General features: G+C 32.7%; 7 protein-coding genes and 1 non-coding gene across 20 annotated transcripts; 4 read left to right on the plus strand and 4 right to left on the minus strand.

Annotated features, from left to right (window-relative positions):
* The first annotated feature begins 1,192 nt into the window (after positions 1-1,192).
* LOC102623386 (uncharacterized) lies at positions 1,193-6,678 on the plus strand. 10 transcript variants are annotated; one of them, XM_015527305.3, is made up of 7 exons: positions 1,195-1,438; positions 2,021-3,590; positions 3,951-4,935; positions 5,538-5,792; positions 5,888-5,939; positions 6,149-6,298; positions 6,388-6,678. In XM_015527305.3, exons 2-3 carry the CDS (start codon positions 2,027-2,029, stop codon positions 4,538-4,540), a joined length of 2,154 nt encoding a protein of 717 aa, XP_015382791.2. In that variant the 5' UTR covers positions 1,195-1,438; positions 2,021-2,026; the 3' UTR covers positions 4,541-4,935; positions 5,538-5,792; positions 5,888-5,939; positions 6,149-6,298; positions 6,388-6,678. The 10 variants fall into 10 exon arrangements, 8 of the variants coding, with proteins under 8 accessions (XP_052288934.1, XP_015382791.2, XP_015382792.2 ...); XM_015527306.3 differs by having other exon boundaries at positions 6,184-6,298; XM_015527303.3 differs by having other exon boundaries at positions 5,538-5,939.
* Positions 6,679-7,666: 988 nt separating this feature from the next.
* LOC102627412 (hypothetical protein) lies at positions 7,667-9,088 on the minus strand. The gene has a single exon (XM_006469026.4). It carries the CDS (start codon positions 8,722-8,724, stop codon positions 8,209-8,211), a length of 516 nt encoding a protein of 171 aa, XP_006469089.1. The 5' UTR covers positions 8,725-9,088; the 3' UTR covers positions 7,667-8,208.
* A 9,523-nt stretch (positions 9,089-18,611) lies between these two features.
* Positions 18,612-20,367, plus strand: LOC102623112 (hypothetical protein). The gene is made up of 3 exons (XM_006468654.4): positions 18,612-19,463; positions 19,576-19,653; positions 19,953-20,367. The coding sequence occupies exons 1-3, from the start codon at positions 18,768-18,770 to the stop codon at positions 19,956-19,958; spliced, it is 780 nt and encodes a 259-aa protein (XP_006468717.1). The 5' UTR covers positions 18,612-18,767; the 3' UTR covers positions 19,959-20,367.
* A 1,775-nt stretch (positions 20,368-22,142) lies between these two features.
* On the minus strand, positions 22,143-22,228 carry TRNAY-GUA (transfer RNA tyrosine (anticodon GUA)). The gene is given in 2 exon segments: positions 22,143-22,178; positions 22,192-22,228. It is a non-coding gene; the product is annotated as a tRNA-Tyr (tRNA).
* Positions 22,229-25,885: 3,657 nt separating this feature from the next.
* On the minus strand, positions 25,886-26,668 carry LOC102622807 (hypothetical protein). Its single transcript, XM_006468653.3, has one exon. It carries the CDS (start codon positions 26,666-26,668, stop codon positions 25,886-25,888), a length of 783 nt encoding a protein of 260 aa, XP_006468716.1.
* Positions 26,669-30,788: 4,120 nt separating this feature from the next.
* LOC102627119 (mannose-6-phosphate isomerase 1-like) lies at positions 30,789-33,934 on the plus strand. The gene is made up of 5 exons (XM_006469025.4): positions 30,789-31,252; positions 31,380-31,547; positions 31,993-32,205; positions 32,742-33,008; positions 33,390-33,934. The coding sequence occupies exons 1-5, from the start codon at positions 30,929-30,931 to the stop codon at positions 33,708-33,710; spliced, it is 1,293 nt and encodes a 430-aa protein (XP_006469088.1). The 5' UTR covers positions 30,789-30,928; the 3' UTR covers positions 33,711-33,934.
* A 4,521-nt stretch (positions 33,935-38,455) lies between these two features.
* Positions 38,456-46,786, plus strand: LOC102622502 (glutamine--tRNA ligase). 2 transcript variants are annotated; one of them, XM_015527299.3, is made up of 23 exons: positions 38,456-38,785; positions 38,919-38,969; positions 39,209-39,280; positions 39,438-39,537; positions 39,807-39,902; positions 40,547-40,608; positions 40,725-40,841; positions 40,945-41,037; positions 41,525-41,680; positions 41,802-41,857; positions 43,178-43,268; positions 43,354-43,440; positions 43,709-43,906; positions 43,993-44,091; positions 44,493-44,624; positions 44,726-44,862; positions 44,962-45,058; positions 45,134-45,229; positions 45,605-45,705; positions 45,792-45,897; positions 46,034-46,123; positions 46,220-46,349; positions 46,531-46,786. In XM_015527299.3, exons 1-23 carry the CDS (start codon positions 38,651-38,653, stop codon positions 46,623-46,625), a joined length of 2,397 nt encoding a protein of 798 aa, XP_015382785.1. In that variant the 5' UTR covers positions 38,456-38,650; the 3' UTR covers positions 46,626-46,786. The 2 variants fall into 2 exon arrangements, with proteins under 2 accessions (XP_015382785.1, XP_006468715.1); XM_006468652.4 differs by having other exon boundaries at positions 41,528-41,680.
* A 3,822-nt stretch (positions 46,787-50,608) lies between these two features.
* LOC102622211 (transcription factor MYB62) lies at positions 50,609-53,780 on the minus strand. 3 transcript variants are annotated; one of them, XR_008052310.1, is made up of 4 exons: positions 53,412-53,780; positions 53,195-53,324; positions 51,519-53,082; positions 50,646-50,912 (listed from the first exon to the last, which is right to left on the minus strand). XR_008052310.1 is itself a non-coding variant. In XM_006468651.3 (3 exons), the coding sequence occupies exons 1-3, from the start codon at positions 53,584-53,586 to the stop codon at positions 52,437-52,439; spliced, it is 951 nt and encodes a 316-aa protein (XP_006468714.1). In that variant the 5' UTR covers positions 53,587-53,780; the 3' UTR covers positions 50,609-52,436. The 3 variants fall into 3 exon arrangements, 1 of the variants encoding a protein (XP_006468714.1); XR_008052311.1 differs by having other exon boundaries at positions 50,646-51,239; XM_006468651.3 differs by having other exon boundaries at positions 50,609-53,082.
* Between the last annotated feature and the right edge of the window lie 767 nt (positions 53,781-54,547).

Genomic DNA, 54,547 nt, shown 5'->3' on the forward strand with positions numbered 1-54,547 from the left:
ATATTTATTTCTCGCTGGCTGGGCAACTGAACCCATTGGACCTTTTTCTCTCTCTACCACTAGGAAATTTCTCTTTCTCTTATGATTTCTTTTTCTTTAAGATTGATTATTTCTACTGTTTTCCCATAAATTTACTTATTATTTCTACTGTTTTCCCATAAATTTACTTAAGCTTTTTGTTTAAAGCATTCATAATTAAGCCACGCGAATTATGGTACAAGTTTTTCCAAATAAACCCAAATCGCTGACTTGAGCGTCGGAGGATTTTTGCTGGAAAAACTTTCGGCGTCCCCTGACTGTTCTTTGTACTCGCATGCTCGCGGGTTGTCTGCTCATGGATTATCTGTTCATGAATGTTTTGCTCATAGTCTGATGATCTTCTTGGAGATCAACCAACAGCTTCCCACCAAATAAATTTAATGTTGATGCATAGATCTGAAATCGAGTCACCAACCAACTCATCCGGACTTCGGCATCAACAGCTTATTTAGCTCTTATTGTGTAAACAAGTTCGAATCACACTAAACACACATGCACCAAGTCCTTCAAAACAACTTCAAATCCATTTCATTTTTAATGAAAAATCAACTAAAAATTACATGCAATGAGTTGAATCGAAGACTCACCCTTTATATGTGGTTCGATGACAGTCGCGAGTAGGAAGTCTGCAGTTGCCGACGATTGTCACTCGACGGCACTATTTTCCCACCACCCGGCGCTTTAGTCGTTCATCCCTCTGCTTCGAAGATGTGGGTTCGTCGATTTGTGTGAGTTTTTAGGAAAAGAAAGGAACCCATTTTTGGCTTGTCCAGATGAAAGGGAAGATACATAGGAACTGGTTAGTTGCCTGTTTCAGTAAAATTTCAAATGAACCCATTGGACCTTTTTCTCTCTCTCACAAGCTACCAAATGAAATGGTAAATACATTCATACTTTCTCTCAAATGTTAATACGAAGAACCTCAGGGGACGTCCCTGAAAATTAACCGGCCGAAGCTATCGAACGGAATCTCCGCTGTTGGACTACCTGCTATCTAGTTTCGCAGCTATCCTCTAATTCTGTCAACGACACGTGGTGTAATATCACTGCAAAGCTGGCCATTTCACAGTCCATTACGTACACTACGCTCATCTCTTTGCTTTGGATATTACACCCAGAGGCGGATCCATTAGTGGGCTATACCGGGCTGTAGCCCGGTATAGAAAAGGAAAAAAAATCAAATATGTTAGTTAAAATTACAATCATGCCACTAATAATTAATTACAAGAGTGCCATTGAAACTAAAAAAAAGGAAAGAATCTTTACCTAATTCACTTTTTCTTTACTCTCAACCGACAACAATTCTCAAAGCCAAGAATTAAAAAAATCGATTGTCCTCTTCACGATTCTTCATCTGCTTCGTCTTCCAATTTCTTGGGCTTTGCATGTTTTTCTACTGGTATGCTTTCACAACTTATATAAAAATCTTATTTTTTTGTGATGTATTTTACTAGTTTGCTCTATATTTTATTTTGATTCATTATTTTGAATTTGTAATTGGCTATTTAGTTTTTGTGATTGGTTTTGCTGATTTGCTCTGTAATTTGTTTTGATTCATTAGTTTGTAAAGTTTCAATTTTGATTGCTACCCATATATGTCCTGGTAAAACTCAAGCAAATTGAATTTAATAGTTGTACAACTTTTAAAATGGAATTATTAATTGTTTAATAATTAAATTATTTGATTGGCTTAATAATTAAAGATGAAAAAAAATTAAATTGTTTAATTTATTTAAGCATGCTAATTAAGCTTGTATATTATTTTGAATATTTGATTGGCTTTTTTTTAATAAGTTTTGTGATTTATTAGTTTGAGTTGATTTATTATGGTTATTTTTTCACTAATAATTTTTTTTATAATGGAAAAGATGAAAAAAATTGAATTGTTTAATTTATTTAAGCATGCTAATTAAGCTTGTAAATTGTAATTATTAATTAATTTATTAATTCTTATGTAGTTTCATGTTATGGTAATTTATAGGTTATAATGTCCGATAAATCCAAGCCGATGAAAACTCTACTTTCATTCTTTGCCAAAGTAAATGGCGGTCAATCATCAAATGAAACAAGTTCTCCGTGCAATATTGATGCCTCAAGTTCTCTTAAATCTCAAAGAGCTGAATTTGAGAAAGTTGATACTCCAACTAGTATTGACACCCCTTATTTAGAACGTGATCCCGAATTACGCTTCTCAATCAAAACTTATCCTATTGATAAACGAGAAGATGTACGGATGGCGTACATAAATATGGGACCATTCCAACCCGAGCTACAAAAATACCCACCAACTAAACATGGTATGCAAAATCGTCGATTTCAATTTTCTTGGTTCTCAAAATTTCCTCGGCTTGAGTATTCCTTGTCAAAAGATAAAGCATTTTGTTTTCCATGCTTTCTTTTTTATGATACATCAACTAAGTTTGATGCATTCATTGTTGATGGTTGTCAAAATTGGAAGTATGTTTCTTGTGACAAAAAATGTCCTTTTGCACTGCATGAAGGGAGTCATGGTTCTTTTCACAATGCCGCCATGGAAAAATGGAGCAATTTAAAGGATCCATGTAAACATATTGATAAAAGAATGAATGCACAATCTTCACAACAAGTTTTAGAGAATATGTTGCGGCTAAAAACCTCAATAATAGCTACCAAGTGGTTAGCAAAACAAGCTTGTGCTTTTAGAGGTCATGATGAGTCAGTTAATTCTCTTAATCGTGGAAATTTTATTGAATTAATCAAGTTGTTAGCAACAATGAATGAGGAGATTAATAAGGTTGTGTTAGAAAATGCTCCTAAAAATGCCCAATACATAGCACCGAATATTCAAAAGGAGTTATTGAGTATTCTTGCTAATAAAGTACGATACAAGATTCGGGAGGAAATTGGAGATGCTAAATTTTGTATTCTTGTTGATGAAGCACTTGATGAATCTCACAAAGAACAAATGGCTATTATTTTGAGATTTGTTGATTGTGATGGGTTTATTAGAGAGCGTTTCTTTGAAGTTGTGAATGTTGATGACACAAAGGCCTCTACTCTTAAAAATGAGATATGTAATGTGCTTGTTCGGTACAATCTTTTAGTTGAAAATTTAAGAGGTCAAGGGTATGATGGTGCTAGTAATATGGCTGGAGAGTGGAATGGATTACAATCTTTATTTCTTAATGATTGTCCATATGCTTATTATGTACATTGCTTTGCTCATCGGCTACAACTTATACTAGTTGCAGTATCTAAAGAAGTGCATGAGGTGTGGTTATTTTTTTCTAAGTTGAGTTCCATTGTCAACTTTGTTAATGCCTCTTCCAAACGTTATTCTGAGTTGAAATATGCTAAAGAGAAAGAAATTATAGAATTGATAGCTTCAGAAGAGCTTGAGACTGGTACAGGTGCTAATCAAGTTCGAACTTTACAAAGGGCGGGAGATACTCATTGGAGCTCACATTTTACTTCAGTTAGTAGGCTTGTTGAGATGTTTGGTGCAACTCTTGAAGTTCTAAGAAAGATGATTAATGATGGGCCCAGTCGAGATATGCGTGGAGAAGCTAAAGGTGCGTATAGAGAAATGAAATCCTTCGAGTTTGTGTTCATTTTACTTTTGTTGCATAGAGTTCTTGGGATCTCTGATATTCTTTGCCGAGCATTACAAGCAAAATCTTTAGACATCTTGAATGCTTTGAATTATATCACAAGTACTAAAAGGCTTTTGCAAGAATTTTGAGATAATGGTTGGGATGATTTTATTAGAAGTGTGGAATCATTTTGTGGAAAGCATGACATTAGTGTGGCTGATATGAGTGTTCGTTATATGGAAGGTACAAGACGCTCTTGTCAACAAAAAGATTATATTACAGTTGAGCATCATTATCACTTTGATATATTTAATGATGTAATAGATTTTCAATTGACAGAGATAAATAGCAGGTTCCCAGAGCAAACTATGGAACTCCTTACTCTAAGCTCGGCTTTGGATCCAATCGATGGGTTTAAATTATTTGATATAGATCGTATTTGTTGTCTTGCTGAGAAATTTTATCCTCATGATTTCACTGCAAATGAGATTTTTGTTTTGAGAAGAGAATTGGAGCATTACAAGTTTGATGTGCTTTCTCATCCACTTTTTCAACAAGTTGCATCACTTTCTGAGTTATGTCGACGATTAATTGAAACAAAGAAGTCACAACACTATTTCTTGATTGATAGATTAATTCGTCTAGTGTTGACTCTTCCAGTGTCTACAGCCACAACAGAGCGTGCATTTTCAGCCATGAGCCTTATCAAGACATCACTTCGCAATAAGATGAAAAATGAGTTTCTTTCAAATTGTATGGTTGTCTATGTTGAAAGAGAAATTGCAGATACTATTGTTCCAGAATCCATAATTGATGAATTTTATTGTTTGAAGCCGCGAAAAGTACAATTTTTATTATATTTTTGTATTGACTACATTTTTATTTTTTATTTTTATATAATTATTTTGTTTAAAGTAATTATTATTTAGTGTAAGATTTCTAATGCTCTTATCTTATTATGTGTATTTTATTTTTTTCTTATAAAATTTTATGTTCACTTTACAATATAACCTTCCTTTTAAATTTGGCCCGGGGTACTTTCAAATCCTGGATCCGCCCCTGATTACACCAAACACTATTAACACAATAAGAAATGCTCATCTCTTTACTCCACAAATCCGAAGCAACCTTGCTCAAAATCCGTTTTAGTTTCCCTCTAATGCTTTGATCAAGTACTTTGGCCACAGATTAAAGACCATGACGAAGCTGACGACTCTAATATCGGCTACGAACAATTCACGACCGCGAGGTAAGAGAGAGTACTGGCCGGTGACTTTCGTCTGCGACCGGCCAATCATCCCACTGTTTTCAAGCCGCGAATGAGGTATGATCAATGCATGTTAGGTTTATTCGCTGAAATTGGTAGTCTTGGTGAAAAATTTGAGGAATGGATCTTGAAAATGGTTTAAGATTTTTGCTGTTGCTTCAATTTTTTTTTCCCATTGTTTAACGTTAGTTGTAGTTAAACGAGTACTGCAAAAGCATGTTGAAGATAAAGCTAGGTGTCTCTGCTGCCTTGTGATTGATTGATTGATAGAAAATGGGTCTTGAAAATTGTTTGAGATTTTTAGTTGTTTCTTCTGATTTTTTTTTTTTTTTCCCACAGATTCATGATAGTTATAGTTAAATTAAACATGAGAATGCATGTTGAAGATAGCTTGAAGTGCATATAGGCGCTATTCTTGAAGGATACACGGCTTTATTGGGGCATGCACTGAAATTATGAAGTAGGGGTTATTGAATGTGGAAAACTAGAATAGATTTGTGATAGGATAATTATATTGACCTGAAGCATATTACTATTAAACGTGGACTCTTGCATTAAAATCCTGCAAATTGTTGTCTTTCAATTCATAATGTTTAATATCATTTACTTCACTGTTGTTTCTTCAACTTAACTGTTTTGACATTTTGTTTATAATGCAGTTTCAGATCATGGCCCCACTCAGGTTCAATAAGGGTACACAGTCGTCACTTAAGTCCGAAATTGGATTGGTCAAGCATGACAAGTGAAGCACACTAGGAGGCTGAATTGCATGCCAAGGAGCATATCCTTTGCTGGTGACATTTTCCAGATCGTATTAAGTCAGCTTTATAAAAGGCAAACTCTTGCAGACTCCATTTGAAATATATGAAGCATGGAGGATTGTTAATCCAAGTCCATACATGACTTAGTTACAAGTTTGCCTACTTTTCCTTAATACTATTTGTTTGGAGAAACAATATTTAGTTTCCAAGCTTTTTTGGTTATTTATTTATTTCTCTAATCATACTAGATGCTGTATACTGGTTGCTTCTAGCCCAGAAATTCTTACCTGTGTGAAGAAGGTTAGTAATACTGGAAGGAATTTGGGATGATTGATTTCACATTTTTTTTCTTCTTTCCCCTTAAGTTTTGATTTTAGGAATACATAATGACCATACAAGATTTGTTTCCCACTCTGTGCTTCTACAAGTTGACCCTGGATTTATAATTTTCTACTACTAGAATTTTTATTTGCATTGCTGTGATGATTGCGGATGTTCACCTTTTATAGAGAAAGATTATTAATCAACTCCTTGGCACTATTAGACGAGGCAAGACTGCTAAAGAAGATCTAGTGTTTGAAAAGGAGATTTTGAATGATGAAAAGCAATGTGCAGAGCATATTATCCTTGTTGACATGCAGAGGAATAATGTCAAAAAGGTTTATTCTTAATTTGGTTTGTCTCAGTTTTTTTTTTTTTTTTTTGGTTGGTTTCATGAACTTGTCCATCTTGGTTTTGTGGTGATAAGGACATTGCCGTTGCTCTTAGAACTATAAACTTGCCAACTGCAACATGCTATGACATTAACTATTCATACAAAGATGTGGATAAGCTAAGGAAATGGATTGCTGTGGCTGAAATGACAAGCGAAAAGAGTGCGAGGACAAAGCCACTGCTCTTTAGCGTGCCATTGATGTTGCAGATTTATTGATAAATGTTCAAAATTTATGCCTTATGGTGTCTCTTCATTTTTATTGAAAGAGTTTGTAACTAGTTGATACTGATGAATGATGAAGGAAGATGAATGCTTTATTTTGTATCTTGAGTTTGAGAAGAAAGTTGTAGTTAAATTTCAACATTTTTTCTGTTTAAAAAATTCAGGTTTCACCTGTTTTTTTTTTAAAAAAAATTCAAATATTTTATCTCATTCAGCTTAATCTTTTTGGAAGGGTGATTTGGTATTTTCATTGTGTTAATATGTTTTGGCGCCAAAACAAATATAATGATGTTAACCAATTGTACATTAATCTGAATATAAAAAATGTTTTGTTTTTAATTTTAAGTCAAGGGGTATTTTGGTCATTTCGTTAGTCAACAGACGGTCTATGAGAATACTAAGGTCAGGGTCACTGCAAATATGATGAGAATCAGGGGAGGCTCAGAAAATTACCCTTTTTAATTTTTAATTTGCAAAGAAAAATAGCTTCGATCGGATTTCGGAATCAATTGAGATTGGGTTTTGGTAGTTGGGTTATGCATCATCTGTGGGTTGGGCACTCAATGAAAACGATGAAGATCAACGCTTTCACCCCTCTAATAATTTTATAAAACTCCATCTTTTTAACCCTGGTTCTGCTGCTAGAAGAAATTACATAAAATGATTATTATGAATTTAACTAAGCTAAAATGTCTTCAAATAATGAACCTTAATTATCTTTAAATCCTAATAAATGATATAATTATGTTGTAATAAAATAAAAAAATTGAACCAATGAAGAAATAAATTACTTAATACTAATTTTTTTATAATAAAAAAATGTTTATAATTTAGTTAAATTATTCTAGATGATAGTAAAATATGATTGCGTAATTTTCTTGTCATTTTTTTGTAATTTTATGAAAGAAGAGCTATAAAGATAAAAGAGTTATTGTTTGTGGAGAATTTAATCAATAATCCTCCGACACACGGGAGATCTTTTCAAAACTACACGATGCAAAAAGTACAGGAAAATTACGTTAGATTTGAATTAAGATATGAAAATGTAAACTTTTAGTAAGTTTACTTTTACCCAAAAAAAAAAAAAAACCATTTTTAGTTTGAGTTAATTTAATGTAGTAACGCCTAAACAATCTTCAACACAAGCTAGTGTAGATAAATAAGATCTAATAATGATTGCAGTGTTGGAGAAACAGCCTTCAAACACATGGGACTGGGAGTAAGCAAACATTGGATCTCTAATATTTATTTATTTACTTTTTTTAAAAAAATTCTAATATTTATAGTTATATGCGATGGTTCATAAATATTTGCCATTTATTGGATTTCTCGTAACATCTTGGAATTGAAAAAGAAAAAAGAAAAAGAAAAAGAAAAAGAAAAAGAAAAAGAAAAAAATTGATTTCATTTATTTCAATTAAATAATAAACTTTTTTTCCTCAAATTAAAGAATACATATTAACTTTCAACACATAATCGCACTAGACAATGAATAAAAATTAACAAAAAATTAAATAAATAAATAAAAAGCATCTCCATGCATGATCTGTAAAAGTCATGCGGAGAAAATATAACAAAAATTAATTCGTGTAAGAAAATAATAAAGGAATCCGTCATTGAAGTGAGTGGCTCCTAAATTGAATCCTGCCTCTGCAGTCTCATTTCTTGATAGAACCATTCAATGAACTTCTCAGCCCTCTGATCAACCGAATCATCTTCATCCTCCACCAAATCCAACGGCTCCTCAAAAACTTCACCAGTAACAGCAGCAGGCAGAGTTTCCAGCGCCAACGAACATGGTGGAGAGTTATTATGAACTGCGGCAGCTTCTGCTCCTTGAACTTTAAAACCACCAAAGCATGTACACAGAAAGAACATGGAACAGATGTCCTGAAAACATCTGTTCTTATTCAACTTTCTCCTGCGGTAACGAATAAGTGGAGTGCTTGAAGCTGAGAACTGATACTCCTCCAGAAACCTATAGTTATAACGCTTAATAAGCTTAAACCTCTTAAGCTTTCTTGAATATTTGTTGTGCAAAATGAGCTTGGCAATAATAGGTTTCCTCATTTTGCTGGCTATGAAAATGGATGTTTTTAGAATATTATTTGAGACCTTCTGCAAAATGGGTAGTCTTTTTTGCTGCATTGTTTTTGCTTTGGTTGAGGAACAGAGAAGTGGGTTTCTACCAATCACTTTTCCTTACTTTCGATCACTTTCTGGCACTAAAATGAGTTGAGAATTGGCTACTGGCTAGGGGGCTATTTTTCAAGACTTGTGGTTGTCGGTGAATTTCAAGATTGGGTCATGGTGGGTAAGAGTGACTAAGGGAAGCATACTTAAAGGTCAGAAAAAGGTCAATGAAAGGTTGATTGGTGGTGGAGAGCCACAAAGCCAAGCTGGAAAAAGGGTGTGGTCGGTTGCCTTTTGTACCAACTACAGAACTGTACATAAATTTTCAAGGAATCAACAATAAGTAGCCGTTAAAGTTTGAACCTCCCCAAGTGGGTTCCCCTTACTTCCCTCTTAAGTTTGAACATTCAACTTGAGCCGATTTGAAATTCTCAAGGGTAACAAACATATGGAACCCTCGGAAGTTGGAAGAATTGTTCTGATATGATATGATATTATATCTAATTTAATTTAATTTATATATATATATATATATATAGGCTAAGTCTACGTTACCCCCGTAGCAGTTGTTGGATTGGAGGTGGACAGATCTGAAGGCCATAGAGTAAACAAGTCGGCTAATATGTGGACCAACTAAGCCGGTAAAAAGCACGTGAAGATCTTTGAAAAAACAAAATAATGAGAGAGTGAAAAGCAATTCACTTTTCACAGTCGTCTTTGATGCTCAAAGTGATATATAAGATCAAGATAAGAACCAAGTTGAAGCAGGCTTTCACCAGCCAATTGATAAAAACAATATTTTTCCAGTTAAACTTGTTCGGTCTAAATATGCTGTTATTGGTAAATCAATGGTTCTGGAATCTTAGGTCGTGTTTGCCCTCCTTGATCCTCAGGAGTGAAGCACTGATTTGATACTTGTAGAATGTAGATAATCTAGTCATAATCTAAAACTGAAGAAGCTATTGTATATATATACCTTTGTTAATAATAATAATAAATAAACAGAAATACTTTTACGGTTTTGCCCTATTAAAATAAACTTAATGTTTCATGAAATAATTATTCCACCATTATAGTTTATAAAAAAAATATACAAGTATTACCACAATAAACAGAGCAGCTCTCTGTTTCTCGCAAAGTGAAGCATAAATAGAGGCGGTATCTCTAAAATAGGCAATTTCTGCAGCAAATCAAAGAAACCTATTAAACCCACTTCGGTTTCAGAAAAGAAATCGAAGGTTTCACTTGCATAATCGGAACTTTCGCTTTGGTCTGCTCTTAATCGCTCTAAAAAAATCTGATTTTTAATGTAACATGGAAAAGGAAAAGAACTTTCATGGGTTTTCTTAATATTATCTGAACTTTGCAAACCGATTTCCGACGTTCTCACTTGCCACTGCCATTACTGTCAGAAATCATAAAATTAGTGTAGAATCCCAAAGTCGGCGTAGCACATAGCTTACTTCCAATTCTTTTTCCAGTTTCATTTCCTGCCGCTAGATTACAATCAATCAAATCTAACGGTTGTGGTGAAAAACGACAAAATTAGCGGTACGTAACCCGGCAGTAATGTAGCTGGATCCTCTCTGTGTTACTGTGTATAATGCAGTTCAAACAGTGTAATTTTTAACACAATTTTTAAATCACTAGATTAAAAAAAATAAGGGTCAAGATTCAATGACATATATAGTTAATTTCATTAATATATCTCTCTCCTCTCTTTCTTCTTTTATTCTATTTTTCTCTCTTCTCTTATATATCTCCCTTCTTTTTAATTAATACATGTAAGTTAAGTTCCATTTTAATCAATGTATTACTAAATGTTTGGATCGAAAACAAAAATCTCCACTTTGACATTTTCTTCTCCATCATTCAATACTTTCAACTGACCTTGATTTTAACATTGTTCTATTATCATTTGTTTCCAATTAGAATAAAATTTTAGATGATCTAATAAATACCTAGCCCATTAAATGACTAAAATCTCTAAGTAAATGTCTAGGAGACTAGGACAATGGTTGGTCTGATTACTAAGTTGTTAAGTGTTAATGTTTACATTTTACTATAATATTTACTTTAATGTTTATTAGATTTAACTATTAATTTTAACTTCTAAAATATATATAAAAAAAAAAATTGTCAATAGTCAAAGGGGTTTAGTGAGTTGGTGCATGTATTAGTGTTTATACCCATACCCGACTTGTCCAATCAACAGATATAAAATGTTATACCCATACTTGATCCGTCCAATCAACGAGCATAAAATGTTATATTCATACTTGATCTTTTTTTTTATAAAACAAGAATATAAAATATAATATTCCTAATATTGCGACCTTTGTTATCCATGAAATTTTTTGTCATCCCTAAATTGTTTCCATTAAAATTTCTTTCAAAGATATTCTTTAAAAACTATATTATTATGCGATTAATAATGACGTGGTTGCTTAAAGTAGAAATAATTACAAAAAGTATTTTGCCTTTTGTTCGATAACTCGTAGGAAGTTAGTTTGCTGTAATGTACGGATTCATTTTGAGGTAACGAGCTACTTGACATTTTTGCTTTCTTTGGGAAGACTGGACTTGTATTCTTTGAGTCATTGTGGGATTTTATTTGAGGATCCTAATCCTCAAGGTAAATGGGGTTATGTAAATAATGTTTACAAGGCAATAGGTTCGTTTGGAATTTCTTTATAATCTCACAAGAGCATTTTTTATTATCTAATAGTATAGGGGTTTTATTTTTGAGTTATGATATTGTAATCTCAATTTTAACCCGAAACTAAAGCTGAGTAAAACAAAGAAGAAAAAATAAAAAATAAAAAAATAAAAATCGAAGGAAAAGGAGATAAGAGAATGACGCGATTAACAATAGGCTATGACTATATTGGAGCTACTCTACAATGAATCACATCCACACACGCAAAATGATAAATAGTAAAAAATTTATTATAATTTTGATTGTATAGTTATGAAATAGTGTTTTACCTTGTAGCGGTTCCAATATAGTCCAATCCTTAACAATAAGTGGTGGGGCCCACAAACATAATTACGGATTAGAACGGCCATGTCATCGAACATAATTAACTCACTAAATATAATCCAAGGGTAGAGATTGTGGAGTGTCTTTCCAATTACGGATTTACAACCTTATTAAAATTATTTTTAAGTTAAAAGATAAATAAAATATAAATTATACATTGTATAATAAGATATATTATATTAGAGTATGTATTTTTTTTTTATCTTTTAGCTTATCTGTAACTTTAATATGATTAGAAATTCATGACTGAAAATTTATTTTGAGATTACGTGTGTAAAATTATATCTAAGTTTGTGTCTGTTGAACAATCAATTTGAACAAACCTTTCTATTTATAATTTGTAATAAATATTGTGACAACTTTTTATAAATCTCATTTAGTATTGAGGTGTTGTAGCTTAAAGTGGAAAAAATTATAACTTTAAATAAAAATTAATAGTATATAGTAAATATAATATTTGAATTATAATTTTGATAAAAATAGTAAAGATATTATAAATTTTTCATCATAAAATTGATAAATCAAATTAATTTAGCTTTTAAACTATAATGACCTAAATATTTTAGCACTATAACTTTAAATTATAATTGTAGAGTTTTAATGGGAAAAAGTCCTTCTCACCCTTAACATTTCATGCAATAATCCATTTCATCCATACTTTTTAAACAATAGGCTAAAATATCATTTCGTTAACTCAACGTTAATCAAATGCCGTTTGTTAGTAATTTGTTGAGGGCAAAAAAGGATTTTTCATTAAAGAGAAAATTAGAAAAAATAAATAAAAGTTGACATATAACTAAAAATGATTTTTATATAATCTCACTAAGCAGAAAATATTGAAAAATATGAAAACTTCTATTTCAAGTAATTGTTTTGCAGTTCTCTCTATTTCGACAGCATGGAAGCCCTAAAAACCATAGATCTAAGTACAAAAAATAATCACAATTTTCATGTATAACTATACTCTCTAATTGCATTGTGAGCCGACTTGAGGCGATAGTGTTAAAGATTTGGGGAGACAATAATGGTAAAAAAAGAGTGGTGGTAAAGTTCAAAATAAAAATTGATTGAAGATTAAAAAGATATTCAGTACTTGCAAGTAAATAAAATTTGGCTATATTTTTTAGTTTTTCTTCCAATGATTTAAAGATGTTGTGTTAATTACAATTTGTTGCTTATAGCGATTATTCAATGACTATATCAAACTATTTCATGGTTGATTTCATTTAAAATAAATTAATGAATTTTGTATATTTTGTAGTATTATTTAATTGTGTACAAAATTTATTTTAATATAATTTGTATCACTTTAATGAAAAATCATATTTTACCCTTAGTGAATTATTAGTTAACGACATTAAACTAATGATGAGTTAGCGGAATGATATTTTGAGTTTTTGTTTAAAGAGTAGGGATGAAATAACTTATTGCATGAAATTCTAGGGATAAAAATAATTTTTTCCCACTTTTAATTGTTAATGAGTGATTATAGCGGAAAAGCAGCTTAGGGTATAAAGTGTGCACTCATTGGCCATTACAGGTTTTTTTAACCATGGTTAAAGAGAGATGTCATTTGAGTCATTGACAAAGTCAAAATCTCCGAATAGTGATTAGTGCAACAGAAATTTTTTTTTTTATATTAATCACGATGTATCCTGGGGAGCGCCCCAACTGTGGGAGGTACCTTTAAGCCCGTACCACAACCAAGACTAGAAGTCCCCGCTCGAACCGGGAGGCACAGGTTCTCCCAACAAAGGCAACTTCCCTGCGATTCGAACTGGGGAGCAAATCCAGTCAAGCCACTTAAGGGGACTTCATTGCCAGTGGAGCCAACACTTTGTTGGTAGTGCAACAGAAATATGGTGCAAAAGTTCACAACTTTTTGCCGTGTAAAAAGGCAATTAACGCGTTTTCATTTTCATATCCATGCAGATTTTTTTCTTAAAAAATGTTTGAGAGATCGACTTTGTTTAAGATCATGTTTGATATTAAACTGTTGTAATTTTTAAATTATAGTTATTGTAAAAAAAATTTATATTTTTAATATAATATTTATATTGTGTATAAACATAAATTTTAGATAATAATATTGATAAATATAATAAAGGTATTATATGTTTTTTTATCATAAAAATAGTGGATTAAATTAACTCAATCTTCAAATCACAGTCGTTAGTATTTATCAAACACTTTAACATTATAGCTTTGACTACAGTTGCCTAATGTCAATACCAAAAAGAGCTTAAATGCTTAAAATTCTCAAAAATTTGTTAGAAGCCATGAAAATAAATGTTGAATTATTTCAGTGATTAAAATTAGAATAAACATCTTCAATGAGACACAAACAGCCCTATAAAGGCTGGGATTCTTGCCGATTAAATACTACTTTTACAAAGAATCCGTGTGACAATATAAAAAAGCTTATATGATGAACATGCATACCTGCAGGATGGTTGATGCTCTAGTTAGATTCTTGTTTGGTGGAAGGGTTTCTACAAAATTGAGCATTACAAATACCTTATTAGTTAACAATGATTAGGAATTTTGTAGAGGATTAACATCCTCTCATGGTTTGAACTCCCTTGTAGGACCTTAATGGATCATAATAGGTGGATTAAGATAACTATTAGCTGTCAACTAAGGATGATTTAAGTTAATGTGGTCAGATAATATCCTTATCGAATTGTGTATTTGATTCTTCTCTTATCAGTTGAAATAAAATAGAAAAAGAACTTGAATTTTAGAATTGTATCAAATAAAAATGCTAAAATAATTAACTTTTAACCATTCACCACAATAAATTTGCAACTCACAAAATAATTTTTATTTATTTATTAATAATATGCTTATCCAAGTATACATTCCATTACATTCTTTTATCAATTAATACTTGACGCATAAAGTACCAAATGAGCTTAAATTTCACTCTATGGCCCATTTGAGATTATTTTTAAAAGCTCAAAAGTAATTCAAAAAAGTTAAAAGTTAATTTTAGTAGGTAATTTAAAAAAAAAAAAATCACCCCATCCTACATCAAATTTTAAAAAGTAGGGGAGGAGTAGTTTTTAAAAGTCAAAAATTGTCTTTATTCATTTTAGAAATTAAATTTATTAAAATTAAAGAGATTATTATTATTACCAAATATATTGAGATAACAAAATTAAAAATAAATTAATAAAATAAAAATTTTATTTTAATTATTAGTTATTATATGAAAATATTAATGCGTAAATAAATTTTATTCAATATTATATCTATTTTAATCATTTGCATTCTTTCAACAATTTAACAGTAAGATTTATCACTTTTAAAACTCATAATGTTTTTATAAATAATGTTTATTAAGCATTTAACTAATTCTCTTCATAACTGATTATTTATGCAGCACAGTTAACATCAACTATTTTAAAAGTTACAGTATGACCAAATTGGTCCTAGTATACTTTTTTTATTTAACAATGTTGTTATTAGATAAAAATGTTAAAAAAAAAAAAAAAAAAAAAAAAAATAATAATAATAATAATAATAATAATAATAATAATAATAATAATAATAATAATAATAATTAAAACCATAAACATATATGTGATCATTGGAAATGCTTGATAATGTTGGCACCACGATTTTAAAAGCTTAACACAACTTAAATTACCATGTGATTATAATTAAAATATATAAAAAAATTGTCTTGATTATCAACATTAAAATTTAAAACTCAATCTTAATTCGAGAGAAAAAAAAATCCATAAAATTTGGCCACAATCCATGAAAGGGTTTTCTTTCTCCATACACATTCTTTATGTGGGGGACTCCTTTTCAAATTAATTGGCCTTTACAAAATGCGTTAACGGCTTGTTGAAGAAACCGCTAATGCATTAATTTTCAACTAATTAACAATCCACTAAACGAATCTTATTTTACACTAACTATAGAATTTCTCCACAGCACACCAAGACACACATTCTACGACCCTATGCCTTTTTATGTACTCTTTGATTCATGTGATCGTTGAAAATGCTTTTTCACACAATTGCCAAATTGCTATAGCATTTCGCATATATTCTAACTTAATTAATTGTCGAAATATTTTAAAATTTTGTCACAATTTTATGTTGTCAAGGAAATTCTCAAGTTGTATCTTATTCGTTGGTATGTGCTTGTGAGATCGATCTTGGTTTATTATTTTAATTTCATAATAAATATGAACAAAAGCTATTTGAAAATAAGAATAAAATCATAAAAACTAAGGTATAGGGAATTATTACGTCAAGAGTCAAGAGAAGCCAAGGTCAACTTGCTTTTGGGAAACAGCATACTTATCCCATCTTAGCAATTTCCGCTCCTTCAAGATGACATGGCTTTGTAAAGCTTTGTTATTGGCTAGCGTTTACACTGAAAAAGAAAAATAATAAGGTGAGGCAAGGCTTACGGAAACCACTGTGGATGCAACTGCTTTCCTCGACTATTTCAAAATTCCAAACGCGTTTTTTTTCCCCTCCCCTCCTTATTTTAATATCTGAAGAGGATCCATTTGCAGTCTCATGCCCAAAACTTTAGAACATAATAAAATTTACTATGATGTGGATTTAGGGAACCATATATCTTTTATTTTAGAAAGATTAAGTTGCAAGTTTACATCCTCTAATAATTGATAATTTAAAAAGAGAGAGAGAGAGAGTGGTCATAGCCCAATTCCACCGTCAATTTCCGTTAAATTTTCAACATAAATAATCAGATAAATTAATATGCTTAAAAATTATTCAATTAAGAGTGTGTGTTGGGACAACTATGCAGTAACATGTTTGGTTCTAACAAATGGAAGAAGAGGAGAGGAGAGTAAGGAATGAAGAGGGCGAAAGAATTAAGGGGGTAAGAGTTAATTTTAATATCTGAAGAGGATCCATTTGCAGTCTCATGCCCAAAACTTTAGAACATAATAAAATTTACTATGATGTGGATTTAGGGAACCACATATCTTTTATTTTAGAAAGATTAAGTTGCAAGTTTACATCCTCTAATAATTGATAATTTAAAAAGAGAGAGAGAGAGAGAGTGGTTATAGCCCAATTCCACCGTCAATTTCCGTTAAATTTTCAACATAAATAATCAGATAAATAAATATGCTTAAAAATTATTCAATTAAGAGTGTGTGTTGGGACAACTATGCAATAACATGTTTGGTTCTAACAAATGGAAGAAGAGGAGAGGAGAGTAAGGAATGAAGAGGGCGAAAGAATTAAGGGGGTAAGAGTTAATTTTATCCTGTTTGTTATTGAAGTATTGTAAGTTTTAAACTACAGTTGTTGTAAAAAAATTTGTAAGTATGAAATAAAGTTAATAGCATGTAATAAATATAATTTGTAAATAATAATTTTAACAAAATTAATAAAGATATAATAAACTTTTCATTATGCAAATATAAAATTAAATTAATTTATTTTTTAAATTACAACAGTTGGTGTTTACCAAATACATTAGTATCGTAACTTTTAAACTACGACTTCTTAACATAACAGGACCTTCATGTCAAATGAAACAAGAAAATTGATATTGATTTTTTTTTTCATTTTCTCCCCGTCTCTCCTTTTCATTCCTCTCCTCCCTCTCATTTATTCGTGTCAAACATAGGCTTATTGATTTTTTTTTTTCATTTTCTCCCCCTCTCTCCTTTTCATTCCTCTCCTCCCTCTCATTTATTCGTGTCAAACATAGGCTTAAACTATTGATAAATTATTGATAACTTAAACTATTTAAACTTTTGCCAAAATTAATAAAATAATAATCACACAAGAAAACAAAAAATAAAGCATTCAATTAACTCTTAAATCTAAAATTAATATATATCATTTAATTTCAACAAACTCTCCGACCAAACTTTTCAAAGGCTTTATAATAAAAAAATTGATTTAAACTTTTAATTAAATCTTTAATTTAAGTCAATCATTGTCTTTAATTTAAGTCAATCATTGATCTAATATGACATACAAGTAATCCAAATCAACTCATGTTGGAATCGATGAAACAATCGTCCTATTATTAAAATTTAAACACTATTCTTTGGAATCTGCCTTCCAAATTTTTTGAAGTATGAGATATTAAATCAACAGCTTAACATTATTACGCGGTACATGTCCATGAGTTCATAGAGAATGGTGTTTCTATTTAAAACTTTTTTTTAATAATTAAAAAATAATCTTGATTCTTGTTTCATTTATAAAATTTAATTCTTGTCCACATTTTTTTACACACTTGAATTTTTTCATTTCAAATAACTTTTAGATCTTGTTTGGAATTGAAGTACTGTAATTTTTAAGTTACAGTTGTTGTGGAAAAAAACTGTAACTATAAAATAAAAATTAATAATTTGTAGTCAATATAAATTTTAAATAATAATTTTGATAAAATTATTAAAAATATAATAAATTTTCTATATGATACAAGTGAAAAAATATATTAATATAACTTTCAAGTTCTAGCAGCTAGTATTTACTGAACACTTTAATACTGTAACTTTTAAATTATAATTGTCAAACCTCAATACCAAACGCACCCTCAAATTGACAAATACAATGATGAAGTCGATTTAAAAAGAATTAGAAGAAGAAGAAGAAGAAGGAAAGGAGGTTCTAATATAAATCAATGGCTAAATGAAGAGATCACAGCCCTCCCCTCCTCCCATCTTGATCCAACGGCAGTTACGACGAAGTCAATTGAAAACGACATATCACCCGGGAAAACCCATTTCCTCTGCTTCCACGGATACAATGCCACACCTAGGCGCACATTAGTGCCAACCCCCTAACAAATCAAATTACCAAAACGCCCTCTCTCATCTCCCCGAACGTTAAAACCGCTCTCTCTCTCTCTCTCTCACAAACACACTTATATAAACCTTCTCTTCCCGGCGATTCTAAAAAACAAAACAAATAAAAATTTGAAAGCGAAAAAGAAAATTAGTTGCAAGAGAGGAGAAAAGGAAAAAAAAATTAATTACTGAATACTCATTAGACATTTAATGGTGTTTAGCGAGGAGTTGATGGCGATGGGAACCGCGAGATCATCATCGAAGCCGCTTCACAACTTCACGCTGCCGTATCTTAAGTGGGGCCATCAGCGGCATCTCCGTTGCATGAAAGTTGAAGACTCTTCGCCGTCTTCGCCGTCTGTCGATCACCGTCCCCGACGCCGATCGAGGGAATTTGAATTTGATGACTCGGGACGTCATAAAGGAAAGGTTTTGTTGAAATCGAATGGCGTTGACGGTGGTGCAGAAGAAGAAGAAGGGATTGACGCTGTGAGAGAGAAGATTATGAATGATCTCAAAACGGCGGCTGATAAGATGAAAGATCAAATTTTGAGGGAGGAAGTGTATGAAGAAGAGATAATGGAAGATACTCACGTAGCGGCTGCTGCTGTGGAGGCGGCGGAGGTCAGGCCGTGGAATCTTCGAACTCGGCGGGCGGCGTGTAAGGCTCCCAATAAGGGATTTAGAATCGAGGAGAAGAAACCCAATTCATCGCCGGTTAATACTGAAATTGGCGCCAAATCGCCGAAGCTGCAACGAGGAGAGAAGGAGATTAAGAAGGAGAGACCGAAATTTGCTGTGAGTTTGATGAGGAAAGAGATCGAGGAAGATTTTATGGAGATGGTAGGCCATAGGCCGCCGAGGAGGCCGAAGAAGAGACCCAGAATTGTACAGAAGCAAATGGATGTAAGGGTTTTGTTTTTTGTTTATTGAAAACATGTGATCCTTTTTCTTCTTTTCTTTTTTTAGCTTTATTTCGCAATAAAAATTTTCAGTTGTTTGATCGGTTCTTTTGCAGTCTTTATTTCCCGGATTGTGGTTGACGGAGGTGACTGTTGATTCCTATAAAGTGCCGGAGTTAGCCGATAACGGCAAGGTAATTGCTTGATTGGTTGTTGAGAAAATGTGGGAAAATCAAAGAGAACGACAGTTTGAATTTTGTGTCACTGAGAATGAAGATCTTAGTACTGTTAATCAGATGTTTTCTTAGACTTCATTGGTTTGAATCTTGAAATATGAAGTTTCAGTTTTGTTTTCTATTTTCACTTCTTACTTTCCCACTTGCTTCTTGGTTAATAACATTTGAGCCTGAATGTTTGATTTGGTACAGTTCTTTCAACATTTACTGAATGTCTTGAACTTAAAGCTAAAAGTAATTTTCTTTTTTCTTCGCAGAGGTAGTGATGAGGAGTTTCAGGGCTTCTGTTCGCTGACTACTGGTAACTTGTGACCCCAATTCGTGGTATACAACAACCGTACCACACCATCTTTGTGAATTGGAAATTTTATATTAGTGTTGAATTTCCCAGTAACTTTGTGGTGCAGGTTCAGTTGCTTTGAAATGCTAATTTTGTTTATTAATTGTCATTCATTTTTTCTTTCTTTTAGAGGAATAATTGTGTATAAAGGAAGGGGATGGTTGGATGTTGTTAATTGGGGAGAGAATGCAATGTATGAGCTTCATTTTCTAAATACTCTTGCTTCCTTGAGTGCAATCAATGAATCAAGTCTTCATTTTAACTTTGTAGTGTTATTTGTTTGTGTTTAAATTAGTGAAATGATCATCTATCTTAGAGCACATTCTTTTTTTCTCCAAATAATATTATGCTAAGCAAGTAAAGTGTGATGCTTACGAGTACTACCTGTTCTTATGGAATCAGCTTTCTGCGTCCTTTCATATTCAGCTGATAAACTGTGGTCTCAAAGTGTATTTTAAACTACTAGACTAACAATTAATCTTACTTCTTTTGGTTGACGGCCTCTACCCACATTTCATTTTTCTTCCTGGTTTGATTATTAGTATTGCTTTGCAAACTACGGGAGACACATTAATATTGGTAGCATGGTTGACTTACTAGTTGCTTACCCTGCAGACCTGTCTGTTTGCCCAGACTTTTTAAGCACAATATTTTTGCAGTCTTGTTGTTTCATTGACTGCTGAACTGCAGGCTGCTCTGCAATTAGGCTGCTACTTCTAAAGTTCTTTTATCAGTATTACTGGAAGCATCAAAATTGTCTGGTAAGTATTCATTGAACTCTATGGAAAATAGGATACTAGGTTATCTTTGTTTTCCATCTTTGAGTCGATAGTGAACGCTGCCAACTTTATGAAAGTTTTACTTTCATTTCCATAGTTCTATACTTTCTTAAATATCACAGAACGAGTTATTCGCTGGCACTGGTGGTTTGTTGATTCAATGGTGATATTGTTTTGTCTTCAATCTCTTCTGGAAGAAAAGAAATTATTGAGCCTCAATTGAGAGTGGCTTGTTACCGAGACCAAGATTATGTCTGTAGGAGTATTGATTTGTAAACTACTTATCTTTCCTTGAGCAATTTTGGTCTGAAGTAGAGTTTTGTGCTGGATATAAATCATGCAAGCCAGGTCCCACCCCTCATTTGTCAGCCTGGCTGAGCAGCATGAGCTACCTTCAGGTTTCTGAATGTAATGCTTTCTAATTTAATGTTTCGTTAATCGAAGTGAAATCTTGCCCTAATGAGTTTTACTCTCCACCCAAACGGGGTATTTGAACCATCCTCTTCCTTCTCATTATCGGATGTTTATTTTGAAAATATTATTGCCATGGCTGCTTGCAACTTACAACTGGAGTCAAAGGAGCACCAAGTTTGAGATCGATACAATGGTTTTGGTTGTTGCGGGAAAACGGGTTGTTTCCTAATATGCAGGTTTTGCCTGTGAAATACTGGAAACTTCACAGGAACCTGTTATTCACTTCTTTGGCAAATGATTGAAACCGTTGGTCTTCACTGACGAAAATGAGAGTTCAAATTCAAGTCACCCCTGGAGGACTTGGTATTAAAGCAAGGCACTCAAATATTGACTTTGAAACAGAATGCTCGGGAATAACCCGCCAAGGCTGCTGTTTGACTTTTCAATCCTTTTTTTTTTTTTTTATAATTTTTTTTATTGTTTATTGTCTATCATTTAATTTTAAAATGAAACCATTTTGGGTTCCCATGCATTTGATTCAAGAAGAAACCAGCTTGTGCACAGTCATAATTTCTCCTTGACACTGGGACCAAATGTTTGAGGGATTAATCCGTTGTTAAAATATCCAAATTTTACTAATTTGCGAGACTTATTTAGTTATCAAATCTGCTTTATTTGGCATTGGAATCAGGGCTACTGAAATGGGAATTATTTTTATTCTTAAGAAGGAAAAACGAAAAGAATTTTTATCATCTCGGATTAAGCTTCTATGATTACATATTGGACTAATTGCAAAAAATGATATGGAAAAGTAGAAGTGTAGGTCATAGTACGAGGAAAATAGGCTGGTGGGCTTACGATCCAATTTGGCCCAATATTAAATATTTTGAAAAAAATGGAGGGAAGGAAAAATTTCCGACCTGCCGGATTCGAACCAGCGACCTAAGGATGACAGCTGTTCCACTACAGTCCTCCGCTCTGCCAACTGAGCTAAGGTCGGGTGGTGTTAGCTTTACCCAGAATCTTTTTCTTGTATAGATTCGATTAAAGGATATTGTACTTGTTAACGCCTTTGATTTATTTATTTATTTTTAAAAAAAAAATCCCAAGCATGATTTAATGAATTTCTTAAACTAACTACTTTTGCATCGTACTTTCGTTCAAAACTAATGTTTGAAAACTAAAATGAGAAGTGATTTATACTATAAAAGTTTGTTATAATTAACCAACTCAATAATATTAAGCTTAAAACAAATTCATGAGCTAACTGAGTAGTTTTCAAACAGTTTTATTAAACAATTAATTATTTGAGTTTAAATCTTAAGATGTAAGGAACTAAAAAATTAATTTGGCTTGTTCAATCCCCTACTATTATTATTATTATTATTATTATTATTATTATTATTATTATTATTATTATTTTAATATATAGACAGAGAGGCTTAAGGTATAAAAGAGATAATGAAACAATTTATTTATCATAGTTTTTAATTTACCCAGTTATCCCATCCATAACACGTATAACATATTTGTTTTTAAGTTTCAGTTTTCTTAATTTATCCATACGGGACTAAAGAATAACAGTTGTCAAGTAAATAATAATAATAATAATAATAATAATAATAATAATAATAATAATAATAATAATAATAATAATAATAATAATAATTCAACTAGCTCAATATTCGTTCTAACTTGTCTGATTATATTACTTTATTATGGTATGAAATCTAAATCAATCAAGAATATTAGTCACGTGATCTAATTAATTCGTTCAGTTAGATCTTGAAATCATGATACAATCGCATTCCATAAAACGTAAAAGCATCCCAATTAGAAATATATTGAATTTCGCTCAGCGAACAAAAATCTTTTTTTATCTCTAATGTTTCATACAATAATTTATTTTATTACTTTTTTTTAAACTATAGTTCAAAACATCCTTATGTTAATTTAATATTAATTTAATGCTGTTTGCTAATAATATATTGTGGATAAAATCGAATTTTCAATTAAAATGATACAAACTATTTTAAAATAAACTTTTTATACTGTTTAATAACACTACAAAATATATAAAATTCATAATTTTTTTTTCTTTTAATGAAGTCAATTATTAATATAATTTGATATGGCCACTGAATAATTGCCACAAGAAACAAACTATAATTAAAACAATATTTTTTAAATTATTAGAAGAAAAACTTAAAATTATTGTCAATTATTTTTTTTTTTTTTTGTACTTACATTGTGCTGAATATCTTCTTAATCTTCAATTCAATTCAAATTGTTTCGACTTTTGAATATTGAATACACCTCTCATGCCACATGACTTATATACACTGGACAACACAAAACGTTTCAATATAGTATAGAAACACAAAAAAGTAATCTACGACGTGGATTGTTGTTGTATAATCTGCACTAGCAAATTTATTTCCATGTCACAAGAACTCATCCTTTATTACAGCTGCCTCGTGCATGCATCCTTACTGCCATAGTAAACACAAGCATAAGTAACTCAATCTTATTTATTTATTTATTTATTGGTATAAGTGAATGTTTGTTGTCGAAATTATACCTTTTCTATCACTATAATTAGTCTAATTTTATAGGCAAATTTCAACGTCAACAAACACAATTACCATCCCATTATCATTACTCAATATGAAAAAATAAATGCTACTCAATATAAAAGCATAAAGAATTAATTCAGCCCATGTTACAACAACTCGTGAAAACACCATCAAAATTTATTTGAAATTTCATTTTTTTAAATAAAGGAATTATTATTTGAGAAAAATAACACAACAATATTAACTCAACTTGCTTCTGAAATTTATTTTGAGTTTTACCACCACTCTTCTTTGACCATTATTGTTTCCCCATGTTGGCTGACAGTGTAATTAGAGAGTATACTTATATGAATATGAATATTGTGATTTTTTTTTTGTTCTTAAATCTATGGTTTTATAAGGCTTTTACGGTGCCAAAATAGAGACTAGTGCAAGACAATTGCTTGAAATAGAAGTTTTTTTTTTTGAGATTGTATATTTAGTGGGATTAGATAAAAATTATTTTTAGTTTTTATTTATTTTTTTAATTTCCCTTTAATTGAAAATCTTATTTTGCTCTCAATGAATAACTAGCAAACAATATTAAACTAATGATGAATTAACATAAAGATGTTTTGCGTTATTATTTAAAAAATAGAGATAAAATAAATTACTGCAGGAAACCCTAGTTGTTTTCACTTTTATTTTTTTAATAAAGATATGAGAATATATTTTTGATATTAGTATTTTTTTAATAAAACAAAAGTCTAAATTCTAAAACCACTTTCAAATTATTTTATTATTATTATTGTTGTTGTTGTTGTTGTATTGGTCTTTTATGTTATTAACATCAAACTTTTATTAATAGAGCATTTTCTTATGTTTTTTTTTAATAGAAGCTCGAAAACTGTTTTTCGTAACTAATTTTCTTGAAGTGGCTGCATTCTACTTTCAATTGACCAAATTTTGTTGATTATGACAATTTTTTAATGGCTTAGATTGAGTCGATATATGCAAAAAGAAAAGATCAACCATCCATTCACTCGAAATTACATCAGATCGATTATAGTAAAAGTACTAAATTATATCCGGATTAGATAGCAAACAAGTCTGCTTGATTAAGTTTAATAATAATAATTATTATTTTAAGTAACATTAAGGATAATTCTTTATTCACAATCGCTAATTTTATGTTTCTTTAATGTAATTATGTTCCTTGCAGATGTATGAGATGGGTAATGTTAGGATGATTGTGAAAACTAAGCCCATAAAAAAAAGGAAAGAAAAAGAAAGAAATAATTAATAAACCAGTTAGATTATCAAACTAAAAGTTAATCATTGAATTTTCTTTTTCTAAACCCAATGCTAAGTTTGTCTTGGTCAAGATAGAACAAATGACCAAATCAATGGTGTTCCCAAATGCCCAATTCAAAGCACATTCATGCAATACAATAATACAAGGAAAACAGCAAAAGCAGCCTCAATCACAGTTCAAAAGAAGTAAAGAACAAAGGACAACCACATTCCGCATTTCCACATTTCATAATTCAAAGAACTAATTTTTAAAAGCAGAAAAATTGAAAAAAATTCTAAAAAGAAAGCAAGCATGGGATGGCGATGGATGAAGGATAACTTGTTTACTTGTCTCCTATGTCCATAACATGCTGATATACATGAAATGATGACCATTCATTCATTCATTTATGCAATTAACTACAGTCTTCACTTCAATAAAAATCAGAACACCTCCTTTATTATTTTTAAAACCCTAATATCTGATCTAAAACTCACCCATTAGTTCTCATCCATTTCTTCAAATTATCTCCTTGTACGGGTGCAAATATCCAAACAATGCTATAATAGGTCTTGATTTGGCTAAGAATATTAATATTTAAAAAGAACAAAAAATTTAAGATCTAATCTCTTTCTTCTATAAATATATGAATTAAATTTCTTTGAATTTACAGACACTTATCACATGCTACTTCATGTACCAATATGGAAGACAGCTAAATCCATCTGTAATTAAACCCATAATTTAACAATAAGAACTTGAAGACGGGGGAGGGGCATGGGTTGGTGAAATTTGATCAAAGTTAAATCTATCTCTTCTTCTTTTTAACCTTGCCGTTACAGAAAAGTGAACCAAAACCAAAGAGACTCACAGTTGCATTGGAAATGAATGGAGGAGGGATGTTTAAAACCGGACTGATTCGAACTCCATTATGGCCATTGTAAGATCCACACTTCTTTAAAGGAGGCTTTTGCGTTGATGAAGAATAATAATATGTGCCGGAATAACTTGATGACGACGACATTGTTGATTTTCTTGAAACTGATGGCTGTCTTTTCAAATTCTGCTTCTGGGATTCTTTTGAAATCACTGTTGATGTTGTTGGTTTTGGATTTGGTGCTGAACCGGTTGAGTTGCTTCTTGAGAGAAACTGTAATGACCGGATTAGGCTCTTGCTTCTGGTGCTTTCACAATTGAGGCTGCTGCTTCTTTTGAATTGCCAGAAAGATTTTGATGAGGGCTTGGCTAATACTTCATCATCAAGATCACTCATTGATAAAAGCTCTTTCAGTCTCTTCTTTTCTGTACAAGGCTCAGGTTGATGATGAGGGTGATGGGTTTGCTTTTTTGTGGTGATTTGTTGTTTCTTGATTTGCATTGGAAGAATCCTGCCATTTGAGAAAAGCTCATCAGCAGAAGATAATTCCTGGAGAAAGCTATTATTGCCAATGCAGAAATCAAAATCAGAAGTCGATGAATCATGTTGACGGGCTTCAATAATAATGGATGCAGCATCTGTCTTGTTGTTGAGATCATGTGAGAATGAAATACGAGGGCTTGAAATCTCAGAGAAAATTACATCAATTGCCATAGCTAATTGTTGAATGATGACGAGGATTCACCTCCCACCCTGGTGAGCTTCTAGTTTCTCACTGGAGAGAAATTAAAGCGGGGGAAAAGTTTCAAATGGGGCATTCATTAAATGCTGCTGCAAGATTATTTTGGAGGAGTCAAAGTAAAGCAAAGTCAGAAATAGCTGCTTTAAAAGTATAAACTTTTGCTTTATTGTCTACTAAGGCTCCAAAGAGCATCTGCTGCCAACATTGGAAGAACAATTGATCAGCTTGATGCAGTGAGCTGAAGAAACACAACAGATTCCATTGTTGCAGGTAAATAGGAAAAGAAGGGATAAAGAGAATGAAAGTGGTTGAATTTAAGCACCGAAAGGCTAGAAATGGATCATCAGCTTAGGTGGGTTTCCGAGGAAACTTTTTTTAACTTTAACTTTAGAAATGGAACCAAAAACACACAATTGTGATTGAGATTGACAAACTGACAGAGACCTTAACCTTACCGGATTTATGGTCCATACCGAATAAAAATTTCTTTATATTTATTTTGTATCTCGTTGTAGAGAAAATAAATAAAAAATAAAAAAAGACAAATGGCACGGATCACATCATTATTCGGTATTATTATTGAGGAAAATTAGAAGGTTTGGATCTGGTCAGCGGGAAACTTCTGTTTGATCTGTAGAATCCGAAATGGGATTTTTTCTTTCATTATTTGTTTCAATATTGTTAATTTAGTTTTGGATTGGTCATTATTGTGTAATTGGTTGAGACTTGAGAGGCTTAATTATTGATGATAGGCTTAAATAATTACGCAGCACGAGAAGTGAGGTAGGGCCCATTGAGAATAATGAACTTAGCCAAGAATCATAATTTCCTATAGAGGGCATTATTGTTGCTGCTTTGCTAGAAGAATTGATACCCGGGTTAATCATGCGCCTCGTTTTGTGAATTTACTTTTCAAAATTAACAATTGCCTGGATCAATTATTTGAGTTATTCAACAATCATGCATGAAAATCAATTATAAGAATAAGGGTATTTTAACTGTATTTGTATATATATAGTAATCCATTTTATAGGGTATTTATTAATGTATTTGTCATACATACATTCTACGATTCTAACGTAACATTAATGTAATTCTTAGACTCGGGGAACACAAGTAAGATGACAAAGCATAGGAAGCATGTGCCCTTGGGATTCAAGATCCTAGAATCCTTTTCAAGAACTCATGTCCTACATCAGTAAATTAATTATCTTTTCCTTGTGAACAATTGATCTTGACTAGTTATGTAGTCTCCAAGAAAATTGTTCGTTAAAAGAGATCAATTTTACACACACCCGAGAAAGGAGCTTGAATGTTACAGGATCTTCGCTGAAGTTTATGCTATTATTTTTATTGATTAATGTATATTACCAGATGGGCAACATCTCAAGAAGGGGAAAAAAATAGTAATAATAACGAGGGATCACGGATTCTTCCGAGTACTAAGCTTTGTTATGGGAGGGATACGACACAACACAACACAAGACCTGTCAGTGTGTGTGGGTGCCTTTCATTCCTTTGTCACATGTTATATGTCTTGTCTTCTTTCATTCATTTCATTTGGCATTCTCCTCAGATAATTTTTACTGCAGTTTTAAGTTCTCATATGCATAATCTTCTGTTCTGTTAATGCTCTTATGATAAATGATCATCATGGATCCAACATGTGGACCTCCCTTATCTCTGCCATCTGGCCAGGACCATCTTCATCTAATAATAATAAGTTAATGTATTTTTTTAATGTAAAAAATTTGATGAAAGCATCTTAATTGTTGAGTTAACATAATTATTTAAAATATATTTGGAGGAGTTGGATCACATTGATCAATTTGTAAACTTGTAATCTATTTTCACTTTGAACGCAATCATGGTCGATTTGAAAGAGAGGTGGCATATCGCATCAGACATCGTTTACAGCTCAAATTTGGCTTGACTTACCTAAGCTGTAAGGTGTATGCATGGCCACCTTTGCTTTTCACCCAATCTTTGTTTCTTTATATAAATTAATGTTCGAGGTATCTTCCAGAGGCAGCCCATGTGACCCCCAATGTGGTCAAGATTTCACGCTCATGCACATCAATATGAATATGACTCAAGATCAATTCTTGCTCGTGTAAATAGTAGTTCATGGACTAGTCATTTGATGAAACAAAATAGTGTCAGATTAATGTTGATAGTGCATTTTGAAGTGTTCATGAAATTCTTAAAACATCTTAACCAAAAATCTTATTACTTAAATTAGTTTACAACTCAAGAAACAGTCATTTTCATCCTTAGGATTTAATGTAATAGATCATTTCGTAATTATATTTTAAACAACATCCTATTTCATCCATATTTTTCAAGCAATAACTTAAAATACTCTTCCGTGAATTTATGATTAGTAAACTGTATAATTCATTGAGGGCAAAATAAGATTTTCAATTAAATAGATACAAACTAGTTAAAATAAAAATCTTAAGCACAATATAAATAACATTTGACTTTTTACATAAATTTAAAATTTAAGAATAACTGAATAAAATAAGAATAATAACAAAGAATATGCAATATATGCTTGTCTGTTCATTATATTTTTTTTTTAATGAAGTCAACTAATTTTTTAAATAAATTTATATAATACTAACAACAACAACAACAACAACAACAACTACTACTACTACTACTTTTCAATTAGGGATCACTTATGATAATAAAGTTAGCAATAAAGTAAAAGATTTAAAAAATACACTCTAATGCTATGTATTTTATCCTACATTATATTAAATTTTTGTTTTTATGTCTTTGGAGTGGTTTTTTTTTTAAGTAAATGAAGGAGTATGTGTATACTTTTATATAAGTAAAATAACAGTACTGATTGATTGTTTATTTATTTATTTATCTCTATCATATTAAAATTAAAGATAAGTTAAAAAAACCCAAAAAAAGATACTTGTCTATGAAATCTATTTTTTAATTTTTCCTAAATATATATTTTACATATTACTTAGTGTTATTATTGTTTATTTATTAAGTTATCCTTAAATTTTAAATTTATCTAGAAAATCATATGAAATTTAATTGTATTTGAGAGTTTTATTTTAAAAAGATCTATATCTCTTTAATCAAAAATCATTTTTGTCCTTAATGAATTATACAACAAACTAACAATAAATTAACATAAGAGTATTTTGGACTATTATTTAAAAAATAGGGGATAAAATATGTCTATTTTGTACAAACTGATGTGACATTAATTTATTAGTTGAATGAAAATAAATCATGTGAGCCAATAGATATTTAATTCAACCAATTTTATCATGCCACTTGTACAAGATAAGTTTGTATAAGAGTTTGTGACTATATCATTACTCATTATTTAAATAGCAAAGATGAATGAAATATTGTATTAAATCTTATGGGTGAAAAATACTTTTTTCCTTTCCTTACAAATCTAGTCCTCCATGAAAAGAAAAAGCAATTTTCAGGAGTTTGACTAACCCAAAATTTAATTTTAAAGCAAAAAAGTACAATTTCGCAAAAATAGGGATAAAATTGATTCAAAAGATTTCAGATTAAGAAGAGATTCATGAGAGAGTGGATCTCTCCAGGATTTGCTCCTAAAAATCCCCAACGAAACACCCTCACTATTCCTTATTTTATGCACATTAATCATAACTACTAGCCTACTACCTACATTTCGTGTAATTTTGCACCATTAGTTGATACCTTCTATTTTTTATTTTATTTACAATATTAAGCTTTTCAAAGGATAAATAATTCATATCAAAATTTATTATATATCGTTATTAATTTGTGTGGTTAGGGTTTACACTTAACAATTTATAAACAAACAATAAGAGAGAATAATTGGTGGCATTTAGTGGTTGGTACCATACAAGACTAGAAAAATTAAAGAACAAAAAAGGAAAAGGAGAATCAAATAAGAATCAATTAATCAAATAAATAAAATGACTGAATAAACTAAAAAAAGAGGGGAGAGAGGGAGAGAAAGAAAGGAAAAGTGGGCACCCTTTACTCATGGTACAACCATATAGGAATATAAGCTAAATGTGCATGAAACACTTGTACTTAACCAGAAAAAACGGATTCGCAGCACATCTTTCCAAAACCCCCTTAAGAAGCTTTTTCTCAACTTCTTGTGCACGTAACAAACCCCGAACCCATTACAAAACCTTTGGTTTCTCTGCTTTTACATTTGTCATTTGTCTTCTGGCAACAAGTATGTAGACATGGCAGAAAACAATAACACGGAGATCAAAAAGAGAAAGAGAATGATCAACAAGCCGTTGAGACTGCAATGTGCTGTCAAGAATTACAACTGGGGCATTGTTGGCAACAAGTCACACGTGTCTCGTCTGTTTTATCTAAATTCAGGAACCCACATTAACCCAAATGAGCCTTATGCTGAGTTCTGGATCGGGACTCATGAATCTGGGGCCTCCTTTTTGGATCATGGAGGTCTTAGTCTCAAGGAATGGATCTCTAAGAACCCTGATGTCTTGGGGGATCGAGTCTTGAACAAATGGGGCGGTGATCTTCCTTTTTTGTTCAAGGTTAGTCTGTGGCTTTTGAGTTTTTGAGTTTTTTAGTTCAAGTGAAAGGGATTTTGTTTCTGCTTTTGTTTTTGTTCTGCAAGTGTTTGATTTTGATGATTTGGTTTGTTTTGGTTGTGGGTTTAAGGTGCTTTCCGTTGAGAAGGCATTGTCGATACAGGCGCATCCGGACAAGGAATTGGCAAGGACACTTCATAAGTCACAGCCGAGTTTGTACAGTGATGAAAATCACAAGCCTGAAATGGCATTGGCATTGACTGAGTTTGAGGCTTTGTGTGGCTTTATTAGCCTCAAGGTGACACGCAGTTTCATATCTGACATTAGTATTAGGTTGATTGTTCTTTCTGATTGTATGGATTTGTTACTGGCTTTGCAGGATTCGATTTCTGGTAAAATTGAAATATAAAATGAAGTTGCCTATGAATGTGTCTTAAAAGAAATCAAACCTAGATCTTCGATGGAAATTTTGAATCTGCATCTCATTAGAGTGTGTTTGATTATGAAGTTGATGGTAAAAAGTATCATTGGGAAAAAAGATTGAAATTTTCTAATTGATATCTGCTGATACCTTTACAATAACTATGTAATTAGGAGACAGACATGGAAGATACAGTAGTAAACTGATCTATTTGAAGATAGAAATAGGGCAAGGAAATTAAAAAATTATATGTTCTTATAGAATCCAGTACTTTCAATGTTCAGATTGGTTAGGTTTTACTTATGGTATGGTTGTTCTGCAGGAGCTTAGGAATGTGTTATGCACTGTTCCTGAGATTGTAGATTTGGTTGGAGGTGCTGATGCAGAGCAGTGTTTTCCTGTCAATGAATTTGGCAGGAGCCAGGAAGTGAAAGCTATTGTAGAGTCTATCTTCAGTCAAATTCTGTTGTCAAGTAAGGACGAAATTTGTGAGATCATATCTAGACTGAAATGGCGTCTGAATCTGGAGAAAAAGGTGAATTCAAATTACATTTCTGCTATTTGAATTTCGAAGCATTGGTTGCAAGCACAATTGCATGGTTAAGGAGCATTCCTGCACATAAAGTTGGTGTATTGTATCAGTTCTGTACTTATGAAATAAAACTGAAGTGTATAATGGTGGATGACTCATGGTAAATATGGAATTAAATAGGTTTAGGTTCAGATTTGGAGATCTTAAGAAGACAGAAGTGAAAAGAAAGTAAAGTATGCAACTCCAAGTCTGGTGGACAAAGGAGGAAACATTAGAGGCAGTCCATCAACTAGATGATAAAAACAAGAGGGAGAATTTGTAGAATCGTTGACATGATTAACATGTAAAGTCATTTCATATCAGTTGACGTGATTATTTCTCCCCATTTTGGCTTATTCATTTGTGAAATGATGGCAAATGGCATGGTTAAACTGTTTTATTCTCTATTTTCATGTTGTAGCACATCATTCACCCATGTTAAAGTTCATTGCAGTACTAAGTTTTCTTTTCTTACCATGTTATGTGCTTCATTGAATCAGAAAAGACAGTTGACAGATAAGGAAATGTTGGTTCTGAGACTAGAAGGTCAATATCCTGATGATGCAGGTGTCCTAGCAGCATTTTTACTCAACTACGTTAAGCTAAATCGTGGTGAAGCATTGTGCATAGGGGCAAATGAGCCTCATGCCTATATCCGTGGTGAATGCATAGAGTGTATGGCAACCTCCGACAATGTTGTTCGAGCTGGCCTTACATCTAAACACAGGGATATCCAAACCCTGTTTTCAATGCTAAACCGTCGACAGGTAATGGGCCCCTTGTGTGAAAAATCTCCCTGAACATATACATATAATAAGGCCAATGGGTCAGTGGGGGCCTGCAGGCATATGCATGCCCATACCAGTCCAAATTTAAGGAAGAAAACATTTGCATGCATATTTATATTTAAGCCAAATACTTGCTAGATTGGTATTCATTCCTTTTGGGATCTGTATTTGCTGTTGATAACCTACCTAATGATTTACAAGTATATACATTTGCAGGTTACTATTTCATTTCCCTTTGACATGTGAACTTTATGTCCTGAATTTTGCATAGACAAACCATTGAAATTCCTTTTGATTAGAACGATTTATAATTTGGCTCCCCATAGTACAATCTGAAGAGTTATTTGTTTCTCATTGCAGGGTTTTCCGCAAATCTTGAAAGGAATCTCCTTGAATCCATACACAACAAGGTATCTACCACCATTCGAAGAATTTGAAGTGGATTGCTGCGTTATACCTCAGGCTGCATCACTGGTCTTTCCCTCAGTAGCCGGACCATCTCTTTTTCTCTTCATTTCCGGGAATGGTACACTATCTGCAGGGTTTTCTAAAGAACAGATAGTTGAAGAGGGTGAGGTTTTGTTTGTGCCTGCCTACATGGAGTTTACCATAGCTTCTCAATCAAAAGAGTTGCACTTGTACAGGGCTGGAGTTAACAGCAGTTTCTTTCAGGCTTTTTGATTATATTTTAGTATGAATAATTAGAAATGTATAGAAGAAAAGAAGTGAAGAGAGTTTCAACCTTTCGGATATCATTCAGTAGTTGTTAATAATCCCAACTTAGTATTTCACAATTTTTACGGCTTTTATTCTTTTGTTTAATTTGAGCTATTTTTAAGTGAATATGACTTTCCCCCAAAAGAGTAGTGTGATTTTCAAAGAATTGAAGTTGGAGATAGATGCCATCCAAATACATTTTTATCTCTAAGCCGACACTAATGAGATGATGATTATTCTTGTTCATCCTCATTACTTATTTAGTAATCAGAGTCTTTAGACATGAAGATTTATATCTAGTAAAACAAAATATTAAAGTTTTGTTTGGTACTGAGGTGTTATAACTTTTAAGTTATAGTTACTGTGAAGAAAAAGTTATAATTATGAAATATAAATTAATAATATATAATAAATATAAATAAATTTGAAAAAATTATTCAAAATGTAATAGATTTTTTATTATACAAGTAAAAAAATCATATCAATATAACTTTTAAAAAAAAATAATTAATGTTTATCAAATACTTTAATGATGTGCCCAACTTCAATTCCAAACGTACCCTAAAACCGGCAAAGCATTTTCTCCTAAATCATAATAATAATATAAATAAAAGGACCCAATACGACAAAATTTTCTGATATAAAATCCGCTCAATTGTACTATCATGAACAAGATCATTACAATACACTCAACACATATATAAAGACAAAATAGCAGTCTTCCTTGTTTTTGTCATCACCAATGCAATGGGATCCCTTCTTAAGAATCCGTACATCGCGTTTCCTTTAATTATTGAAAAGGAAAATGTAGATTCAGTTTTATCTTCATTGATTCAGCGCCAGTCATATTTAGAAACAATATTAACAATATCATTAACCTCATAATTTTCTTGTTTTAGTTTTGGTTCTTCTTCTCCGTCTCCATCGTGGCGATCGGCTTCTTCGTCTTCATTACTGCCATGAGAACAGCAACCCCCAGAATATCTTGTTGAGCATGAATCTGAAAAGGGAAAAAAAAAAAAGTTGATAATGTAAAAATAAGCACCAAATATTAAATCCATAACATGGTTATGCTCACATACATTCCTTATCAGCCCCATAGCCAATCTTGAGCATCCCCTATGGCCTAATATATCTTCAGCGGTGCACTTTGACTTTCATGCAAAAATTTACCATCAACACAGAAAGCAAACTCAGAGATCATTGTAGACTCAGGGATGGCCAAAATATCTCTAGCACTATTACATAACTTAGGATACTTAATCCCACTTATCTTCCACCAAGTCAATATATTGAAGTCATGAGTCCTGGTTAGGAGTTTTTCCTTCAAATAGTTGTCTAGCTCTGACTTGGGATTCTCAATAGCAGTGAAGGTAGTAGTTGCGGTACTAGACACAAACAAATCAAATTTTAATGAAGGGTCTAGCTCATTTCCAGAATGAACCAACCCTGACAGGGGAAAAGAATTTGAGAAGTCATCGACATAATGAGTTTCTTCATGCGATCTATAGATTTCAATTGGCACTCTTTCATCAATTTGTAACAAAATCCATGAACTCTCTCAATCTCAATTGAAGAATCATCTCCATGAATTTCAGGAAATATATACTCCAAAAATTTTCATAATAAATCTTGGGTCCAAAACAGTTGATATGACCATTACTTCATAAGTATCATTGCAATACTTCTCAAACTATGTTTTCATATTTGCTGCTACCTTCTGGATCTCATCATACCTAGATGTGACCACTTAGACATTGGTAATCTGATACCACAAAGTGTGGGTAAAAAATTGCTGGTTTAGCATACTTAGTTCTGTAAAACATCTCAGTAGCTGCAACAAAAATTTTTAATTTGTCACACATTTCTTCTACCAACTTTTTATTAAATGAAATGCATAATTGATGAGCATTATCCTCATTTTTTTTTTCTTTCTTTTGTTGATGTCCAATAGTAAATGCTATTATGAATCTCGTCAGTACTTTATCCAAGCACTTCCAGCTAATCTTTCACGATCAAATTTGCAGTACATGTAAAGCAATGCATATGTTTTCCACCCAACAGAAGTGAAGTATGAAAAAGCTTATGTAGAAGAATTTGGATCTTCATACCATCAGTGGTGTAACTATCTACAGTCAAAGGAAACAACTTACTGTCAACATTCCAAGACCTAAAGCACCCCATCAATGCATCAGCACATGTATTCTAACATTCTGGGATTTCCAAAGACATAAACGTAGCATGTAGAATTAAGAAAAAATTTACAATGAAATTAGATCACGGCATTATCTAAAATGTAACAGAAGATAATGGAATAGCATGCTCAACTGTAACTACTAACTAGATCAATGAAAACTATAAACATTGTACCTCAGAATCCAGCTTTGCAAAATCCAAGAGTCCTCTATAAAATATGCTGTAATTGCCATAAATTTGTAATATTGGTTACCACAGATCCACACATCAGTTGTAATTGCAATTCTACTCTGAATTTTCTTTACAAAAGCAGCATAGACTTTCAAAATTTCATCTCTCATTGTCTGCACAGACATTGGCTGCCACAATGGGTTTAGAGTAGTCAAATAGCTTCCATAAAGTTCTGCATTAACAATAGAAATAGGCAATTGATGTAAGATTAGGGCCTCGGCCTTCAATTTCCTCAACACATTTGGATCAAAAACATGTTGGGCTGTCATATTCATTTGTATCATAATAAACAGCGAGGAGTTAGTAATGCAATAAAATCTTGAACTTTTGTCAAATTTTATACAATTACCTAGAGTCAAAGTAGACAACTTACAGTCAACATTCCAGTCCCGAAATTAAAGCACTCTGTCAATGCATCAGCATGTGTCGCCTCATATTCTGGGTATTCCTCCGAGTGCATAAACCTAGCATTTTTAAAGACAATGAATTCAGTCGAATAAAATCATAGCATAATAAAAAATGTAACTAAAGATTATACTTAGAATATATCAACTTCTTACATACTCACTAATTGGCTGAATATTAGAAACATTGTACCTCATTTTTCGGCTCTGCCGTAACCTCCATGAATTTGTCATATTGGTTTTTCTCAAATCCACAGATCAGTTGTAATCGCAATTCTACTTGGTACATTCTTCAATGATTTCACCATTTTCGGCCACTCAACATCATAGATTCTCAAAACTTAGTCTCTAAATTGTCTTCAAAAGCAGTGGCTGGAAAACTGGGTTGAGAGTATTCAAACACTCAACAAGAAGATACAATGAGACAACAGAAAGATTAAGGTCCCAAAAAATAATTCCCTTTCCCATAATCGTTATTGCATCATATACTGATCAATAATATGAGGGAGCAGCACTGGCATATCCGCCTCATCTCCATCTTTTTCTTCCTCATCGCAATTGCAGTTATATTTTCTCAAAATTTTCAATCTCATTAATTACTATCAGCATAAGTTGGATAGTCACCAACATCTGGCATTGGACGGTCGTTATATGAATGTGGAAGCTGACATTCCCCCCCACCCACCAATAAAAAAAAAAAAAAAGGGAATGGTTTAAGACATTACAAAGTTATAAGGAGTTTATATTATTATTGAAAATGTCCAATGAGCGGCCTGTAGTGTACTACTGTATATTATTATCTTGTAGCAAGCTCCGTTTAATAGTATGTTCCACAAACTATGAAGAGTATTTAAATTTAGGGTGGTGACCAATGTGAGTGTATCGCTAACTATGAAACTTTTGATGGGATAGCGTTGAGCGAGAAGATATCGAGAGAGGATCATATGATGAAACAACAAAATTAAATTAAAATTATTTTATAGCTAATGAAGGAATAATTTTTCAAGATCTTATTTTGAGAATAAGTTCTATACTCAAATACAATACCATATATTTTCATATGTATTATAAAAGTCTAAAATCCTCATTAATTAGGAAATAAAATCATTAAGAGATTACTAATGTTATCAATTATATTGAGATAACAAAATAAAAATGATAAAATTAATTATACAAAATATTTATTTTCATTATCAATTATTGTATATACCTAATAAAAAGTATTATATATATGTTTATAAATATATAAATAATTTTTATTCAACATTATGTCTTATTATGTCATTTACATTCTTACAACGAGTGGCAAATCGAGCTAATTCCATTTGGGGGAGGGGGGGGGGGCGAGCAAAGGGAGCCTTGGTTAAAAAAATTTATTGTAAATTTAGAGAACAAATAAATTATGTGGTTATTGAGATTTGAACCCAGGTCTTCAAAACCATAAAAATAGAACTCTTATCATTAATTTATAAACATTGTATTAAATTTAAATGTGGTCAAATTCTTTTCATAGTCTTTTCCAAAAGGGGCTTGGAATATATTTAAAAATAAAAATAATGGCTCATAAAAGAATAATAAAATTATCAAAACACATATGATTAACTTCACAATAATTATTTTAAAAACTGCAACATGAACCTAAAAGTATGTTATTTTATTTTAAATGAAAATGGAGAACGAGAATGTGATGAGTGATGGGAGGTGGAAATATCACCGGCATAAATTCTTAATATTTTAATGTTAAAAAGAAGTATGAAAAAATAAAAATTCCCAAGATGCTTCCTTTTCCTTGAAGGCCAAGTTACCAAGCAATGGGCCAACAGCTGACCCAAGCACAAAAATACAAGTTATAATATAAATAAATTCAATAATAATCAATAGATTCCCTCACGCAGATTCTGTTAATCACTCGGCAAGAAAAACGCACGCACCCTGATTCGTGATTCCTTCCTTATTAACAATCCTCTTCTACAACTACTTTACCAGGGTTTTAAAGCCCACGCATTCTTCAGGCACCTCCTCACTCTCCTCCCCCACGCCCTAAAACGATACCGTAGAGCCGCTGAAACAACAATGGTTGGGGTTTCTAAGGGCGACAAATCGGAAATCCTGGAGTTGTTCTTAAAAATCGGCCTCGACGATCGAACGGCCAAAAACACAATTGCTAATAACAAAGTTACCGCCAATCTGACTGCCGTCATTCATGAGGTATTTTTGCATGTTCTTTGGTCAAGTCACTTTTGAATTTTGATGGATATTTCTTATTCATAGTCATTTTCGTTTTTGTTAGTTTTTGATGCCCATGCAACTTTTCTTTTAATTTTCTTATTGTTAATTCCAGGCCGCTGTTACCGACGGATGTGAACGAAGGATTGGGAATTTGCTTTACACGGTATGTTATTTATTACGTGATTCACTTTAGCCAAGCGTTGTCTTTTCTTTTTCTTCGAATTAAAAGTTGCTGGAATATAAACATCAACTTAGTGTTTGTTTATCTAGTCTAGATGAGAGAAATTTTTGCGCTTTTGAATTTGCTTTAACCTCTGGATTTTGTCCCCACCCTGTCATGAGATAAAACTACTCATTGATTTATTTTATTTTATTATTTTTGTGTGTGCGCGTGCTTGAAAGGTTGCTACGAAGTACCCGACAAACGCACTTGTACATCGTCCAACTTTGCTGCTGTATATTGTCTCCTCAAAGGTTTGCTACGAAATCGCATCTTAGAGTAATTGGTTTCTTATATGTGTTAGTTTTCTTTATTCCATTGTGAATTAAAGTTTGAATAAAAATGAGGTGATTTTTCTTTGAGAAAAAGGTTTTGGATGTTATCGTTTGGCTTACAATTTCTTGTTTGCAGATTAAAACCCCAGCCCAGTTAGAAGCAGCATTCTCATTTTTTGCGAGTACTGGTTCAGAAAATTTTGAAGTGGATGAATTTGAAGAAGCCTGCGGTGTTGGTATGATGAAATGAGCCCTTATTCTGACACACTATGTTTAATGGACTAGGATTGCATCGTAATTTACTGTTTTGCGATTTCTGCATCTGCATTCTTTTATGGAATGATGTGCCTATAGTCTCTTAGAATTGTAACTCTGTTTTTTCTATTTAATCTAATTTTTCTATTTAATCTAATTTTACTGTCACTTTAAATGTTTGTTTCATTTACCTTATTTCCAACATTTCTTATAATCATTGATTACTTCATTGTAATTTTGAACTCAACAGGGGTTGAAGTTTCCTCGGAAGATATCGAACTGACTGTTAATGAAGTATTTGAAGAGAACAAGAACACGATTTTAGAGCTACGTTATCGAACTAATGGTCAGTGTTTGATTCTAAATTATTTTGGGAATAACTTCACTTTAATTATGGCATGCTTGATCATGATCTTGGTGCATGTTTTCTAGTATCATTTTTAGGTCTGATAATGTTGTTTGGTAGCGTAACAATTAATCTTTCTACAAGCAAGATGCAAATAGGGATGCATTTTTTTTATAGGGTCAATTTTAGACAAGTTATAGTTCTTCCAGTCACAAACACACCAGAGGAGGTTCGGGGGTAGGTGGAGGGCTGGAGTTGTGGGTGTTACTTTTTAAATAGTAAACCTCCTTCTCCGGCTTACATGTGTGTGGACAGGCATAGTCACATGCACACAAGCAGACTGTAGTTTATATTCGCACAAACAGACAGCCATGCGTCGCACATGTTTGTGCTCAGCAAGCAGGGTCCTTTGCTTATCTTGTTCTTTTTCTAGTTTTCAGTTGAATGTGTGCCATAGTGAATCACTCCAATAATACTTTTTTGTACTTAACAAGCTAATAACTTGTTTCATTTTCATCCATTCCTGTGACTGTATGCTTTTGTGATTTTATATTATTCTTTTCCCTCTGAACTCACTCATCTACTTTACTGACTTCTCTACCATTCTGATGAACATTTTTCCATCAAATTCAATTATTTTCTAGTGGGTGATTTGTTTGCACATGTCCGGAAGAGGCTTCCATGGGCTGATCCCAAGATTGTCAAGGTGAACTGTTTTTTGCTGTGAAAGTTAGTAGTTAGAATCAGAATGATTGATTTTCAAGTGAATATAGATATTTCCTTCTAATGTTTCTTTGATTTTTTTGTCTTCTTCCTTGACAGCAACTCATAGATGCTAGAATGTATGAATTACTTGGTGAAAGGACAGCAGCAGATATTGAGAAGCTTTCTAAAAAGAAGGAGAAGAAGGAGAAGAAGGAAAAGCCTGAAAAAGATGAGGTGTGGATTTGTACATTCTTTACGTATTTTGGATACAGACTGTTTCTTCTTGTAAATAGAGTTGTAACCTTTCTCCATTTTTCTACTCACTGTGTTCTTGTAGGATAAAAAATTTGCAAATGATGCTCCTGTGCAGCTGCCTGAAGAAGATCTTTTTCCAATTTCGAATTTCCCTCCACCAGAAGAGAACTACAAGGTGAATTTCGTTTTGTGCCTTCACATACATTGTTCATGTATTTTTGTGCACCATTTATTTATTTATTTATTTTTTATTGTTTACAATTAATATTATGAAGATGGTGACGATGATGATGATGCCAGAGTTTCTGTCTTGTCTTTTGTTGCCAGGGTAATGAAAAAAACTACATATGGAGATATTTCATAGTTACCATTGTTTATTGTTTGAAATTGATAATTGTTGAACTACCAGAAAAGGAATAAAAAGGAAAAAAACAGAAAAAGAAACCAATAGAAGCCGGAAAAGGAAAAAGAAACAAGAAGATTAAGAATGGTGAAAAAGCTAATTGCATGATATTACTTGGGCTATTACTTGCAAAATTGAAACTGAGTTCAGCATTTTGGGTTATGATTGATTTCATTTGCTCGAGCACTGGTTTATGATCCTGCAAATTTGCTGTATGTGTGCATAATATAAGTTTTTAGATATCTCCTTTGTGGTTTAGCAGGTACATACTGAGATACCCTTCAGTGATGGCTCTGTGTTGATATGCTGCAATACGAAAGAGGTGCTTGACAAGCACTTGGAAGTGACTGGGGGGAATGTCTTAACTCGCTTTCCACCTGAACCAAATGGTTATCTACATATTGGTCATGCAAAGGTAATTGCTTTTTTTTCATACTAGGTTTGAGATGACCGGTAAAAGAAATAATAGAGAATAAGATTTGTGATTGCTACTGGCTTGAAACATGGTTATTCCTCATATTTTACTGCTTTTCCAGGCAATGTTTGTTGACTTTGGTTTGGCAAAAGAGAGAGGTGGATATTGCTACCTAAGGTGAGATTTCCTCTTTGGTGTTTCTTTGACTATATGATGGAGCTTTATATAATTTTATATTCAATGTTATTTTTTTCAATCAATTGCTTTTTTCTTGATTTTCTAAATATACTTATTTGCATAATATTTCCCTATGCAGTAATTGTAATGTTTAGGTTGTTTCATCTTTTGCCATCCCACAGTTTCTAAGATTGGATTTTTCATCTTTTTTTTTTTGGTCAGCACAGAATTTATCAAGGTTAAAAAAAAAAGAAAAAGAAAGAAGTGGATCAGTTTTCCAGATAATAATTAAAACAATTATTTCCTCATTGTTATCAGTGGTTGAATAAGATGTCTGCACACAAACTTGCTCCTTCCATCTTTTTATGTTCTTGGTTTCTATTGATATTTATCAATATGTTCAAAATGTTGATTCGTCTTATAATTTGGTCTTGTTACATGATAATTGCTGGTTGTAGATGTTCTTGTCCATTTTTATGAATGCTCCGTATTTGTATGTGTGTGTAAGAGTGAAAAGGGATATAAACTTTTCTTATCTTGAGCTCTTACTCCTAAAATTTGGGTGTCTTGTTTGTACTAATTACTGCTACTAGTCTTGCTTCAACACAGACTTTTAGATTGACACTGGCAAGGCCCCACCTCAGACATTTTCAACTTCAGCTGTTAACATATTAGAATTATAAAACAAGTTGCGTTCAACTGGAAAAATCTCTTGGGGTGATATAAGATGTCTGCGGCGGAGAAGGGTTTGGTTCCATTCATGCAATATTTAAAGTAGACATAATAATAATTTTATGTGTGCTCCAGGACGTGGATCTCACTTCAGGAATTTTTTATGCCGAAAAGCTTCATCCTTCCTTTTATTAAAGTTATTGGTTTTTGGAAGGAAACATAATCAAATGGAGTATGTCTTGTTTTGGAAGTATGTAGACCATAAAGCATTTGTAATTGAAAAATGGAGTTGAAGTGCCAAAGCATGATAAACTTAGATACAATATTTTTTTTCTTATCTTGTATGTTTGCTTTAAATTTCCTTTTCTATTTATTTATTGTGTCGTCAGAAATTTCTTTGGTTGCTCTTGTATTTGACCATGGTTGGATCAATTTACTATCATCTTAGTGATTTCTAGTTGGTATATATCATTTTCTATTTCTTTGGCTCATTCTTTAGGAGGTCAGATAGAGTTGGTTTAAAGCTTTGGTATTGCATCTGCATGATCAAAACTTGTGTCCATAAATAGTTCATTGAAATCAGAAATTTGGACTGCTCTTCATCATTGAAAAGCGATGAGTTTTGTTTATTGATCTCTTGCTCTTCAGATATGATGATACAAACCCCGAAGCCGAGAAGAAAGAATATATTGACCATATTGAAGAAATAGTTCAGTGGATGGGTTGGGAGCCATTCAAGGTATCATTGTTAATGGCAACGGCATATTCATGCTGCATATGTGCTTAGATTTCATAACACCATATATCTGCTGAATTTATGCCAGATCACTTATACCAGTGACTATTTCCAAGAACTGTATGAATTAGCCGTGGAGCTGATAAGGAGAGGTCACGCCTATGTTGATCATCAGGTATATACAAATATATTCATAGCTTCTTTGCTTAATGACATTTTAAAGAGTAAATTCTTCCTCTTCCGTTCAATTCACTTCTAAAGCACTATCTTTTACCCTCCCACTTTTTGTAGAGTCAGTTAAATTTGGATATTATCAAATTGTGATGATGTGATTTCTGAATTCTTATACCGATAAGAAAATTGTCAAGGAAATGGTCATCTTTATTTGGCTTTTTATTCACATTGGTATTGTAACTGATTGGACATTGTATTACTTTTTCTAGACTCCCGAAGAGATCAAGGAGTACAGGGAAAAGAAAATGAACAGCCCATGGAGGGATAGACCAATTGCAGAATCATTGAAACTATTTGAAGACATGAGAAATGGCCGGATCGAGGAAGGTAAAGCAACACTTAGGATGAAACAGGACATGCAAAATGACAATTTTAACATGTATGACCTCATTGCTTATCGAATCAAGGTATGCACTATAATGTGATTATCTTTAGTTACCTTTAACATTCGCAGATCCTCATATTTTAGTGCCCTGACGTTCTCTTGTTGCAGTTTACTCCTCATCCACATGCAGGTGACAAGTGGTGTATCTATCCAAGTTATGATTATGCTCACTGCATTGTGGATTCTATTGAGAATATTACGCATTCGGTGTGTTATACTTTTCTTTGCTATTTTCTTTATTGTTGCATGTTTTTAAAACAATATTCTTGGTGTCAGTTTATCAGTATTTACATATTTTGAGGTCCATACCTATCTTTTTAGTGACATTTAAAATGTTCCAATCATCCCTTCGATTGTTGTGTACAAAATGAAAATATTCTACATGTTTTCCCTCCTATCCAGTCAGCACCTGAGCTCGGTTTATTATTACTATGCTAAACCCACTAGAGTAGAAATATAGGGTGTCAAATTCCAGAATGCTGTGAATACCTTGTCGGAGAAAAAAAAAATGAAAAAAGAGTGGTTCTACTTTTTGGTGACTTCTTTACCTTCTGTTAATTTTTTGAAGGCTTATTTTCATTTTTGTTCAATCTTTATGCTCAATGCAGCTCTGTACACTTGAATTTGAGACACGACGTGCTTCTTATTTTTGGTTATTACATGCATTGGGCCTTTATCAACCTTATGTGTGGGAGTACTCACGGTTGAATGTTTCAAACACTGTGATGTCCAAGCGCAAGGTGAGCAACCATGACATTTTTATGCAGAAGCTTCAGAATGTATTTGATTGTGTAATTTTACAAGAAATCTGACATTAATTGATTGTTTTATGCTGTTGCAGTTAAACTTTTTGGTAACAAACAAATATGTTGATGGTTGGGATGATCCTTGTCTTATGACACTAGCTGGTCTAAGACGTAGAGGTGTGACTTCAACTTCTATTAATGCTTTTGTTCAAGGGATTGGAATCTCACGAAGGTTGAATTTTACATACTCTGTTCGTATATTGAGATATCATAGGTTATAATATTTATTATGCTTTGATTTCCTAACTATTTGCCATGCCATGTGGTGCAGTGATAGTCTAATTCGTTTGGATCGCCTGGAGTATCATATAAGAGAGGAACTAAACAAAACAGCACCTCGCACAATGGTTGTGTTGAATCCTCTCAAGGTCTGCATCTTTTCTCTATTGTTTCCTTGGAAGCATCTAGTTCCAGTGTTCAAATGGTATTCTCTGTGCTTTCAGGTGGTTATTACTAACATGGAATCTGGCACAATTATGCATCTTGACGCCAAAAGATGGCCTGATGCTCAAGCAGATGATGCATCAGCTTTCTACAAGGTGATTTTTGAATAAAAAGCTAAATTACAATCTTCTATTTCAAGAGGGGAAAATGATTTTTAAAATTTATCTAAGTCTGCATGATTTGGCTGCTGCATTTAAGAATTTGAGCTCAAATTTTGTTTTGGTGACATGTGAAAAGAAGTTTCTGGTTCATGCTAACCAGACAGCAGTTTGGTTGAATTTTGTATTGATTAGAATATTTATCTATGGTTGTATTTCACTCTTCAGTTCTGTTAGAGATTTATGAATATCATTAACAAGACTTGCTTCAAGCTTGTTGTGAGCATCTTATCTTCATTTGAATTGGCTGCACATTTGATATTTCAATCATAACTGATCTTTCACTGCTACGACATTCTCTGCTCACTTTAGGTTCCCTTTTCAAACGTTGTGTACATTGAGCATTCTGATTTTCGAATGAAAGATTCAAAAGATTATTATGGCCTTGCTCCTGGTAAATCTGTCCTACTCAGGTATGTATTTTGTATTGTAAATTCAAGTTTTCAAATACATTTAAGCAGAATTTGGTTCTGTATGGTGAAACATTTTATACCTGCAGATATGCATTCCCTATAAAGTGCACGGAAGTGATTTTATCTGATGATAAAGAAACCATTCTTCACATCCGGGCTGAATATGATCCTTCCAAAAAGACAAAACCAAAGGTCTTCTTATCTTTTATTTCTTGTCACGCTGGAATTTGTTGTTTAAATGTGGCTGCGGGTAGTGTGTTGGAAAATCGTGCAAGTATTCTGCACATTTTTGGTTTATTCAATTTTAAAATTGAACTTTGTTGCACAGGGAGTTCTTCACTGGGTTGCTGAGCCTTCCCCTGGTGTCAATCCACTAAGGGTGGAAGTCAGATTGTTTGAAAAATTGTTCAACTCTGAGGTTGTCTATTGCGAATTTCCTGTACTTTCCTTATTGTGTTTTATTTCCTCTAGAAATTGCTATGAGCTTTAATGAGTTATCCGATTGTTGCTTCAGAATCCTGCAGAACTTGATGATTGGCTTTCTGATTTGAATCCGGATTCCAAAGTGGTGATTCCTGAAGCATATGCAGAACCATCACTTCACAGTGCTGCTGTCGGGGACAGATTCCAATTTGAAAGGCTAGGTAATCTCAGAAAACCACGTGTGTTGTTGATGATGTTATTGGGTACTGAATGAGTTGCAACCATGAGATGGATTGATATTGGAGGAACATGTGGCATAACTGCAGTTCCATAACAGTGTTTTTGCATTTTGTTATTGTATGCAAATCTAACATTTTGTACCCATTTCAATCTGCAATTCAGGGTACTTTGCAGTTGATAAGGATTCCACTCCGGAGAAACTTGTTTTCAACCGGACAGTCACACTAAAAGATAGCTTTCCCAAAGGTGGGAAGTAGGAAGTAGGACCCTTGCAAATGGAAAACAGATGGAGCATTAGATGGGCTATTACTATGAGCTGCTTCTTACTTGTTATGAAATTTTTATACCTGTGTAAAAATATCATTCACTAAATCTTGCAAGATATTTTAGGTTATAATTGAAGTTTTGCTTGATACTAGTTCTTTTTGAAAGCTAGCCCTTCTGTTGAAAGATAGAGTTGCTTGGATGATTTGACTATACCAACAAAAATCATTTCTGCTTTTTTTTTTTTTGTGGGGGTAGGAAAGAAGGAGGCGGGGGGGGGGTGGGGGCGGGACGGGGGGCTTGGGTGGTGTAGGGGCGCATTCCTAATGCAAGCCATGTGGCTAGGATTTTCATGGCTCATAATTCCTTCGGGGCGCGCGCGCCCCGCGGCCCGGGGGGGGGGGCGGGGGGGGGGGGTTTGTTTGATTGTTGTGGGGGGCGGGGCGCATTCTCAATGCAACACCAAATGCAAGCCATGTGTCCAGGATTTTAATGGCTTCATAATTCCTTTCAAGAGAAGGTGGCCTTTCATGTCAATTGGACTTACCACCATCGAAAATTGAAAATGACTTGTCACCATTATTCTCGATTGTCTCTTTCTTTATCTTTGTTTTGGGTCGTGGGAAAAAAGTGGACATGCAACTGACGTCTTGAATTTTGCTCCGTTTTTGTGCACAAAATTAGCAAGAGTGACCGTCTTGAGATTAAAAAGTCTTTCTCTGAAGACAAATCTTTGGGATTAGTGAAAATGTTTGAATGAACAGCGAAAAGCTTCATCGTTTAAATTGATCTTTTTTTTTTTTTTACTGATTAAGCATCAGCTTATTGTATTATACATAAATATATATAACTACTATGACAGGAGGTCATTACACTGATATTTACAATCAGATATATACATGAGATTTTTATTATTACATTTTTATTCTATAAAGTACATGTTCATCCAAATACCTCTCACGGAGGAGAGATGTCTCTATTCCACTCGCATTTCGCAAGGGAGAAAGACGTTATAAGAAGTCTCCACATAATTATATTTAATTGAGGGAGATTGAGTCCGTGAGGACTCGAACCATTGCCCTCATAGTCATGCTTAACTTTGGGGGCAATTGTTCACCACTTGGCTACAAGCCCAAGTGGCTTTTTTTCTCTCTTTTAAACTTACACGATAGTTGCAAAACAATGAAATTAAGGGTGTATCACCGAATTCACTTTAGAAGTGCTGTTACTTGATAGCTTCTAGCAATATGAGAATCCATCATTTTTCAGAGAAGCATCTACACTATTACATAATTTGCTCTACGTAAGATTAAACAGCACTTTTTAAAGAAGCATTTGTGCCTTTACTTTGCGAAGGTTCTCGTGATAGCATTTGGCAATTGGCATGGCTTCTTAAGGTAATATTTATCTTGTACTTCTTCACTAAGAACTCCACTTGTTTCTTTAATCATTTTCAAAAAAGCGCTTAAATAAAAGTGCTTTTAAGTAGATGACAACCAAAGCACTGTCTGTAATGAGAGGGTAGAATAGCATCACTCCAACAAAGTTCAAAAAAGAGGGGAAAAAAAAAGAGTCAAGGACACTCGCTCCATTAAGTAGAATATGGCAAGAATTTAGTCTCTGCACGTTTTTGGTGAAAATGAAATGTTGATTAGATAGCCAAAAATTTGACACAACGAATGAACGGAGTTCTATCAATCTATGCTTTCAAGATTCCTACCTCACGTGAAACTTTAGCATTTGATGCAATAATTCTTTTCCCCCCTGAGGATGTGTATAACTTGCTGATTTTGACTGAGGAGCTTTATCAAATTCTTTAGTAACTCAGAATGAGATACTTGGATGGTGGATTAATTAGACAATGAGTTGATGACCAATAATTGGCCTTTTTTTTAACTTGATATTTATCAGAAGATTCTTGTATAGGATCATATGATTAAATTGGTTGTAACCCTTCGTTCTCTCCGCTTTTTCTTCCTATAATCCTTCGCTTCTGGGTGTGCCGTTGTACACACATGCGTAAATGAATCTTTCCAAACTTCGTTTTTATTGTTTAATTCTCAATCTTTTGTGTTGGAAGTTGGATTATTTATAAACTAACACAAGGATTAAGACATTAAGACTTTACTTGGTCCTAATTAAATCAAACTGATGTCCAAAAACGTCGTTGTTGCTTTATCTCTTTAACATGGCTAGCTAGAAAGAAAGCTCAGTCTAGGCTAGGCTTGTCAAAAGCTTATTTGACCGGGCTTCTTTTCCACTTATAAGACAAACCAGTCAAAATCTTAAAACTACCTTTGAATAATTGGTTCAATTTTCTAATCATATAGGGGATATGCTCTCATCCACCTAGACAGATTTATAAAACAAAACCGTTTTACAAGCCTCGATACCCTTTGGTTTTTATTTATAAGTTTATCACGACTCCGAATGGATGAATATGGAAATCTCCATATGTGCTTGATCTCAGTTACCTCCCCATGCAACTAATACGATGGGTATCCCGTTTAGGTTTAAGGTGTTTTTTTTGGATTCACAACTATAAGTCGAAGGTTCAGATTAGATTCATTAAATTTGGCCCAATTAAGACACAGAGTAAAATATAATTAGATTTAGCCGCGAGGTAAAGGTGAACTAATTATATGGAGGTGGTAAAATGGATGGAGCATCTGGGCATCTACGAGGCTGCCAAACCAGGATAATTTAATTATTCAGCTCTAAAAATTCTCTGGCAGTTCTGTTGCTTAATTAGTCTACTTTTTTTTGTTCTGATTCATTTAGCTCAAGCATGTACCATATTGTAAATGCAGATTTCTTTTCCAAATTTAGCTGTATCTTGTTATGTAGTCTATATATTCAATAAGTCAAGATTTGATTCATTTGAACGTTGAACGCAGTATCTTACCTAACGCAGAATTAAATCCCATCCACCTGCACTGTATTTGCGCAAGCATCTAATTCTCAGATTTTTTTTTTTTTTATCAAATAAATTAGTTTTTTTGATTTTTTTTTACAAAACCCATCATATGGACTTGGTGTTTGAGCGAATGTAATGTACCGTAGTAAAATTTTTCGTTAATGGAGAAATTTTAAAGGCTTTTCCCAACATGAAAATGTGTCATTGTTAATAATGGGGTTTCATCACTTTTTAAGTATTTCAACTTGAGATAGAGCAAACTAAATGAATGATGTCGAATTCCACTCGTGTGTCTATCAACTTTGCACCATGATAAAACCAAGAAGTCACGAACTTCGATTTCGTTCATATACCAATGACATAAAGTGTATCTACACTTAAAGTTTAGGATTTTTTTATTTAGCTTTTGTGGTTCACAGTGCATGATTTGATATCCTCGGTGGCATTTCATAGGACCTATTACTCAAAAAGCTAGGCCTCTAGGGTCCAAAAAGTTTAACAAGACATTGGTCTCCTTTTAGACTTTCGAACTTCAATTTAGCTTATGACTTACACTCAAAAGTTTCTAATGGTTGTGGGTTCCCAAAATTCTTGACTCTTAAGACAGATGGAATGATTTGGGGCGTTAAAAATTGTATTGAATGAGGCTAGCAATATGCAAAATTCATCAGGCATTTACTTTGAAGGTGGTATATGGAACCCTGTATATCTTGGCATCACAGCATGTAATTCCCCCTTTTTTGTTCCTTTCCTTACTCCCAACTGCCCCAAAGAAGTGTCCCATAAATGTAATGGAAATTTTACCAAACTAATTATTTTCATCAATTTATTATTAAAACTAGCTATGTAACATAATTAGGATCAAATTACCCTTAAAACAAACTAACTAAATCTATTTGATAAAACTCTACTCCATAAAATTTCCTCCAACAATTAAATGTAAACTCCACAAAACTCTTTCCATTTCACTTATCATCTCACATGCATCAAAAGACAATTATTACATAGCATTGAAGACAAAATCAATCAACCAAAAAAAAAAAAAAAGGGATTAAGAAGGAATTAAGTTAGTATTTTTAAAATTTAGATTGTAAGATTAAGTGAGTTTTATGTATGATTTTTTATAGAAACGAATGTCTTTGTTAATTTCTATTACAATGTGGGTAGACATTTATTTGTGTAAATCCATGACTTAGGTAAAATCTAACGAATTTTTGTTTCAAAATATAATAGAGGAAACTTAGATTGCAGGTGATAGAAGCCATCGCCTAGAATGTGAAAAATCTCTCACGGGCAATGGTCTCCATTACTTGGGCGACAGCAGCCATTGCTCGCACTTCACACAGGCAATTGTCTCCATCAACTACAAGAGTTGGGCAAGAGTTGGATAAACTATGAAAAAACTCTGATTGGATAGTGAATGTTATTATATGTATGAACTCTGATTGGATAAACTATGAAAAAACTCTTGTATTGTAATTACATCACCTAAGGTTACAATCTAAGCCCCTTTGATGCCGTCTCTACAAGCTTAAGCTCCTTTGATATGACAAATATTATAATAATATTTAAACAAATAAAAAAATATACATTTGAGACATCAAGGCGATAGATTCTATTGTTCATGTCAAAGTAGGCAATGGAGCATTGGCAATAGTAGTCATCGCTCTCATTTCACCCAAAACCAGTGCTAAGATGTGAAAAAAAAATGAAATAAGTTTAAAATTCATCTTAGTAACTTTTTTGGTATTAAAGGGGCAATAATTAGGGAATAACTCTGCAAAATTATTGAGATAATTAAAAAATTCTTAGACGCATTTTAACAAACACCTAATGTGTCATATTTTACAAGTATTAATCTTTAAAAAAACTTTGAATTGTTCGTGCCAATACATATCCTAGTGCTGCTATTCTATCAATAATAATCCATGAATCAATTAAGACTTGTGATAGTGTGAGAGAGCCATACCTTTGAGTTGAAGCTAATCTTTACAAGATTGTTATTGCAAGCTTTGTTGCTGACAATGAGGGTTGTGGTGGGCAATGCAGGAGATTTGGGCGATTCAAGTGATTTGGGCTATGGTCTTGGGCAATGCACTGTTTATTTGGATATGGTTACTGGTTAGTTTATTTTAAGATAATTTGATTCAAATTGAGTGTACGTGGTTATTATAGTAAGAAATTTTATTATATAAATAATAGTACTGATTTAGTTCAAAATCCTAAACTTTATTTATTAAAGTTTAGTAAAGTTATTAAACTATGTGATTTAATAACTTTCACAGTTATTACACTATTAAATCACATGTTTTAATAGTTTTCTTGGACTTTAATAAGTCCAGAAGCATGAATTGAACATTGTCATATAATTAGTTTTGATAATGAATTTATGAAAATGGGTAAATAGGTAAATTTTCCAAATATAATATCTTAATAAGTTGTCAATACCCTCTCTCCATTTCATTTACGTGACTGCCCCCACTAGAACTCTTCTCGCTTTTAGTTAGTAATTGGAGGGTTCAAGAAGCAAATTATTCGATTTCCTTGTGAACACTTGCATCGATTACAACCAAATAAAATGATAGACAGTCTTCATCAATCCATGTACTACTTTCAATTCTACTAAATACACATCTCTTCAAAATAATAATCACGTAGGTTTCACAACAATAAATCAAATTCATATATAGATGATTGGTTATACATATAACACAGCCTTAGCCGAAGCAAACCCAGAAATATATATTTAAATAAGAAAAGAAAGAAAGTCTTTCAACTATAATGCTTGACTTATCGGATAACTATTGAATAACAAATGATAAATATGTGAGTGGGCCATCCTATTCTAACAATGCCACCCTATCTTTGTGCTCATCTCTGCTTATGCTTACTCCCTAAGCTGCCATATGTCATCCATGCTCCACAAAGCATCTGACATGTCATTGGACATCCAATCAGCTTCAGCCATCTGGCATTCGGACGAGGATATGTCATAAGAGCTCATTTCTGCTATTGGATCAGTTAGACTGTAACCTTCCATGTCAAAGCCACAACAGTCCACATAGTAACTGTCGTTTGGGACTATTTGGTTGCTGCAGACATTGTTGCCATACGCATGTGGACTTGTTGGCTGTTGAGTAATTCCAGGCTGCTGCAGCTGTGAGATTTTTGAAAAATCTCCAGGGAAAAAGTTAGGGCTAGTCTCTGAACTTGAGTTTTCATTAATGGTTTGATTTGAGTTGTAAAGTATTGTGCTTGGCAGAGGGGATAATGTTGATGACGAAACAGAAGGGATAATAGAAAAGTTGGATGATTGAGCACTAGAATTTGTCAAAAGAGTATTAGGAGAAGCAGAATTCTGCTCCATCTTTTGCAGCAATCTTGGCATCCAATAACATCGAACAGCTTCGAAAAATGTCTCACTGTTAGACTCAATATTAAGCTGGCGAGCTTGTTTCTGCACCCTTGTTCTCCAATAATTCTTGATTTCATTGTCTGTTCTCCCAGGCAGACATTGTGCAATTTTTGACCACCTAAAGTTGCCAATTAACATCGCATAATTAAATTCGATTAGAACTTCATCAACAGAAAAGAAAAAAAATTCCGACTCTAGTGTTGTACTGTATAATAGGGATATTAATTTACCTGTTACCCCACTTAGAATGGAGTTCAAGAATCAAGAACTGCTCCTGTGGAGTTAGGTTCCCGCGTTTAATGTCGGGTTTCAAATAATTTAGCCATCTCAATCTGCAACTCTTTCCAGTTCTTTTGAGTCCTGAAATTATAAGTCAGGCCAATTAAGTAACTAACATATATAACAGACATCATGATGTACAAAACTTTTATGCATGTATTTAGTTACCTGCACATTTAGCTACCATATTCCAACGACCTTCGCCGTGTTGATGTATGTAATGAGTAAGAAGTGTGTCTTCTTCAAGAGTCCATGGCCCTCTTCTCAGCTCTTGTTGATCTTCTTCACTGGAATTGCACTCTCTCTTTGTACCAGCAGCCCTTGCTGCTCTCATTGTGTGCATTTTTGTGTCCTACGAGGTTTTTGTTGGTCAAGGCTAGAAGCAAGCGAGAGAGTAGAAACGGGCAAAATGAGAGCGAATGTGAAACCGGTAGCTAGTAATAATAAACAATCATTTAGGATAGCTACCTAGTTCAAACAAACACTACAGAAAACTGGAAAAAGAAAATACATAAATAACCCAAGTTGGCGTTTCTCCACAAACTCTTCCTGCCTTTATATACAAAATAAGATGGAATTTTAACACATGCAGTTAGATAGTTTAGGTGGCAAAAGCTAAGCAGCAGTCACGTTATTAGGACCAATCTACAGTCATATAATGACATTATAATAGTAAAAGACATCAAATAGGAAACATTCAAAGTATTTCCTTTCATCATTAATAAAAAAGAAGGAAATTTATCCAAAGATAGTCGTATATCATTGGCATAAGTTTTTTTTTTCCAAAAAGAGTGGGCCCTTTTCCTTTATATAAATCCCACCAACTGTACATACGATACCAATTCCAATATATTAAACTATACAAAGACAGTGAGTGTAGTATTCTTGGAAAATAATTCACCAAACAGACTCGTTCTTGTTTATTGAACTTAGCCCTTTTTACTTATGCGAATGATATACAATTGTCATAAAAATTTTAGTGAAAGGTTCTTTCCCTTTAATGTGAAATAACGGCTAAGTTCTGGTTTGTTGTAAATATCTGAATAGTTGGAAAAATTTGAACAATTTAAAATTAAAAAAAAAACTAAAATTTGTACCATTGGGTCCGTGGCCAAATAACAATAACTCATGCCTTTCAACATATTCAAGCTCCCATAAGAGTTTACTTTCTCAAAATTTATAATAGACATATTTCCTTACATATTTATGGGAGTAGAATTTTGAGCTAATGCTCAATAGACCTTTAGAATGTAATATATATTACCAAGTGTACGTATCTAGATTCCCAATAAATTCTAAATTAT

The sequence above is a fragment of the Citrus sinensis genome, chromosome 2 (genome assembly GCF_022201045.2).
Source record: "Citrus sinensis cultivar Valencia sweet orange chromosome 2, DVS_A1.0, whole genome shotgun sequence".
NCBI classification, from domain to species: Eukaryota; Viridiplantae; Streptophyta; class Magnoliopsida; order Sapindales; family Rutaceae; genus Citrus; species Citrus sinensis.

Coding starts and splice junctions, on each gene's coding strand:
- LOC102623386 (XM_052432946.1), top strand. CDS start 2,027: ATGTCCGATAAATCCAAGCCGATGAAAACTCTACTTTCATTCTTTGCC. Junction 3,591..3,950: donor TATGCGTGGAGAAGCTAAAG/GTGCGTATAGAG, acceptor TTCAATTGACAG/AGATAAATAGCAGGTTCCCA.
- LOC102627412 (XM_006469026.4), bottom strand. CDS start 8,724: ATGCAGCAAAAAAGACTACCCATTTTGCAGAAGGTCTCAAATAATATT.
- LOC102623112 (XM_006468654.4), top strand. CDS start 18,768: ATGGTGTTTAGCGAGGAGTTGATGGCGATGGGAACCGCGAGATCATCA. Junction 19,464..19,575: donor TTGTACAGAAGCAAATGGAT/GTAAGGGTTTTG, acceptor GTTCTTTTGCAG/TCTTTATTTCCCGGATTGTG.
- LOC102622807 (XM_006468653.3), bottom strand. CDS start 26,668: ATGGCAATTGATGTAATTTTCTCTGAGATTTCAAGCCCTCGTATTTCA.
- LOC102627119 (XM_006469025.4), top strand. CDS start 30,929: ATGGCAGAAAACAATAACACGGAGATCAAAAAGAGAAAGAGAATGATC. Junction 31,548..31,992: donor GTGGCTTTATTAGCCTCAAG/GTGACACGCAGT, acceptor GTTGTTCTGCAG/GAGCTTAGGAATGTGTTATG. Junction 32,206..32,741: donor GTCTGAATCTGGAGAAAAAG/GTGAATTCAAAT, acceptor TCATTGAATCAG/AAAAGACAGTTGACAGATAA.
- LOC102622502 (XM_015527299.3), top strand. CDS start 38,651: ATGGTTGGGGTTTCTAAGGGCGACAAATCGGAAATCCTGGAGTTGTTC. Junction 38,970..39,208: donor TTGGGAATTTGCTTTACACG/GTATGTTATTTA, acceptor CGTGCTTGAAAG/GTTGCTACGAAGTACCCGAC. Junction 45,230..45,604: donor ATGCATCAGCTTTCTACAAG/GTGATTTTTGAA, acceptor TGCTCACTTTAG/GTTCCCTTTTCAAACGTTGT.
- LOC102622211 (XM_006468651.3), bottom strand. CDS start 53,586: ATGCACACAATGAGAGCAGCAAGGGCTGCTGGTACAAAGAGAGAGTGC. Junction 53,325..53,411: donor TATGGTAGCTAAATGTGCAG/GTAACTAAATAC, acceptor TTATAATTTCAG/GACTCAAAAGAACTGGAAAG. Junction 53,083..53,194: donor CATTCTAAGTGGGGTAACAG/GTAAATTAATAT, acceptor TGGCAACTTTAG/GTGGTCAAAAATTGCACAAT.